General features: G+C 50.4%; 1 protein-coding gene across 1 annotated transcript; it reads left to right on the top strand.

Annotated features, from left to right (window-relative positions):
• The first annotated feature begins 8,177 nt into the window (after positions 1-8,177).
• Togaram2 (TOG array regulator of axonemal microtubules 2) lies at positions 8,178-57,686 on the top strand. Its single transcript, XM_059248179.1, has 18 exons — positions 8,178-8,205; positions 10,359-10,472; positions 12,855-13,145; positions 14,249-14,451; positions 15,313-15,503; positions 21,866-22,037; positions 24,097-24,247; positions 24,738-24,902; positions 28,399-28,552; positions 29,510-29,615; positions 30,807-31,042; positions 32,978-33,136; positions 38,876-38,993; positions 39,280-39,374; positions 40,930-41,122; positions 41,859-42,075; positions 50,711-50,797; positions 57,286-57,686. The coding sequence occupies exons 1-18, from the start codon at positions 8,178-8,180 to the stop codon at positions 57,621-57,623; spliced, it is 3,018 nt and encodes a 1,005-aa protein (XP_059104162.1). The 3' UTR covers positions 57,624-57,686.
• The last annotated feature ends 3,262 nt before the right edge of the window (positions 57,687-60,948 follow it).

Raw genomic sequence — 60,948 nt, 5'->3', positions numbered from 1 at the left:
AGTCATGTCCCCATGAAAGGATGAGTACCTCCCATTCCCCCCCCACAAGAAGAGACCAGAGAGCTTGTTCCTTCTCTGCTATGTGGGAACACAAGGAGAACACTCTGTAGCCCAGCAAGACCTCAGCAGGCCCTGAATCATCTACCACCTTGACGTTGGTCTTTCCAGCCGGAAACCATGTGGAATTCTATCCGTGGTTTAAGGCCGCACTCTGCAGGCTTGGCCGGAGCAGACAGACAATACTCAGTGCCCCTCTACAAGGGAAGGGCATAGTTGACCCCCCCCCCCCATTGCCTCCCAGCTTGGACATTTGTAGCAGGTGTGGCAGGTCCAGGCAGCTGTGTTCAGCATCCTGTATGTGTTTGGATTCATCATCTCATCATTTATATTTACATCACCATGACGTGTAAAAAGGGGCCACATCCAACAGATTGTGGATTTTGTAAATATAAAGAGAAATCAGGAGTCCTGTTGCCCTGAGGGCCACAGCTCACCTGTGCATGTCCTTCTGTGAATTAGGAAAGGATGCCTCTGTTCCAAGCTCGTCATCAAAGGCCGTAACAAATATGCCACTGTAGCGCCGGCACTGAGTGGCATCCCCTTGCTTACAATGCTCTTGTGCAGTGCCCAGCCTGGACAGTCAAGCGTAGCGCCTACGTTTGCCCTGCACCTCTGCTGGTTTTCATAAACAACTTAAATGCAGCTTTTCTCTGCTCGTAGACTTAACTATATCTCTTCTGTTTGGTTTCAGCGATGGGGATCAAACCCGGCTCCTCATGCGCACTAGGCAGGCTCTCTACCTAGAGCTGCATCCCTAGCTCTGTCCTGCATCTTTTGGCCTGTGATTCTCACATCGGAATTCCCTAGGTGGGAGGCTGGGGAGGCTGTTCAAATTCTGTGGTCCTAGTCGCGTATGCGTTCAGCAGCCTCTCTTCCCGCCTCATCCTAGCCACTCTTCCTTCATTCTCCCGAACACACACACACACACACACACACACACACACACACACACACACACACGCTGGAGGTCACATTCCATGGCTCTGTGGGGCATAAAAAAAAGTTAAGTGAGGTGCTGATTATGGGTGTGGGGTGTGTGTGTGGGTTCTTGATGGCATGCTCAGTCCTGTCTCCGGCGGTCATTGCAACGTTAACGGTCTCTCTAAATGAGTCTCCTGGAGCTTTTCTCGGCAAAGTGGCACCAGATCTGCTATTCCGAGTGCCCTCACCCAGCTTGCCAGCTGTCCCCTGCTCATCCCAGAAAACCCAGGAAATGTGGCTGTTATGCTGTGGAGGGAGCATCTTCCCTCTGCCTCTGACCGCAGACACACCTCTCTGGAGCTTCCTGCCCCCAAAGCTTTCAATGGGCCCAGGGTTCCCCTTCGGGAATTGCCGTTACTAAACAGTGCCCACTGTTGCCCGAGAGGGCTAGACACAGCATTCCATGATTGTCTTTTGTTTTTCAGCTCGTGGGATTATACCCAGGGCCTCAAACATGCTAGGCAAAATGCTTACCGTATGTGACTTTTTATTTTGAGACGGGGTCACACTAAGTTGCTCAGGCTGGCCTTGAACTTTCCTTCCTTCTGTCCCAGCTTGCCATCAGGCCATTAAAAAAGTGATATATTATTTATATATTATATAGTATGTATTTTAATATATTATATATGATATGTGTGCTTATAATAATTTATTTAATACATACATCATATATATAATTTATACATATATGTACAATTTATTTACTTTTATTCTTGGACAATTTCATACATGTATACAGTGTATAGTGAGTCTATTTATCCTCAACTATCCCCTTCTTCTCCCAAACTCCCCAATATATCTCTCTTCTCTGCCTCATATCCTTTTTTTTTGTTGTTTTTTTTTTTTTTTTGGAGACAGGGCTGCTCTGTATAACAGCCCTGGCTGTCCTGGAACTTGTTTTGTAGACCAGACTAACCTCAGACTCAGAGCTCCTCCTGCCTCTGCCTCCCAAGCGCTGGGATTAAGGGCATGTGTCACCACTGCTGGCTTCATGTCTTTTTTAATGACCCACTGAGACCGCTTTGTGCTGGAATGTTGACTACTGTAACTGACTTGATCTTGTCCGGGTAGCCACAGCTGTAGTGAGTTAATGAACACAACAGCTACAGAGAAAGTGCTCCCCGGTGCTCCTCCCCATCTCCAGCTCCCCCAGAGGAGTGTTCCTCAGTGCTCCTCCCCACCTCCAGCTCCCCCAGAAGAGTGTTCCCTAGTGCTCCTTCCCATCTCCATCTCCCCCAGAGGAGTGTTCCCCAGTGCTCTCTCTATCTCCAGCTCCCCCAGAAGAGTGTTCCCCAGTGCTCCTCCCCATCTCCAGCTCCCCAGAAGAGTGTTCCCCAGTGCTCCTCCCCATCTCCATCTCCCCCAGAAGAGTGTTCCCCAGTGCTCCTCCCCACCTCTAGCTCCCCCAGAAGAGTGTTCCCCAGTGCTCCTCCCCATCTCCATCTCCCCCAGAAGAGTGTTCCCCAGTGCTCCTCCCCATCTCCATCTCCCCCAGAAGAGTGTTCCCCAGTGCTCCTCCCTACCTCCAACTCCTCCAGAAGTGTTCCCCAGTGCTCCTCCCCACTTCCAGCTCCCCCAGAAGAGTGTTCCCTAGTGCTCCTTCCCATCTCCATCTCCCCCAGAGGAGTGTTCCCCAGTGCTCCTCCCCACCTCCAACTCCTCCAGAAGTGTTCCTCAGTGCTCCTCCCCACCTCCAGCTCCTCTAGAAGAGTGTTCCCCAGTGCTCCTCCCCATCTCCAGCTCCTCCAGAAGAGTGTTCCCCAGTGCTCCTCCCCATCTCCAGCTCCTCCAGAAGAGTGTTCCCCAGTGCTCCTCCCCATCTCCAGCTCCTCCAGAAGAGTGTTCCCCAGTGCTCCTCCCCATCTCCAGCTCTTACAGTCTTTCTTTTTTGATGTGCCTGAGCCTTGGAGAAGTTGAGATGGGTTGAGCATTCAACAACTGTTAGATTTTCTGAGTACACTTCTGTTTTTTGAAGATTTATTATTATTTAGGGATGTGTGTTTGTGTGTGTGTGTGTGTGTGTGTGTGTGTGTGTGTGTGTGTGTCTGTCTGTCTGTCTGTCTGTCTGTCTGTCTGTCTCTATGTGCATATATGTGGGTGCCTGCAGAGGCCAAAAGGCAGGTATCAGTTACAGGCTGTTGTGAGCTGCCAGCCGTGGGTTCTGGGAACTGAACTCAGGTCCTGTGCCAGATCAGCGAGCACTCTTGGTAACTGAGCCAGCTCTCCAGCCCCTTGAGTAGCCCTGATAACCTTGTGAAAGAGATGTTTTTAATTCCATTTTGCTGTGAAACACAAGTTCACAGAGGTGTACGCATGTGCCTGAGGCCACATGGTCAGCAGGTGGTGTGTCTGTTGGCTCCTGAGTGACAGTCTGAAATCCAATACGTGTCAGCTTCCATGGAAACCACTGGCTTTGACTCTTCCGATGCAGAGCTGTGGTCTTGATTCCTTACCTAAGCTCACTGAGCCTCCGTCATCTTACCTATAAAGTGAGGGTCCTAACATCTACTTTCTTGCTCTATTTCCAGGGTTAGTGGCACCCTGGGAAGCATGTAGTACAGGTCCTGATGCAGAGCAGCCCAGGGCTGATGGACATGAAGTTTCCTCATTTAAGCTTTTCTTGGCAAGACTGTCCGTGATGACATGCCTCCACCTTGAATTCATTCATTTATCTACACTACTAACATTTATTGAGTTATTGCTGTGCACCAGGCATTGTGTTTGCCCTTTTGTATTCCCTGGTGAGTGTGCACATGTGAAAGTGTGTGTAGATGCATGTTTGTGTGTGGGTACATGTGGAGGCCAGAGACCAGCCCCAGGTTCCATTTAGTAGATGCTGACCACCTTGATTTTTTTGAGTCAGGGTCTTGCTGGCCTGAAGGTCACTGAGTGGGTGAGGCTGGATGGCCAGGAGCCCCAGGGATCCACAGGCCACTGTGCCTGCCCCCTCCTTTTTTTTTTTTTTTAAATGAGTTCTGAGGGTTTGAACTAGGATTCTCGTGACTGTACAGAAAGTATTTTACCAACCAGGCCATCTCCCCAGAACTTTCTTAGACTCTGCAGGCTGCTAGCTGACCTGCCTTTCCTGTTATCGAAACGGCAGGGGGCTTACAGGAGTATCAGTTCCATCTTATCTCATGATGGAGGGATGGTGTACCATCGGGGAGTCCAGTGGCTGTAGAGACGGTGGAGGGGGAGTCCAATTGTGTGTGGGGCCTTTCTCTGAAATGTCTTCTTGCTGGTCTGTAAGCCAGTCTCCGTGGGATCCAGGAGCCCTGAGTGGGTGGGCGGGGCGAGGATGCCTCCACACAGGGTGTGGTGGGTCTAGCTGGGCATCAGTCTCCCTGGTGAGGGTGGAGGTGACTTGGGACTCGTGTTAGTCAGCGTTCCATTGCTGTGGCAAAACGCTTGAGGAGACCAACTTGAAGGACAGGTTGGTTTTTGGCTCACGGTTTCTGAGGTCCATGGTCATTGGCTTTGTTGTTTCTGAGCCTGTGGTGAGGGGAGCATCATGGCAGGATGTACAGGGTGGGGCAAAGCTGCTTCTCTCATGGCGGACGGGGAAGAGAAGACACCGTGAGAAAAGCTGAGGTCCCAACATCCCTTTCAGGATCATGTCCTCAATGATCTACTGCCTGTGCCTGACTCCTTAAAGCGTCCCCTCCCCCCTAGAGGCCACCCTCCCCCTGCCTCCAGCTCCCCCACTCCCTGACCTTCTCATGCATCCTTCAAGGAATCGTCTCTTCACCTCATCAGCTTCTTTCTCTCCCACCCACTCATCATCACTCATCCCTGTCCCCAAACAGCACAGTTGACACTGGATGTCTCCCTCAATTGCTCGCCAGGTCATCTTCTGACAGGGTCTCTCACTGAATGTGACTCTTTCTATTCGTCTAGACAGTTGACCAGCCAGCCTCGGGCCTCCTTCTCTCTCTGCCTCCTCCCCAGCTCTGGGATGGCAGGTGTGTGCTGCCATGCCCAGGGATTTTCCTGTGGGTTTTGTTTGGTTTTGCCCTGCCCTGCTGCCTGAGCTGTTTGCTCTTCTCTTTGGGACAGTAGTTCCCTGGGAAACGAGGTGAGCAGGGCCCTGGCCCTGGCTCTGTGGTCTGTGAGAGGCACAGGGGCGGTTGCAGTTTGCCCTTGAGGCTGACACACTCCGGAGTCAATGCTAACTTGGTTTCCTTTCTACTGGAAACCCGAGTCCCTTCTGTCCTGAAGCTTCATTCCTGCAGTGTGGGTCACCATAGCTCTTTTGTTTGTTTGTTTGTTTGTTTGTTTCGAGACAGGGTTTCTCTGTGTAGCTTTGGAGCCTGTCCTGGATCTCACTTTGCAGACCAGGCTGGCCTCAAACTCACAGAGATCCGCCTGGCTCTGCCTCCCGAGTGCTGGGATTAAAAGCATGCGCCACCACCACCCGGCCACCATAGCTTTATGGAAAGGAGCAGACAATGTTTATTGGAGGGAAACTGAGGCTGAGAGTGAAGGAATCAGCTGCCTGGGGGGGGCAGTGTGGAACATGGAGGGATGAGAATAAAATCCTGGTTATTAGAACCTGCTGGCTCATTGAGCTCTTCAGGTTGAGGCTGGATTATCCAACAGGCAGAGAGGGAGTAAGGCTTTCATGGCCAGAACAGTGTCGTGTGCAAATGGGACCTCAGTGAATTCTACCTAGGGGACAGGGCCTGAACGGCCTCTGAGCTAAATCCAGAGTTCTGTCTGTGTGCACTGGAGTTCCTCATTCTGACTTTTGTCTGAGGGACGGGGATCTTTGAATGCCCACCACATCCTGGGCCTGAGTGATCGTTCTGGGTTGGGGGTGGGTGCTACTCCTGGCTGTCACATGGGACACGTCTGCTTGTCCATTAGCCACTGTGGCCACCTCCTCTTGGGCGGGTGCCCGGGAGACCCTGTTCTGTGGCTCTTTGGGGACGAAGGGGGTTGAAGATGAAGATTTGCCTGAACTTCAGCAGGGTTGCTTGATAGATGTACTATGGGAAGCGAGGTGATGGCCAACTGTTTCCTTCCTGTGAGTTCCCAGGGACATGGAGGAACAGGGCTGACTCAGCCTGTGGACATTCTGACTTCCAGGAGGTAGCCCGTGAGGACGATCCTGTTCACAAGGCACTACAGTAACAGGATTATAAAAAACCGCACACATTCTGTGCTCTTGGGCAACTCCAAATGGCCTGTTTAGAAAGGATCACTTTGAGTAAACTGAGGCACCTTGACAACCTAAGAGATGGGGAGAGATGAGGAGCTAAGCTCTTACTATAGGATGGACCGGAACTGTAGGCCAGTGGCTTAGTCCTGTTTATCACTCCAAAAATCACTTTGGAGTTAAAGTGACAGACACAGCCTTGTAGCCTGCTTACTAGAATAATTCAGTGTGTGTGTGTGTGTGTGTGTGTGTGTGTGTGTGTGTGTGTGTGTGTGTGTTGGAGGGGCTGTGTGGTAGTGTCTCAGTCTGTAAATTTTTTGTTGTTGTTGTTTTGTTTTACGAGCAGGTTTTCTCTGTGTAGCTTTGGAGCCTGTCCTGAAACTCTCCCCGTAGACCAGGCTGGCCTCGAACTCACAGAGATCCGCCTGCCTCTGCCTCTCGAGTGCTGGGACTAAAGGCGTGCACCACCACTGCCCAGCCTTTGATCTGGAATTTTAGTCAGACTATAGGTGATGGAGATCTTCTGCCATGGTTGCAAACACAAATGTAGATAAATGTGGCTTATTTACCTAGGCTGTCCACAGACAGTGCATCCTCTGATGAGAGTCAACCCTTCGGGCCTCTGAGGCTCCAGATTCCAGGTCCTGGGCTTTCATTTAGGCCCAGAGTGGTCCTGGGCCTTCCAGGGAAGCTGGTGGCCTGGGTAGTATGGTGAGACTCTTTCTCGGCTCTCTGGCTGAAGGGTGGAGCGTGGAATAGACTCTTCCCCATTGCCTCGGAAGAACCGCTATGTCTCGCAGGCCTTCTTGGCTGCTGTTACCACTATGTGGTTCAATCTTTCTCATCCCGGTAGTCACTGAGGACAATTCTGGGACACAGGACCCAACTGGCTTGAGGTGCTAGGCAGCGGGACAGGCTGGATCAGAGCTAGGTCTGGGAAGCTGACTGAGCTTCATTCAACCTGTTGGACCAGACATTTCCAGGGATTCCCCTGGGGCTGGAGCAGGGCCTGTGGCAGGCTGTCTTCCAGGCAGAAGGCAGGTTTCTCGGTTCCTGAGCTGGGGTTTGTTGCTCAACAAAAGGATGCTGGCACAGTGTTCTTGCCTGTCCCCAGACGGCATCTGGAGGGACACACTCTCAGGAATGATACTTGAGAGGCCCAACTCTGTGGCTAATCAGGTGAAGGAGGCATAAATAAACCTGTGTGGACTTGCAGAGCCCGCAGTGAGACCCCTGTCAAAGAGAAAGTGAAGTGCAGTCAGGGGCAAGATGGCTGACCCCAAAGGCTTGAGGGAGGCAGGGAAGAGGCTCAGAGTGGCCAAGCTGAGGTAAACAAAATGGTCAAGGGGGCCGAGAGCGTTAGAGGTGTGTAGCTTGTTCAATGAGCAGAGAGCAAGCACCATGCTCTTCTTGCCGGCGCATACCTAACCTGAAAAACAAGAACAAAAACCTGGAGCACAGTATTGAGGAGACCCTGCCAACGCCCCAAACGTGAGCTGAGGAGCTGCATCTGCCACAGGCTCCCAGGCAGCTGCTGGGGAAAGGGCTTTGGAAGAAAATAGAAAGTACTAGAAAAGAGTGACAGGATTACACATCCCCTGAGGCTTGAAGGTGCCATGTGCAAGTGACAAGGGGTGACAGGTTGATTGGCTCCGTTGAGACTCCTCATAATGAACTCCTCTCCAGAGTCACATGGCCTTGGGACTTGGGAACTAGGGCCTTTCTGAGAGAGGACAAAGGGCCCAAAAGACCGGGCATTGCCGGCCCTGCCATTGATACTTTCATCTCAGCCAGGCTTTAGCTCTGGGGGATTGCCACAGAGGGTTTAAAAGTGTTTTGTTTCTTGTTTTTGTTTCTGTTTTGTACACAGGGCCCTGGATGTCACAGGCCAGCACCCTTTGGACCCCTGACTACACTCAGGGCCCAGGGACATCTGCCACCTTCAGACAGCCTGGTGGGCACCTTCCCCACTCAGGGCATGGACACCCGTGATGATGTCCTTCCAGGTAGGGGAACTTGATGGGCTGGGAACATATATTCCTTGGATAGTTCAGGGGTCACGCTCCACTGGGGAGATGTAGCCAGGTGGTGGCTGGCCACATGCTGATACTGGATGTCCTGACTTCCAGTTGCCTTGACTGTCTGCAAAGCTCCCTGGCCTGCAGGGGTTTGGAGTGCCCGGGGCCTCCAGCTGGCTTTGTGTCTACTCTAAGACACAGTGGGTTGGTTCCTTGAAGGGTTGATTCCATCTTATGGTTGTGAGCCTGTGGGTAGCTGGGTCAGGAGACAGTGCAGGCATTCCAGTTTCTGGTGGAAGCTGAGCGATGTCCCCCTGCCCCAGATGAACTGGATGACTGTCAAGTGGACTTACTACCAACCTTGGATGGGCCCAGGCATAGGGGGTGTATGGTGACCTTGGGAAAGAAGGTAGCAGCGGGGAGATCTTCTCCACCTCTCTGCCCACCCAAGTCTATTATCTCTCTCTCTCTCTCTCTCTCTCTCTCTCTCTCTCTCTCTCTCTCTCTCTCTTTCTCTCTCTTTTTCTCTCTCTCTCAAAAGCAAAACAAAGAATAAAAACAAACAGAAAAAATGAAGAAGACAGAAAAAAAAATCCAAACAAAACAAAATGAAACAAATAACCCACAGCAATAACAACTATAAACCACGGAGTTCGTTTTGGGTCGACCAACTGCTCCTGAGCATGGGAGCCTGTTGTAGATCGTGGTTGATGTGGTCAGTTTTACTTCATTGGAGAAAAACTGATTTTCCCTTTTCTATCAGGCACCAGTTGCAATAGCTTGCCGCTTAGGGGTGTCCTAACTTGGTCAGGTGTCCTAACACTTAACTCCGTGTCCAGTTCCCCTTCCCGGCGCTGGGATTCTGTCGGGTTTGAACAGGTCTTGTGTGTGCTGACTCAGTCTCTCAGTTGAGTTCAGATGTGTCTCAGCCCTGCTGTGTGTGGAAGGTGCTGTTTTCTTGGGGTCGTCCACCACCTCTGGCTCTTATAACCCTTCTACCTCCCCTTCCACGTGGATCCCTGAGCCTTGAAAGGAGGGATTGGATGAAGACATCTCATTTAGGGTTGAGTGTTCCAAAGCCACTCTCTGTACACTGTGCAGTCGTGGGTCTCTGTGTTAAATCCCATCTACTTCAAGAAGAAGTTTCTCTGATGAGAGATCTGATCTACGGGTATAGCACCATGTCAACAGGAGTCATTTATTGCCATGTTTCTTTAGCAGAATAATAGTAGTAGGTTTGATGAAGGTTTCTTAAAGGGGCGGCCCCCTACCCACCTCCCTCTTCTTTTCCTGGCTTCTGCTCTATTCCTCCCCTACTGGAAAGTCTTCTCATCTCTGTCCCTTACAAAGGCTTACTGTGTCATTATTGCTCATTCTTCATCACCTGTCTGTCACTGGCCTTCCAGTCTCCTTGAGGGGAGGACAGGGTCAGCCTTGCTACCCTCTGGGTCAATGTGTACAGGCCAGAATCCCGGCACGGTGCAGGCACTAGGAAATGAAGGGTGCCATTTGCTAAACCTGGGAAGCCGTGGGGGGAACACTGGAGATCAGTGCTGGAGGCCTTCTAAGAGCAAGGCAGGCAAGGGATGCTCTGAACCAGGGGCTTTGCCAAGGCCGGGGCTTCTCTGGTAAGGGAGTTATCTGTAATGGGTGCCGGAGGGTGGTCCAGGGCGAGCCCTGCGATGTACTGTGACAGAAGCCAGGACGGTGGTCAGCGGGGATCAGTTTCACCGGCTGCTGGAGGAGAGGAACTCTGAAGGAGGCTGAAGAAAACATATCAAAAGGGCTCGACCCAAAGCCAGAGGGAGATAGAAAGCAGACGGAGAGGGAGATAGAAAGCAGACGGAGAGGGAGAAAGCAGGCATGAGGGAGGAAGCAGGCAGGATTTGATGAGAGAGAGAGATGCTATCGAGGTCGGGGCTGCTAGGCTTTGTGGGATTAGTTTGAGGTCATTGTCTGGCTGGTACCCTGATCAGTGGACCAGGCTCTGGGGTCAGGACCAGGATCTGCCCTTGGCTCTTCTAGCAGAGACCCCCGGGGAGAGTGATGGTGGGTATGGGTACTCCTATTCTTCTTTTATACCCTAGTTTGGGCCCCAGAGGACTCTGAGGTACCGTTATCCTGTGATTCTGTTTTTATAGCCAAAGTCCTGGCTCCTGCGGCTGTGTACTGTGGGAGTGTTCCCCGGACTAGTGCTGGGCTCCGCGTGCCCCCACCTGGAAGCATCGACACCAGTCTTCTCCCTTATGGTGAAGGTGAGAACCTGGCCTGGTGACGTGGTCACACCAAATGGCCCTGGTGGCCTCTCTGGGGTCTTTGGCATGGGATGGGAGATGATCCTCTAGAAACTACCCAGTCAAGGCCACTGACCCCAGAGCTGGAACCCAGCCCGGGGGAGGATGCCATGGTATCTGGATGCTTGGATAGTCTCAAACTAGAGCAGGCGTTTTTTTTATCGTGGCCCTTGTTTAAAGTGCTCCTAGAGACTAATTTTAGCACGGTGGGGGAAGCAGAGGACCAGAGTTCAAAATCATCCTCAGCCACACAATGAGTTGGACGCTAACTTGGGTTATACAAGACGATCTAAAAGAAAAAAAAAATTAAAAGCTGGAAAGTATACACTTGTGACCATTTAAATCTGACAAAACATTTATATACCAACTTTTATATGTGTGGAGTGATGCCTAGTTTTTTGTTTGTTTGTTTGTTTTTGTTTTTGTTTTTCAAGACAGGGTTTCTCTGTGTAGTTTTGGTGCCTGTCCTGGATCTCACTCTGTAGACCAGGCTGGCCTCGAACTCATAGAGATCCGCCTGGCTCCGCCTCCCGAGTGCTGGGATTAAAGGCGTGTGCCACCACCGCCCGGCGTGATGCCTAGTTTTAAAAATTATTTTAAGGAGTAGAGGAGAAGAAAACCAAACTAAACAAAAACAAAAAGGGAACTATCCAAACAAAAAGCTTAAGCAAAAGGTAGAAATAGACAAAACAAGTCTCCTTAGAGGATCAGGGTCTTAGAGAGAGACCCCAGGGATGGGAAAGCAGTGTTCTCAGTATGTGTGGGGGACCAGCCCCCACTTTTACGATCAGGGTACTCTTGAGAAGGAAGAAGTGAAGAATATTTAGATTGAAAGAGATACCTAGCCGACGAGAGGAAAGACAGAAACACAGGATAGCCTCGCGAGGGCCTGGGTCAAACCCACCAGCCCAGACCTTTAGTCAAAAGGGCTTTTTATAACAATGCCAAGGGGTGAGGCAAAAAGACCTCCCCCCTGCTAGATACAGCCAAGTGTAGACCCTTCCAAACACCTGGTACCCAGGCCCGTGGCCCAATCATCCTCTTAATGCAGTCCTGCTGGGTAAAGCCACTAGGAAACCTTGGTGGGCTCAAACAAGTATGGATTAGCTCTTCTGGGAATCTGGGACCCCTCAAACTCCAGCAAGCCAGGGCCTGTCTCCCCAGGGGCCTGCATCTTGGGTTAAGAAGGCACCGAGCATGAGAAGTAGGAGGTGGAGTCACGAACATGGCAGCCCTGGTCTGATGCTTGCCTTGACTCCCTGTCACCTTCTGCTCCTGGACTTTCGGCTCCAGTCTAGCTGTAGACTGTCTAGGGCAGAGCTCAGTCCCTTTGCTCTGAGTGGAAGCCTGCATGGCTCTGGGGACTTGTGTCCTCTCAGGGTTGTGGCTGGTCGGGGAGTTTGGCGGTCCTTGGGTTGTACTCCAGCTCCAGCCCTACCTCTGCAGCCTGAGGGTCAGGTCTTAGGACTTATGTCCAGGGATTCCAAGTGAAGCCATGTGGCAGAACCTTTGCGAGCTCCCTGTCTACCATTCCCCTTGCTCTCCCAGGTCCTAGGACTCCTCGGGGCCCCGTGGTTCACCAACGCCTTCTACATCACAACTCACACAGTGAGCACATGGAACATTTCTCTCTGTAACTCAGGGCACATCGCATCTTTACCTTGAACCTATTCACAGCGTATTATATTCCTCTAATTGAAAGTCCCTTAATCACAAAGTCTGTGTTCCACTCATCTCTGTCCCTCCACCGTCTGGACAGTGCTCTGTCCACGGACAGTGCCTGTTAAATGCTGGAGGAATGAGAAATTGCATGACTCGAAGTCTACGTGTAGGGCGACTTGTTTTGAAGACCCAGCTTGTCCTCTGGATCCATGTTGGATATTGTTGCCAGTGCTCAAAGGTTGGATCCTGGAGCCTGGTGGACAAGGTCCTGTAGTGGTATTTGCTCCGCCCATGACCTTGGGCTATACGACCCAAAGGAGGCGGTACTTCCTGCCATTGTACCTTTAGTCATGGGCGGAGCAAGTACCACTACATGTTCCCAGGGCAGACAGACTTTTTCCTAGGTATTTAGGATCCCTTACCCATTCTGCAACAAGGCTGCTGCCTATAGATCCCCTTTTATTCCCGGAAGACTTCATGACATGGGTCTCATTCAGGGTTAGGTGTCTCATGGCACCACTAATCTATGAATGGTCCCCAGGAACGACAGAAACACAGAATGACTGGGATTCACTGGGCATATGGCTGACTATTCCCTGGACGTAATACTAACCAGCTTGCTGGTGTCTGGTGCCACCTTGGGTCTTGGCTGAGAAGACACCGTGTCTCCGTCTCTCTCAGCCTCTCTGCAGCCAGGGTCAAGTGTCCCGCTACGCAGTGAGAAGCCATCACAGCTCTTGAGTGGACACAAGGACCAGAGTCGCCTCCCATTGGATACTCCTTTGAAAGGCTGGCCGGCCAGGAATGGCTACCCCAGGAACCTCGGAGCTCTGCCCTTGGGGCCTCACCCTGTGGCAGCTATCCCCTCCCTGGAATCAGAGGCCAGCAGTGTGGCCCGAGACACCATCCAGATTAAGGACAAGCTCAAGAAGAAGAGGCGGCTGTCGGAAGGCATGGCCGCGTCTTCTCAAGGTGAGCCATGACCCCGCCATCACCCGCCACCCTGAGGTCGAGGACTCCAGGCCACCCAGGCTATGAGGATTAGCAGGTGTTCAGCCTCTTGGGGGGTCCACTCGGGCTGGTGAGTGGGCTTCTACTGATGGGGTGGGGTTTTGTGGGATGCATAGGAGGTGGGGAGGAGAAGAAACCCTAAGAGATGCTGGAAGAGAGGCAGCGTGTCTGTTAGTCTAGGTTAGGAGTGTCAGGGCAGCTCTACCCCACATCGGTAGCTGGAGAAGAAGTGGGGAGGGGGAAGAAGTTGATTAGCCCCTTTGTGTCTGCCTGGCACCAGACTGGCATTTTGTGTCAGTACACAGAGTGACTGGGATTCAGCAGGCCCCACGGCTGACATTCTATGGAGTCCATTCCTTGAGTCTTCGTGGCTATATTACTACTTTCACATCTCTGAACAGAAACACACAGAACGGAAACAATTGAAGGGAAGGAAGATTTATTTTGGTTCACAGCCTCAAGCCGTGGTGGGGAAGGCAGGTGGGGAAGGCCCCGTTCAGGGCAGTGGGTGTGCATCGTGTGTCTGAGGCCGCTCACAAACCAGGAAGCCGAGCCCAAGGCTGGACCCAGGGTCTGGGCTGTGACCTTCAAAGGCCTCTCCCGAGTGACCTACTTCCTCCCTCCTCCAGCTGGGCCTCATCTCCGAAAGCCTCCACGGTTGCTGCAAATAGCACAGCCAGCTGGGGAGACAGTGTTCCAAACATGAGTCTGAGGAGGGACATTTTAGATCTGAAGTCAGGAACGCGCAGGGTCACACAGCTTCCAGCCAGGGCCAGCTGTCCCCTCTCTTAGGCCAACACGGCTCTTGTCCTTCCACTCATTCCATCTTTGACCTTGGTTTGCGTTTCTACCGAGTTCTGTGGAAATGAAAACGGACCCTCAAAACCCACTGCTTATCTGGTGTTTTGGTGGGGGTCGAGCATAGGGCTGGAGGGAGCCCCGCTCTCTCCCTTGGTCATCCCTCCTCCTCCCGAGACACAAGGCCTAGGTTAGCATGGCGGTCCCCCTCTGCTCCCCGTGATCCAGGTGCTAACCAACTCATTCCCCGTCTTACCCTTGCTCAGATCCTGGGGGAGGCCCCAGAGGAGTTCCTCTGAGGAGTACCATCCCCCGTACCACCTCACAGAGGCTGCTGAGGGCCGCCAGGCCAATGCCTCCCATCCAGAGCATCCCCACCACCCCTGAGGCCAGCAGTGTCAAGGAGAAGGACCTGGACCCTCCTGGGGCCAGACAGCATCTCCAGGACTCGGGAACCAGTGCCCAGGAGGTAAAGAGGCGCCACATCTCTGGGGCTTTACTGCGGTCACCATATCTGCTTTTCTTTCCTTTATCAACGCTTGGCCCATGCTCTGTGCATCTCTCTAAGTGTCTCAGGACAGCCCTCTAGATCAGGATGGCACTGAGAGGGACTCCAGGCCTTCATTCCAGACCTCCACAGCTGGCCTGGGAGTTTTGGGGAAGGGGCTGCCTGAAAGATACAGGGGCTACCAGACCGTCCGCCCTGGAGTTGGTGGCCCCCAGGATTGCCTTGGTATTCATGTCTCTGGGATTTGCCTGGTTTTCTGGTCATCTCTTGTTTAATGCCAATAAAACCTCTTCCTGGCCCTCTTTTATATATTTGTAAAAGCAGAGCTTTGGGTGTTTTAGAGGGTCCCTTCCAGCTCTGTATGGTCAAAGATTCTTCTAAAATGAGAAGATTAAAAAAAAAAAAAAACAAAAAAAAACACAGCGGAGCGGTGGTGGTGCACGCCTTTAATCCCAGCACTTGGGAGGCAGAGACAGGTGGATCTCTGTGAGTTCGAGGCCAGCCTGGGCTGCAGAGTGAGTTCCAGGAAAGGTTCCAAAGCTACACAGAGAAACCCTGTTTCAAAAACAAGACAAAACAAATCCACATGATAATAAAAACAACAGAAGAGCTTGTCAGTCCTTCCCACCTGGAGTGGCTGGGAAGGACTGACCCTTCCGGAGGGGCTGGGGTGAGGCTAAGAGACTGAAAAGGGAAGCGAAAGGCATTTCCCAGCATCCTTCCCCAGCGGCCTCTGGCAGGAGACACTCTGTGTGAGGTTACTGGGAGCTGAACGTATGGGTGAGTCATGCTTCTGAGGCCCAGGCTCCCTTCCCCTCCCAGGTACAGATTTCCAGGCAGTACCTGCACTGTAATGATGAGAAGATGCACAAGTCTCTAGGAGGCATCGTGATCCCGCCCATTCCGAAGGCCCGGCTGCCCACGGGGACCTCTTCCTGCAGGCCTGACTCCTTGCCCAGCCCCTTGGGTCCAGGCCAGGATGTGCTAACCGGACCAAGGGCCCCACAGACTCGGTAAGGGGCCAACTTCAAATCTCATGTCTGTTTGTAGTCATCTCTCCTGTAGCTTGTGCACCCCCTCCACCCCCAAATTCCCTTGGGCTCCCCATTGCTGAGTCACCATGGCAGACACAGCTTGGAGTTACCACGTGTGGAAAGGGTAAAATGCCCCACCCATGAACCCCAGACCTGGGGAGGCCATAGCGCTGATGTTGGAGCTTCTCTGGTCCATGAAGGCATACTTGACAAGCGAAGTGGGCATCCTGTTCTCTAGTTTCTTCATGTCTATGGTTGCCATAGTGATGAATGAAATTGTTTTAGGGCATGATCAAGTTCATGGTGGATCTCTATTATTACATATTTTCTTAACTGATATACTAAAACCACCACCATTATCATGGATATGAGTGTATGCTCATGTGTGGGCATGTTTGTGTATGCATATGTGTGAGCGTATGGGTTTTCCGTAAAACTTTTGGACTTAAAAAGAGGTCGTCACACCCAGAAACAGTTCAGGCAGAGGCTCTGAGTTATTATGAATCTTTTTGTAAAGAAAACAGGCAGGCAGAGCCTTCTAAATGGCTCTCAGCATCCAGTGGCCAGCCCAGACATGTCAGAGCGAGTGAGCAAGAATTCATATGCACATGTCTGTGAGTGTATGTCTGTGATCACGTTTGTGTGTGTGTGTATGAGTATGTATACATACATGTGAGTGTATGTGTCTCTGAATGTACGTGAGTGTAAGGGTATGCTCACCAAGCATGATCCTGGCTCTCCTAGTATGGTGTATTAATCTCTTTTTCTGTTGCTATCATAAAATTCCACAGGGCTAAGGCAAGTTATAAAAGAAAGAGTTTATTTGGACTTACAGTTCCAGAGGAGTAAGAGTCCCTTATGGCGGGGAAGCGTCGGGCATGGTGGTACAAAATGCTGAGAGCTCACATCTTGAGCCTCAAGCAGGAATCAGAGTGAGAACATTGGGAATAGCACAAAGCTTTTGAAACCCCAGAGCCTGCCCCCAAGTGACGTAGCTCCTCCAGCAAGGCCACACCTCCTAAACCTATCCAAACATTGCCACCTACCCTGGACCAAGTTTCCGAATGCCGAGACTATGGGGGATGTTTCTCACTTAAACTACTACATAGAGTGGTCACATTTCTTTGGCCTGATGTCCCAAAGTCTCCCATTTCTCTCTGGCTTCCTTGATCTCCTGTCTCCTGAACTGCCTTCTCCTCTGTACACACCCACGTGCCCTTTGTGCACACCCACATGCTCCAGCCTCTGTGGGATGTGGGAACGTGTCCATGCACCTGCTCCTGGGTGGGAGCTCTCTTCCATTTTCACTCACACGTGTGGTTCACCTGCTCCTCCAGACTGGCCTTCCTTACAGTCGAACATTCCTCCTCATGCCCAGATTCCTCTCCTCTCTGTAGCATTAATGGTAGAGTCCTTGCTCTGCCCAAGGCCTTTCCTCCCAGCTCGTGACTTGACTTTCTTGTATCTTGTTTGTTTGTTTGTTTGTTTATTTTTCCAGACAGGGTTTCTCTGTGTAGTTTTGGTGCCTGCCCTGGATCTCACTCTGTAGACCAGGCTGGCCTCGAACTCACAGAGATCCACCTGGCTCTGCCTCCCGAGTGCTGGGATTAAAGGTGTGTGCCACCACCGCCCGGCACTTTCTCGTATCTTCTGGACTGTGGCCAGCCCTCACTCTTTTCTCCTTCCTCTCCTCTCTGGTTTTACACCCGTGACTTCCAGGCAGTCTCTTACATGTTCCCTTTCATCTGTCACTTAAATTTACCCATCCTCAAAATTTCTGGTTTTTCTTCTGGAGTCTTTACCTGTGCCCATGACCTCCAGGACCCAGGGGGCTCTGGGTGACTTTGCTGTGGCCTGGCCTTTCCCTGGAGACCCACGCTTTCACTGGGAACCTCTGGTTTCTCATGGCAGATGCTGGCCAGGCTTAGAGGAAGTGCAGGGAAAAGGGAATGCACATTACTATGGCAACGTGAGGCAGCTTGTGCTTCCCCAAATTGCCCTTCCATGGAGGAGCTGCCCTTTGCCTGTACCTTCAGCAGTCTGGCTCCGGTCCCTCACAGACTGCCCCTCCTGATACCTTTCTTACAACAACAGAATTCCCAGAAGCTCCCACCTGGTTCTTGTCCCCGTCATTCCCTCCAGCTTTGCACTTAGAGCTGCTTAGTGACTTCACCCCAAAGGTCCTGATCTGCCGTCTCCAGCCCCCCCCTCCCGTTTTCAGTCCCCAGGGAGCCCTTCTATGACCTTTTCCTCCCTTCGCCCCTCGCTGCCGGCAGCTCTGAGAGGAGTTGGCTTGGTTTGACCCTCCTCCTGTGCTATGTATGGGGTCCGCCTCACGCCTCTGTGGGTGTGCCGATTCCCGAGCCGGAGCCTCACTTCCGACGACAACGACGTGGCCCTTTTCTGTCCTGCACAACAGCGCTGTCCTCCACCCCTGCCTCACCTGGCTTTCGTGGCTGGCAAGGACAGGAAGTGGCCACCTTGGCTTTGTCCGCACGACACGGACTGCCTATCCACCCCCACCCACCTCCCTTCCACTGTTTCATTGATTGAACTAACAAATCTTGGCTAATTAAATTGATTTGTTTTTTTTTTTTATGTTGGTTCATCTTATTTATTTTGTCTGGTTTAAACTTGGCACTTTATAGGACAAGGGCCGTATCTCAAAAAGCTGTGTGTGATGCTAAGCTCAGTGCCTGGCATGAATTAGTCACACAGAAAAAACACCAGTCTTCTGCTGTCCATCTGTAATTCTGTAAGGCTGCCTAGAAAACGGATGGGAAATTCATTCTATTGCCACTTATTCATTCATTCATTCATTCATTCATTCATTCATCCACCTAATCATTTATTTACTTAACTATTAAGTGCCTACTTCTGCAAGGTGCTTTGGAAACCAGGGTGAATAAGTCTTTGGGGGATAAGAGAGACTTGTGTGCAAATCATTGAGTCCAAGTCCAGTGAGACTGGAGGTGAGGCAGAAGGTTGCCTGCCATGTTGGGAGGCTCAATAGAAAAGCGTCTCAATCAAGCTGGGGTGATTTCCTGAGGGAATTTTGAAGGAGAGACAATGTAAGATGAAGGAGAAAGATACACACAGAGAGGGATGGCAGGTGTTTAGGAAGCTGTGAAGAGTCTGCTGAAGGTAGGCTCCGCCTGTCTGAGGGGCCTATGCGTGAGTGCCTTCCCGAGGGGTGTAACCCCACTCTTGAAGCAAGTAGGTGTCATCAAAGGTCCTCAGGTGGAGGGGATTAGACAAGCTCTGACTTCCGAAGGCCACTGTGGGGCTGGGGAGATGGCTTCTTGGTAGGTAAAGCGTTTGCAGTATCAACATGAGAACTGGATCTCTAGAACCCCACGCAATCCGGTGGCCATCACGGCCCATCCTATGAACCCCGTATGTGATAGGTGGAGACGGGCTCCTCAGAGCAAGCTGGGTAGCCACCCCAGCCGAAGCAGTGAATTCTGTGTTCAGGGAGAGACCCTGCCTCAAAGCGTAAGGTGGAGGGTGGTGGAGGGAGACACCCTACATCAGCCTCGAGCCTCCGGACACACGCGGGCACACACATTTGCACAGGCACCATTCCGTGCATGCACCCCCATAACGAAACACCGATACAAACAGGCCTGTACAGCATGTACATACATCTTTAAAAAGTGTGGTGAGCAGTGAGGGGGAAGGAGAGGAGGCTTAGCGGCTAAAACACTTGCCGTGAGGCACAGGCCAAGGCAGGGGCTGTGGCAGGAGCTGAGGGAGAAGTCCTAGGTCTTCCATCTGGGTAGAGTCAGACATGGGTCTAAGGGTTTTGTTTTTTGTTTTTTGGTTTTTTTTGGTTTTTCGAGACAGGGTTTCTCTGTGTAGTTTTGGTGCCTGTCCTGGAGCGTGCTCTGTAGACCAGGCTGGCCTCGAACTCACAGAGATCCGCCTGGCTCTGCCTCCCGAGTGCTGGGATTAAAGGCATGTGCCACCACCGCCTGGTGACATGGTTCTAGTTTAAGACAGCAGTTTCCATGTGGATGCTGTTACCTAGGAAACATGGTTGAACAGCCAGGGAACCGCCTAGCACAGTGCCTGACTCCCAGCCTGGCCTGGTGGATAACCAACCAACCTAGTCTTTGTGTAAGGAGCTCCATCTCTGGCACGGAAACCAGCCCCATCTCTCTGTCCATCTCACTGTCTCCCCACCTTGGAGTAACCCCAGGCTTCTCGCCCCGGTGTCTCTGGCTAACCGGATCTCATACAGTTCTTTTCTCTCTCTCTTCCTTTAAGATTGACTTGCGAGAATGGGCCTCTGGAGAAGACCCCCACATCTCTGGGTACGTATTCCCATGAGCACTCATCCTGTTTCTGCTTCTTGGTGTCCATGGACTGGGTTATAGAATTAGGCCAGGGGAGACCTGAGGGCCCCTCATTTCACAGATGGATGGGGAAGATGTCACCACACAATAGAGTGGTGACAAGCCTGTGCCAGCGACTAGGAAGGCTGGAATAGTACTTATTGGCATCCACCTACTCAGCACCAGGATGCACACCAATTCATGTAGCTCATGACAGTCCAGACAAGGGAGATGCGCTGTTCCTTTTCGATGAACCAGGTGAACCAGGCTGAGTAGTTTGATCCAGGCCACCTTGAGGCTCAGTGAGCTCACAGAGCCTGGGAGACGACCCGGTCAGAAGTGCACTGGGGTCGCACTGGGGCAGAGTGGGCCTGAGACATCAAGCAGAGGCCTCTTGCTCTGTGCTAAGCGTAGAGTGATGGAGATGTCCTCCCTGGACAGAGCGAGACATTAAACCACCTCCCGCAAACCTCATACAGTTGCTGTCAGCAGATTCAAAGGTCAGGGGAGCAGGGCCAACCTGAGGGTGGATGTGGGGGAGGGGAGGGCAGCTTTCCAGGAGGAGGGAGAAGGGAAAGGAGGAGGGAGGGAGAAGGGGAAAGAGGAGGGAGGGAGAAGGGAGGGGAATGAACATTGAAGGTCGTCCCTTTGGGGTTGATGATCTGCCGTGGAGAGGGCATGGGGTGAAGCAAAGCTTTGCTGTGGTGAAGAGTGATTAGGGGTTAGGAAAAGAGGCCACAACTTACGAGGGGCACTCTGAGCCCAGGCTGCTGTGCTGACTGGCAGGAGGGTGAGCAACTTCCTGGCAGGTCCCTGACTAATCAGCTCAGCACGGTGAGGCAGCTGGCAGAGTGTCAGACTGTTGTCCAGGACGCTCTGGGACAGGACATCGAGCTGGGCCTGAGAGGCAGGCCTAGTGGGGACACCTCAATGGCAGATGCTTCTCCTGTGCCCCTGGCTCAGTTGTGTGGGATGTGCCTGAGGGGATGCACATGACACCCCGTATGTTTTTATGAGCTAGCCCTCAGATGGCTAGCATGGGTGTTTGGGCCAGGAGACCATGTCACCAGGTGCCTATAAACAGGGACAGCCTGTCAGACAAGGCTTTCTAGGTGTCCTTTTGGGGTGTAGGTGAGAAATTGGATATATACAAGATCTTAGAGCACAATTTGTCTCTGGCTGTCAGCTGGGGGTGACATTGCAAGTGGCATACAATAAGGGCTGCCATGGTGTCTCACATCTTGTGGCGCTCTCACAGACCTTGTCCTGAGCAGTGGGCCCCTGAACATCTGCGTCTTCTTAGCCCCTTTCCACCCTGCCAGAAGCAGAGGGACCCTTCATGCAGACATGGGTGAGGCAGAGGACCTGTGACCAAAGAGCTGTGTAGAAACACAGACACAAAATGCCCTTTCCAGTCCTGAGCATCCCCAGATGGCAGCCCCAGTTCCAGTGAACCCCTGGTTAGCTGGCTCTCTCAAGGTGATGGATGACTAGATTTAGGGGCAGGAGAAAATTGAGGAACCCATCTCTATCTGTCTACTTAAAAAAAAAACCACAAACTTTAAATCCATTGATTGGGAAAATATAGAGTGATGATGAGATTCTATGATATTTGGAAATGAAGGTTGATGGGCCTCAGTTTTCCCGTCTGTGAAGGGAGAATGTTGGTCTAGTTTTCAAAAATTCTCTGGCCCCTTCTAGTTCTGCTAGAGTGGTATAAAATGATTGACAGGTGTGTTTTATTTGACTCTGTTTTCCCACCCTCTCCCCTTCTTAGAATAAAACACTCAGTGCTTGCTTTCTGAATGAATGAATGCATGAGTGAATGAATGGAGAATGGCATGGTCCTTGACATCCCTGGCAATGCTACTCTGGAGAATAAACTTAACTTCCCCACCAGGGAAATGTGGGCCAGAAGGACAGAGGACCGAGAGCTTGCATAGGCAAGTCCATCATCCACAGGGTCAGGGACCCATTGACGGCCCTTGGTGCCACTGTCCTCAGCTCTGTCCCTGCTCTTGACTTCTCAGAGCCAAAGCCCTTGGTCCCAGCTGTCAAAGCCAAGTCTGCCGAAGGCCCCCCAAAGCCCCTGGCTTCGTCACAGCCTGCCTCCAGCCATGCCAAAGAGGCCCACTCCCTGGTGACCGAAGAAGACCAGAAGGAGTCCAGCGCCAAGGTACCAGGCGAGAGACAGGAGGAAGAAGCTGAGGTCCAGCTGGCTGGATGCAAGCATGCTTTAAAATCTGCTGTGTGGGGCCAGTGGTGGGGATGAGGCAGAGCCAAGGATGGCCAAAGCGTTTTTCCCCAAGCCCTTGAGGCCAGAACCTGTGGACAGTTTGGGGAGGAGGGCTGTAAAGAGCAAGAGAAACGGAGAGGGAGCTGAGGATGAGGGTGGGGACTGGGAACAGGGAAGAATGCAGATGGAGGAAGAGGAGGAAAGACAGAAGAAGGTCACATGTGGGCTGAAAGGGGGCGGGATGCTGGCAAGAGGACAGGAGGCTTAGATGAACCAGGCTGAGTAATTTGAACTGACCCCCAAGATAGCAGCCGAGAGGCAGCTGACTCAGAGGCTTGCGGGCCAAAGCTGCACTTGACAGGCTGACAAATACCTTGCACTGGGAAGGTGACCTTGACGGGGAGGTGGCTTGGCTTCCCTGGTTGAGATGGATTTTAGTCATTGTTGTGGGAGCCTCGGGTTTGTCCTTTGAAAACTGTGCTACGGCAGATCGGCTCTGAAACAGACATGGAAGGCCTGCCCTGAGCGTGTGCTGTTACAGAGATACCTTGCTGACAACATGAGGGCCAGGCTCCACTCCAGTGAGGGTGGCTGTGAAAATTCTGCGTGTGACCTGGCTTTATTCTCCAGCCCGCCTCAGCCACTCACTGCAGTCATTCCACAGGCCAGGACATTACAAGCTGTTTTGTCCCAACCATATTATCCCAACTCCAAGGTCCCATTTGCCCGCCGCCGCCGCCACCGCCGCCGCCGCCATCTTCTGTTCTGGCTCCATCATTAGCCTTTGGCCGCTTCCTTGTATCAGTGACGTTCACCCTGAGTCCAGATCACTCCCAGCAGCCCAGTGGCTCTGTGTTAGCTCTTTCACCTCCACATCACAACCTCCAGCCCCCCAACTCCTGTTTCTCCCGAGTACACTGCAGCCTGGCAGCCCCACTCCCCATCTCCCCACCGAGGTTCCAAAGGCCGTATCTCAATCCTCTTCTGCCTGGCACCTGCTTTTGACTCAGCTTGTGACATCTCCCCCCTCCATTTTATTTATTTATTTATTTATTTATTTATTTATTTATTTATTTATTTATTTATTTATTTATTTATTTATTTATAGACAGGGTCTCATTATATAGCCCTGGCTGTCCTGGAACTCACTCTGTAGTCCAGGCTGACCTCCAACTCAGAGGTCCACTTGCCTTTGCCTCCTGAGTACTGGGATTAAAGGCATGCGCCACTACACCTGGCTCCATTTTTACAACTTAAGAATATCAAGCTAAACTGAGTGGTGGTGACACACATCTTTAAATCCCAGCACTTGGGAGGCAGAGGCAGGTGGATCTCTGTGAGTTTAAGGCCAGCCTGGTCTACAAAGCAAGTTCCAGAACAGTCAGGACTGTTACACAGAGAAACCCCGTCTCAAAAAACCAAAAACCAAAAAAAAAAAAAAAAAAAAAACCCAAAAAATCAAGCTATTTAGAGATAAAATGTTATAAAAATACAGCCTTTGGAGAAACCGCTTTCCTCAAATGCAAGTTGGATCCTGTCCTGCCTCTGCTTGACTTTAAATGATCTCTTACGTCCTTCTGAGGAAAAACCTGAGCCCTTGTCATGGGCCCTAAAAATCAGCCATCCCGCCACTCCCTGGCCTGCTTTAACTCAAGCTGCTCCCTCTTAGGCCAGGCACAATTCTGCTACAACATTTCTCTCCTCAAAACTGCGTGGCCTGCTGGCTCTCTCCCTTTTTGTCTCCACTTAAACTTCACCCTGAAGGGTGTCGCTGATCTAGGGGTTCATCTCAGCTGCTGTGTTTTCCTTCTATCGTATCCCCTATGACCCACTGACTGCTGTCTGTGCCCCACCCCTTCCATGAAGCTCCTGGGGGAACCGGGACTTCCCTCTGGAACGGTGGCCCACACATCTTCTGCGCCGTGACTGAATGAATGAAGGTGTAGAAAGACTGGTTGTGTGCCCCGGGTTAACAGGCATCTCCTTGACCGTGTCCCAGGTCCAGTTCACCATTTCCAAGTCTGCGCAGGAAAAGATGCGCCTGAAACAGATACGAGAGATGGAGCTGCTTCGGAGGGCAAAGGAGCCAGAGCGCGAGCCGGAGCTGGCTTCCCAGGGCCTGGGCGCGGGGAGAACCTCAGTAAAGGAAGGTATGGTGCACCGGGTGGGAGTGCTGGTGCACCGGGCATGAGTGCTGGTGCACCGGGCGGGAGTGCTGGTGCACCGGGCGTGAGTGCTGGTGTACCGGGTGGGAGTGCTGGTGCACCGGGCGTGAGTGCTGGTGCACCGGGTGTGAGTGCTTTTGCACCAGGTTTGATTGCTGGTGCACTGGGTGGGACCGGGCGTGAGTGCTGGTGTACTGGGCGTGAGTACTGGTACACTGGGTAGGAGTGCTGGTGCACTGGGTGTGAGTACTGGTACACCGGGTGGGTGTCTCCACTCAGGAAGCCCCCTGGACAACTCCTGGGCTCTCACCCTTCCAAAGAGGGGCTGCCCACAACTCCTCCCTTCCCCATCCTGAGACAGGACAAGGAGTCAGGTCCGCTCCCCGTCACCTGCTGATGCACACATATCCACGGAAACTTGATGCCGGTGAGGTGGAGGACCTGCTTAGTCTAGGATTTTTTTTTCCCTCCACAGGCCTCCTTCCTTTGCGGGGCAGCGGAACCCTATCTGTGCCCACTGGGCTGAGCAGCCCACGCAGAAATAACGTCGGAGTCCTCCTGAGGAAGCGGGCCAACCGAGCTTCCCTGCCCAGCATTCCGGTCAGCAAGCAAGAGCCTAGCTTTGCCCGCCATGCGTCAGGTGGGACTTGACCGTTACTCCGGCCATCTCTGGGTGCTCTGGAGTATGGTCAGGCGGACTTTGGCTACCTGTCTCTGTCATGTTGCCCATGCTCATCTAATTAAGAGAGACAATGTCTGGGACCCATAGTTATCCATGGACCAGGCTTGGGGACTCACAATGGCCCATCTAGCGAGTAGATGGCGAGGCAGTTCTGCCAGCCTCCTGTGACACGTCTTAGAGAAGTCATCAGTATATGAGGACCAAAGATGCTGGCAAGGGACGATTCCCAGGGGTCTCTGGGAAGATCTTGGAGGCCTGCCTGTGACTTCATGCTGTTGGGAATGGATGTTGCTGGCTAGGACTAAGGAATCTGTAGATCTTACAAGGACATCTCAGGGAAGGTGCCAAGGAACCGGGGAAAGCTCTGTCCTACTTTCAAAGGAGCCTTGCTTTTTTTTTTTTTGAAGTAAAGGTTGAAATTAATCATTCTGATTCAGATCTTCTTTTTCTGGCATGTGGCAGATAATGATGGCCGGCTAAAGCAGAGCTTTGGTAATATATATATATACACACACACACACACACATATACACACATATATAATATATACATATATATGTAATATATACGTATATATTATATATATATATTTAATTTTATGTGCGTTGGTGTTTGCTTGCATATATTGTATGAGGGTATCTGATCCCTTGGAACTATAGACAGTTGTAAGCTGTCATGTGGGTGCTGGGAACTGAACCTGGGTCCTCTGGAAGAGCAGCTAGTGTTCTTAACCACTGAGCCATCTCTCTAGCCTTATATGTTTGACTCACTTCCCTTTTCCATTATTTCTATCTTTTCAGTTGTGTCAAATAGCAAGCCTCAAGTTGGGGGTCCTTTTTAGTATCTATCATTTTACTGTTATCACGTCTGTGATGGGTCTTGCTATATGACCCTTGATCTTTGTACCCCGGCCTCTCAGGGGCTAGGGTCACAGGTGTGTATACTATGCTGGCCTTTGTCTTTGTTTTTGTTTTTTCTTGTAACAAAGAGACCCATGCTTAGGTTCAGAGGCTTCAGAGGCTGAAATTTCATAGCTAGGTGTTTAGAGATTATTCCACTTCTATTATAAACATCATGGTCTATCACAAGCAATACTAGTTTACTTACAATGACTGTGACCTAAAATTCCCTTTAAAATAAATTTATTTAGGATCTAGAAAGAGGCTTGATTTGAAGGAAAGTGCAAAGAGATGAAAATGATAGGTAATTAGGAGATACGATAGGCTAAAAGCTTAGTGGTGTAGCAGTTGACTAGCAATGCCCGGCTTTATCTCCCTGTCTCTCCCTGTCTCTGTCTGTCTGTCTGTCTGTCTGTCTCTCTCTCTCTCTCTCCCATGAGAGAGGGAGAGGATGCGCTGGGGTTGACAGATGACTGTCAGTGGCCATGACTGGTGAGGAGGCACCAGGCACCTGGGACCTGGGTTGTGTATGTGAGAGAATGAATCACGGACATGATCTGTCCAACCCACCCCACTCACTTTGTGGACAGCAGAGTGGAGACTCAGGTCACCCACAGTGATGGTGGGTCATCAGCCTAAGCCTTTGGCTGCTGAGTCTTGACCCAGTATGATCTGCTACTGTCTCATTATTGAAGCTACGCATGCTGGTGAGCGGATGGGTTGACTTAGGAAAGGGCAACGTCTTTGGCCTCCCTGGAAGCCGAGTCTGAATCCTTGTCCTTTCCCCTCCCTGGATGGTCATGGGAACGTCACTCAAGTAGCTTTATCAGTTATGCCTGTGCCTAGTTGTTGGCCTGTCTGAAAACGATGGAATTCCAGGACTGGAAACTTGATTGTCTTCATGTGCTCAATGAACTTCATGAGATTCTGGCCTGTCTTAGGAGACCGGGTGCCTGGAGACCAGCTCGCCTGCATTTTTTCAATTCTGCGTGCGTGCGTGCGTGCGTGCGTGCGTGCGTGTGTGCAGGGAATGGAAATTCCTCGGCCACTTGTGGGAAGAAGTACTCATGAACATTGTAGAGAAGCTTGGAGGAGAGGGAAAGGCTAAGACAAAGTCAACACAAACCCCAGAGGCTGGAAGCTGGAGTGACCCCTGCAGGGCCTGGTGGGTCTGAATGTGTTTCTATGTTCAATATGTGCCTTAAACCTAGGTGGGAGTTAAGTGATGTTGGAGGATGCTGTGGAGGTGGGGTGGGTGGTAGGAGGCTGGCTACCGCTCTAGGACTAGTGATGCTGCAGGACTATGTCACCAGATATCCAGGAGGCTGAGGTGAAGGTTCAAGGCCAGGCTGGGTGATTTAGTGAGACCCTGTCTAGATAAAAACAGTAAAGAGGGAGCTGTTGATATGCTCACACCTATACGCTCACACATATGCTCACACACACATGCTCACACACACACTCTCTTTCACACATACACATGCCCACACACATACACATGCCCACATACATGTACACACACACACACACACACACACACACACACACACACACTCACAAATGCACCCAGATCCAGGATCTCCTGGGTGTACTATAGTGAAGGTCACCCTGGGGGAAGGGAACCAAGGAACCCTCACAGCAGAACTAGCAGGGAAGGGAGACATGGTGGAGAGATCTCAGGGCTGGCTGCATGATGGAGGAGCTGAGGGGCTGTGCTGTGTCTCTGCAGTTCCTTCCTGTTCTTCTAGGATTCTGTGATTCTAGCATCTGTTCACAAGAAAGAAGACATGTTCTGTTCTTTTGTCTCTGTGTTTCTCTTTGTGTGTCTCTCTGTGTGTGTTTCTCTGTGTGTGTCTGTCTGTCTCTGTCTCTCTTCCTCTGTGTGTGTGTGTGTGTGTGTGTGTGTGTGTGTCTGTCTGTCTGTCTGTCTGTCTGTCTTGACTGAACCAAGAGCCTCACAAATGCTAGGTCGGCATCCTATACCTCAGCCATTCTTGCCCCTCTTCTCTGTCAGCCCTTGAAAGTGTGGCCACACCTTGACCCTGCAGGTGACAACCTCCTCCAGGCTTTTCCCTGCCCTGCCTTCCTTCAGCTGTCCGCTGGAGTGCTTCCATGCTCAGGCTCTCTCTCTCTCTCAAGAGGGGGGATGTTTGGAGCAGAGGCATAGAGGCTCCTGGAGGAGAGTGAGCTAAGTACACTGTCAAGTGAGCAGGGAGTCTTTCAGCGACTCATTGTGCCATATCCCAGCCACGGTAGTAAAGAGCTGGAGGTGAGTCAGGGGCTCAGCTGGCTTCTACATGCCGTCCAGCTGCCCGTGTGTTCCTAATGTACTGAAGTTGGCATTGGTATGAGCAATAGGTGGGAAGTCAGGGCAAGGGAGGCATAGATGCCAGCTTTTCCTCCTCCAGGCTCTTCTTTTGTGTGTGGTGCTGCACTGAGGGTTGAGAATTAGGTGTGTGTGTGCGTGTGTGTGTGTGTGTGTGTGTGTGTGTGTGTGTGTGTGATTCTCCATCCTCTTGGGTGAAGCTTGCTGTCTCTCTTCCCCCCCCATGCAGCTAACTCATTACCTGCCGTGCTCACCTTGGGCTCTCCTGAATGGGAGGAAGAGGAAGAGGAGGTGGACCTTCGAGCCTTCAGGGAGTTAAGGCCCTTCTCGAACCCAGAGCTGGGGCTGACAGACGCCCTCCAGTGTCTCAACAGCAATGATTGGTGAGGAGGCCCCTCCATTGTATGGCCTGTGGCTTGGGCGGTGGGGAGTTATTTAGAAGGGATACAGAAGAGCTCCAGCCCCCCAACTTCCCTCTTCCTTTACCCCTAGGGTCGGCTACTATGGAAGGTGTGTGTGTGTGTGTGTGTGTGTGTGTGTGTGTGTGGTGTGTGTCTGTGTCTGTGTCTGTGTGCAGATGTGCAGGTGTGTGCGTGGCACACATGCAGGTTTACATGTGTAGTCTCTAACTTCTTGTACATGCCCTGGGCCCTTCCAAATGACCCCATGTATTGTTCTGTGACATGTTAGAGTCAGGCATGACCAGTAGACTTTGACTATAGAACAAAGAGACCAAGAAAGGTCACAGCTTTATTCTTCTACATCAAGTTTATTAGTTTTTGTGTTTTAAAACAGTCTCATGTATCCCAGACTGTCCTTGAACTTGCTGAGAATAACCTTGAACTTGTGATCCTTCTGCCTCTGCCTCCTGAGTGCGGGGATGACAGGCATGTACTGCCATGTGCAGTCTATATGGCGCTGAGCCTTGTGCATGATACATAAGCATTTTACTAATAAAGATACATCCCCATCTAAATGGAGTTTAATGAGTGTCCTTCCACTATGCAAGTGAGACATAGGATCTTAGTCTCGAGTGAAGCAGTGGTCCAGAACTCTTGCAGAAACCTTCCAATCTTCAGGCCTCCCCTTAAGCAACTTGTCTTGGCCTTGTCTGTCTTGTGTGGAAGACCCAAACAGGTCCTGGGTGGCCGGAGTGGAGGGCCAGCCACGAGCCCATCAACCAGCTTGTAGTGACCTGCTGGGACTCCGGGCCTGGGTGTTGTCACCCTAGAAACCTTGCTTCTGAGGCCGTAAAATCACAACTTGCTGGGGGGTTGTCTGTCAAGAAACAGGACTCCTTCCTCCTCCCCTCCTGTGACAGGCCTGGCCTTGCTTCTCAGGCAAATGAAGGAGAAGGGCCTGGCGAGCATCCAGCGCCTGGCAGCTTGTCACTCGGAGGTCCTGGGTACCCGGCTGCATGATGTGTCCTTGGCAGTGACTGCGGAGGTGAGGCCTGCCCACAGCTTCTGTACTTTGCCACGTCCCCTAATCATACCCTTTTCCTGGCACAGCTGTTCGGGTGAGTTACACCCCATCCATGAGAGACTCTGGCTCTCTGGAACATGGCCATCTCTGCTTATTCATCGGCCTCCAGCCACTGAGGTAGGAGGAGGTCCCCACCCATCATCCCTCAGGTACCAGCCCTGAGACTCAGGCTTTCTTTATCTGCAATCCTGTAATCTCTGGGCGTTGAAGCATTTGGAGTCACTGTCCATTGTCTTTTGTACATGTCTAAAGAGGGATGGAGTACCCTGGGGTGATCCTCAACCTCGGGGCTGTTGTAGCATTTCCCAAGGCTTGGGTCTCAGCCGCGGTCCCGCCCTGAGAGCTGGTAACACAAGCTTGATCCCTGTAGAGGCCAGTCTACACCCTTGGGAACAGACTGCCCTAGAAGGGGCGGGACGGTTATGAATACAGAGGATATTGTGTTGACTCTTGGCTGGACCGCGCCATGTGATGGAGGATTAGTCTCTTCCTCCGCAGAGGGAGTGTGCTGTGGAGGACCAGGGGAGTCCTTTCTGTACATGTGCTGCATTCCTGCTTTTCTCGGTCCTGAGAGAGGGAGCCTAAGGGAGGAAAGATTTTAGCTCATCGTTCCGGGGGGATTTCAACCCATCGTGGCAGGGAAGCGTGGCAGGTGGGAATGTCTCTATGAATGGAGGTGGGAGTGTACAGAGCGACTTGTTCATATAAAGGCAGATACAGCTAACAGAGAGCCCGGAGGAGAAAGGGGTGGGACCAGAACAGTCAAAGGCCTGCCCTAGTGACCTACTTTCACTGGTTAGGCTCCACCTCCTGGAAGTTCCCCATCTTCCTAAAAATGGCACCAACAACTGGGGAATGAATGTTCACAACATGGACCTGGAGGGAACATGTCGAATTTAAAGCAGATGTACACATTTCAGATCTTGTTGAGAATGGAATTCATAGTTGCGATGATAACGAAGTGAGATGTGATAATAACAAAATGAGCCTCTTCTGCCCAAAGATGCTGAAAGGTTTTTCTTTTCTACTGTGGCAAAGGATGGCAGGGCCTCAGCCTGAGTGAGGAGGCAGCAGAGAGGCCCACACAGTGTGTTCAAAGGTCTTGGGAAGGTACAATTGTCCTGGAGGCCCCTTCTCCTCTCTCTCTCCAAGGTCACCAACCTCCGCTCCAAGGTCTCCCGCCTGGCCATCAGCACCCTGGGAGACCTCTTCCGGTCTCTGAAGAAGAGCATGGACCAGGAGGCTGAGGAGATTGCCCGCTGCCTTCTGCAGAAGATGGGAAACGCCAGCGAGTTCATCCAGCGGGCAGCCAATCGGGCACTGGGTGCCATGGTGGAAAATGTGACCCCTGCCCGTGCACTGGTGGCCCTCACATCTGCGGGTGTCTAGTATGTGGTGTGTGTGTGTGTGTGTGTGTGTGTGTGTGTGTGTGTGTGTGTGTGTATGTAGAGGCCCTGGCATATGGGATAAGCAGAGAAAAATGGGAGAGAGGGACAGGGAGGAAGGAAGCAGAAACCGTGGCTGTAGAGGTTATCTTGGGATGCCAGGAATCAGTGCGCTAAGACATCCATGGAAGGCTTCACAGAAAACGCCTTGCACATTTAGCAGGAGGGAGCAAAACCCTGTATCCTGTGGGCTCCTGCTACCCTGCCTAGGCTAGGCTGGGGACAATGGGGAAAGTGTGAGGGGAAGAAGGGTGATGTTGTTCTGCTTGGTGGTCATGGCAACGCTTGGGAGACAGGGCTGCAGAAGCAGCCTCGGCTGTTCCCTGGGGGTCCTGCCCCTCTCAGGGGAGCAGTGTTTCTCTCTGCTGAAACATGGACACGCAAGGAGAGCCGGGGACAAAACTGGCCTCTCTCAGGAGGGAGGGGCTACTGTTGGAGCCAGATTTACTTCCCCTTAAGTCAAAAAAACGAAATCCGTAGCAAAACCAAAGGCATTTCCCAAGCCCTTCCCCCCATAGGGCAAAACACCCCCCTGCTCCATACGTAAGTCAGTCATCGCACGGAGGCAGCAGCTTCTCAGCCTACCCAGAGTCCTCCGCACCTGCCAGCACATCTGGCTATTGTACCAGTAACTGTTGCAGAGCATGGGCTGCTCCTGGGCCAAATGACCTGGAGTCCCGCCTTACATTGGCCACATCACCTCTCCCGGCCTTTGCTTCCTCAGCTGATGGAGATAATAACGGTGTCTCTCCCGTGAAGTGGTTGTGAGGAGTCATAGCTTCATGACACAGCATCCAGAACAATGCCTGCTTTCCCCAACGTTACTGAACACCGGCTGTGGCTGAATGAGAACTTGGGAGAAATGGCGCCTTTGCTAGATTTTCCTCTTGGCCTCAGTTTCCCTGCCTGCCATATGATGACAACAGCAACTCGTGGTTGGTGGGAGATGGTGGATAAGATGAGCCTGGCATGGTGCCTGACATTGGGGTTGTGACAATTGATTACTGTCAATAAGGACCAGGGTAGACTGTCCTCAAGATGCCCAGAACGGGGGCTTATATATGTTTGAGTCTCCTGGGGACCTTGCTGATATGATGCCAATGTAGAGACTTGTGGGTCACACTGAGTAGGGAGAGCTCTGGTGTTCCCCTTTATGCCCACTACAGTGAGACACTGTGTTTTTCTGTGTGGGGCATGTCAGTACTGACTGGGAGATGGTGGATGCAGAAGCCACATTTGAAAGAGCAACACTTTCATGGGCTTCTCTCACCAGAGGTCAGGTGCTACCTGTTCAATGACCAAGAATGTACCCTACTGTCCCTAAGCACCATGCAAGTGCTTAGCATCAGCAGGAGCCTGGGAGATGCAACCAAGATGGTGGATGGTATCCAATTCTAGGCCGCTAGCAGCTCACTTGGCAGGTGGGGGTGGGTGGGATACAAGAGCACAACTCTGCTTACCAGGGACCTCAGGTGCTGACTCAGAGCAAGCCTCTAATTCTGCCGGAGGGACTAGGGAAGGAAGAAGAAACATTGATTGGGAAGGGTTTTCCTAGGTAGAAGAAAGATGGCAACCGTCAGGTGTGGCGGAAGGAATGCTTGGGCTCCTGAATGCCTTGAAAGTGGTGTGGCTGTCATGTGGCTTCACGCAGCTGTTCTTCCCACTCCCCTTGATGCTGTGGTCAACTTCAGCCCTGTCACGGGGAACTCAAAGACCACCCCTGTCCCCCAGTCACACAGGATAGGTTTTAAAGTCATGGCTGCCACGAGCATGGGTTTACAGTCTGCAATTACAGATCTGCATGTGTGTTAGTCTGGGGCTCCCCCCCACCCCAACCCCCGCGACCAACCTCTTGGTTATGATTCTGTTTCCTCTTAGCCATCGGAACCCTTTAGTCCGGAAATGTACCGCCAAGCATCTCTCGGCTGTCCTGGAGCAGATCGGCGCGGAGAAGCTTCTCTCGGGTTCTAGAGACAACACAGACATGCTCGTGCACAACCTGGTGAGGCTGGCCCAGGACTCTAACCAAGACACCAGGTAGGGCAGGACTCGGGACTGGGTGTGGCCAAGGTAGCAAGCCACTGGTCAGGTCCTGGGCCCATAGCTCAGTGTCCTTGGGGTTTAGCAGAGGGACAGTCGGATGGATGGAGGCTGGATCCTTTGCTTCTGACGGTGTTCTCACTTTCCTCCGGAATTACGGCCAGCCTGTCCAGGCAGTGGTCAGTGACCATACTTTCTTACCTTCTATTTCCTCTATTCTTTGTGTCCATCTGCCCCAGCTCCAATCTCAGACTATTCAGTCATATTTTTTTTTTACAAGAGTGTTTACTGAGGGCTGTTTTTACTAAGTATGGATATGAAAATGAATAGGAAAAATTAAGCCTCTGTTGTGTGGAAGCTTGCCTCTTGGTTGAGAATGATACACAACGAACAATAAATATAATGAACATTTTAGATTATAGATAAGGGACACAGAAGTAAAAAGCCAGCAAAATGGAGTAGAGGATTCGGGGGAGAGACTTGAGGCTGAGGCCAGGGAGAACTGTGCAGGGATAAGTTGATGGAGTTAGTTCTCTGAGGATCTGAGCGTGCAATCCAGGCAAAGGAGATAGTATAAAGAGCCCAGGATGGAAACAGCTTGAACAAGGAAAACAATGGCCAGGGATGGTAGACAGGCCCCGATTGTGAAGGACCTTGGTGGCCAAGGTGAAAAGCTGGGGTTTTAGGCCATGTGATGGGAGAGTTCTAGAGAGTTTTAAAGTGTGTCCGGGGCTGACTGTCTCCCAGAGTCAGAGTTGGGGCCCAGTTGATTGCAGTTGATCCCACCCTCTTACTTTCTGGGATGTTATCACTATGTCTGTGTGAACATGATGGTGACGGTCTAATGCCTTCACTTGAGAATGGGGAGCATGGATCAGGGGACTTAGGCCACCAGGCCCTGCTCTAGAGGCCCCATTTCCCCCCAGTCAGTGGAGCTGAGGTGGTGTGTTGGTCCTATGAGCTGTCCACACCTCCGTGTTTCCTGGAGAGTTCAAGTACCTGCCCTTCTCCGTCACCACCACATTACAGGTGTTGCAGGTCACTTTGTTTGCTGAGTGGGAATCTTCTGGCATAAACCCAGCACAGCACCGCCACCCACTCTCCAGTGGCCATGCTGGATAACCCAGAGTGCTTCTCCTGAGGACCGCCTTGATGCCTGAGGTGCTGCTTCCCCTTGGTCTGGCCAGTGAGTGGCAATATCCATTTCTTCCTTGAATGGATCTGAGGGGAGAAAGTGATGCATCACCATTGTTTCAGAGTGTCTTTCTTCCTGATGGCTTTGTTTTCCATGTGACGGCAGACAGATGGCTCTTCCGTAATCCTGGCAGGAGATGCTGGAGGCCGGGCCCAGGACATTAGGTCTGTTTTGCAGGCAGAGTCATCAGGATATGGGCAGGCGGGGTTTCGGAGGTATATCGAAGGTGACCTTTGGGTTTTAAACCGAACATCTGGGTCAATGGTGGTGCCATTCACTGAAACGAGGAACATTATAGTTCTTGGGGTTGTCTGTAGTTGTTGAGAGGGATGGAAATCAAGACCCATTATCTTCCCAAATCTAATCCCTCAGTGGATGGCACTAACTACGTCTCTTTTTCCTTTATGGTAGTCTGGTTTCTGGAGTCACTGGACTTCCTGCTTCTCCTTGCCTCTGAGGGCCAATTCTCCATTCTGCCTAGCATCTGGAGATGGCCTGGCAATGATCTTAGTCCTCTGTCTTAGTTTGACCTCCCATTGCTGTGATAAAATACTCAACACAAACAACTCAAAGGAGAAAAGGGTTTTTTTGGGGGGCTCAAAATTCCAGGTGTGGGGCAGGCAGAGCAGTGGGAGCCCAAAGCAGCTAGTCACGTTACACACGCACGGGCAAGAGCACAAAGCAGTGAATTAAGGCATGCATACATGTGCTCAGCCAGCTCTGTGGTGATATTTTGTTTGTGCTCTAACAAATAAAGCTTTCCTGGAGATCAGAGTGCGGAGCTAGCCACTAGAGGCCAGGCGGTGGTGGCACACATCTTGAATCCCAGCACTTGGGATCTCATGCCTTTGATCCCAGTACTTGGGAGGCACATGCCTTTGATCCCAGCACTTGGGAAGAGGAAACAGGAAGTGATATGACTGGGTAGAGAGAGTCAGTAATAAAGTGGGCTAGAGACAGGAGCTCAACCCTTTTGGTCTGAGGATTCCTAGAGGTAAGAAGTCTCTTGAGTGGCTGGCTCCTTTACTGCTCTGACTTTTAGCCTGATATCTGACTCCGGGTGTTTATTACTAAGACCAATTAGAATTCGTGCTACATGGTGATCTCCTTTAGTCAGTCCAGAGCCTATAAAAATGGGCCACATTGCAGGTGTGTCTTTCCATCTTAATGACTCAACGAAGACCAGCCCTCACAGGTGCGCCTACAGGCCAACCTCATCTAGACCATTCCTCTTGAGACTCCCTTTCCTGGTGACTCCAATTATGTCAAGTTGCCAATGAAAGCTGACCGTCACATCCTCCCTTCTCCTCTCCCTGGCTCTCCTGCTGTCAGCATCAGATTCTTCTTATCCCACCAGGGCACCCATCCCTGAATGCCACACTCCAATCTTCAGTGTAAAGTGTCCTCAGAAGAACGTTTTGTGGGCTGGAGAGATGGCTCAGAGGTTAAGAGCACTGGCTACTCTCCCAAAGGTCCCGAATTCAATTCCCAGCAACCACATGGTGGCTCACAACCATCTGTAATGAGATCTGGTGCCCTCTTCTGGCCTGTAGGCAGACATGCAGGCAGAACACTGTATACATAAATAAATAAATCTTAAAAAAAAAAAAAAAAAGAACTTTTTGCTTTTTCCTAAGCCTGCTTCTTGGGTTGTATCCCTCCATTGTTCAAAGTCACCATTACTTACCAAGTCACCTAAGACGCAAAAATAGGGATTCTCATTTTTTTTTTTTTTCGAGACAGGGTTTCTCTGTGTAGCTTTGCGCCTTTTCTAGAACTCACTCTGTAGACCAGGCTGGCCTCGAACTCACAGAGATCCTCCTGGCTCTGCCTCCCGAGTGCTGGGATTAAAGGCGTGTGCCACCACCGCTCTGCGGGATTCTCATTCTTTACTGAACCTTCCCTGACACATTGTCCTCTCCATCACAGCATCTTTGATACACACACACACACACACACACACACACACACACACACACGTTCTAGTCGGAGGCCTCTCCCACTTGCTGTTGCCTGGCCGGTGACTATGCCCTGGGTTTTGTTTTCTACCTGCACATTTGCAAACTCCATGATACCCGTTGCTCTTCACATGACCTTTGGAATTAAAGTTTGTACTGTAGGAGTGATGCTAGGGACTTTTCCTTGCTTGTTGACTGTGGGGTTTATTTTAAGAGGTCCCTTCAGGTGCTGTTCAGAGGATATTGAGTTAACTCCTGTTTCCCTTAGAAGGGTCACACTGTCTCTTGGCACCGAAACCAGAGGAAAAGCAGTGAAATGTTACATAGAGCATCGGGACGGCAGTGGGACATCAGTTAAGCAAGACTTCGTGTGGAAGGAATGACCCCACATTTTTTTTTTTTTTTACAAAGCAGGAATGCCACCCAGAGGAAGGAAGAGACCACAATAATGTGACCTTGGTTCCTCTGGCAGCCGTCACACGGGGCAGGGGCAGTGAATACAGTGGAAACCGGTAGCATTTTCCTGTCCCCGTTTTCCTTAGTGGAAAATAAAGTAGCAATGCATTTTATAAACCACAGAGTCTTAGGTTGTGTGGAATGTGATCATTCTATTGCTTTCTTCTCCATCTCCAGACGGTTTGGCAGTCCTGTGATTTCAGCCCCTGTAGCTGGAGTTTTTCTCCAGTCCTGCCTGGCCCACGGTCAGGACAATTCTCTCTCACCTGCCAGTCCCACAGCTGCTCAGACCCAACCGAGTAAACACACAGAGACTTATATTGCTTACAAACTGTATGGCCGTGGCAAGCTTCTTGTTATCTAGTTCTTCTATCTTAAATTAACCCATTTCTATTCATCTATACTTTGCCACGTGGCTCGTGGCTTACCAGTATCTTACATGTTGGTACTCATGGCAGCGGCTGGCAGCGGCTCTCTTCAGTCTTCCTGTTCCCAGAATTCTCTTCTCCGATTGTCCCGCCTATACTTCCTGCCTGGCTACTGGCCAATCAGCATTTTATTTATACAGAGCGATATCCACAGCAGGCCCCTTTATCAGCTCTTGAACCTGACTGTCCTTATCTTATTTTCGTTTCGTTGAGTATTTCAGGATTTCATCTCTTGCCTGCTCTGTGATGGTGGCCTCCTAACAGGTCTCCAAGCTCCTAATCTTGCCTCCTCGCTACTCACTTCTTGCCAGAGCTAAAAAATTTATTTTGTTTTTATTTGTGTGTGTGAGAGAGAGACAGAGAGAGACAGAGAGAGACAGAGAGAGACAGAGAGAGACAGAGAGACAGAGAGAGATGGGGTGACCATGGAGGTCAAAAAAGAATGCGAAATCCCCTGAAGCTGGAGTTATAGGCAATGAGACATCTTTATTGCCTGGAGATATGTGGACTAACATGACTATTTGGCCATTTCTTAGCTTCCTGTTGCCTGTAGGTCAAAGCCCAGGCCCTTCACATTGCCCTAAAACACTGGCTTCTTTCGGCCTCATATTCTCCAACCATATCTGGCTGTTGTATCAGACCATGTTATAGACTTTAGAATGCCCCCTTGCTTCCTAGTCCTATCCTAAGAGTGAACTCTTGATCCTTTGTTGAGTCTCACACTCTTTGATTCTTTTACCCAGCCAGCACTATTCACCAGGAAGAGCTGGCTGCTCCCTCCTGTACCCTTCCCTACATTTGTAAGTGTCCCAAACCAGGGGAAAAAACTTACCAACACTTCTGATAGCCATGCAGCAGGATAGCAAATATTCTGCTGTTGGATATATAGCTACATAGCTATTGGGTCTTGGGTATATTGAGTAAATAGCTATAATGGATAGCTGTTAAAAAGATACCCATGGGGCTGGAGAGATGGCTTAGTGGCTAAGAACACTTTCCCAGTGAGGAAGGATATGGCTTCTACAATGGATAGCTGTTAAAAAGATACCCATGGGGCTGGAGAGATGGCTTAGTGGCTAAGAACACTTCCCAGTGAGGAAGGGTGTGGCTGTCCATGGCCAGTGCTGCCAATATTGCCTTGCTTGTGACTCTGGGGTAAGGTTGTGGACAGGTACCTCTGAGAGTTCTTCCAGAGAACCCAGATTCGATTCCCTGTACCTACATTGCACAGCTTATAACCACCCATAATTCCAGGCACTCCGACATCCTCTTTTGGACTCTGTGGGTACCTGCACACACATACACCTAGACACGTACACATAAATTTTAGAAAATCTTGAAAAAAAAGGGTGCATATGAAGAATATTACATAGCTTGGGAAGATGATTAATAAGGAAGAGGAAAAGGCTGTAAGCAACTTGCCCATGTATTCTGCTATCTATTAAAATGTAAATGCATAGGAAAAAAAGACCAAGAAAATATATTAAAATTTAATAGTGATTTCCTCTTGGTAATGGCATTATGGATGATGTTTATTCTTTTATGAATCTAATTTTTAACTGAGTAGGGATTGCTTTCCTAATTAGAAGTATGCCAACCTCTCCTGTTATAATTGGGAAAGTTGTATAAAGCTGTGGAGTGGATTTATTGGGCCTCTCCGTGGCTTGTTTCTTCATTTATTTTTTTCCCCCGGTGGCAGGTTTTATGGCCGGAAGATGGTGAACATCTTGATGGCAAATGCAAAGTTTGATGCATTTCTGAAACAGTCCCTCCCGTCTCATGACCTACGGAAAGTCATGGCGGCCATCAGACAGCGGGTGAGTTATTGGAACTCAAGTGGCTGACAGCCCTCATTGTAGGTGCAGGGAATGAGTTGGGGTTCCAGTGCCTATACTCAGGTCTGCCCCTATGCATCTCAATCTCCCTGGGCCCCCATTCCTTTTTGTCTTGAGAGAAGATCTCGGTCTCTGCCCAGCTACCTCCAGGACTCTAGACTGTGACTTTGGGGATGCTCCCAGGTGGAAAGGTTATCCATCTTGTTATGCTTTATACTGGAACATCAAGCCACCCCCTTTGGCTTACGTTCTGCATCTGTTTCTCAAGGGAATACAAGACCATCATGAACTTCCATCTGCCAAGGGCCGCAAGGTGTCCAAGAGTTTGGTGGTGTGTGAGAACGGATTGCCCAGTCAGGAGGGGTATGTCTGTTCTTGTGTCTCTGGGGCCCATGACCAAAGCTTCCAATGGTGTCTTACTTGCCCATGGGGTTGATTGTGGACTGGGGCATGTCTGAAACCTAGTTGGGTTTGCGTTCGTAATGATGGACTGTGGGGTACATTCCCTGTCCCACACACATCTTAGGCAGACCCAATCCTGGCTTGGCAGCATATGCCAGAGATGTTGAGTTGGGTAATCTTGGCTGAGGGGATGTGCTTCTGCGTTGGCCGGGCTCTCCGTGTAAGCTCAGCATCTCCTTGTTCTCTTAGATCAACATATCCTTTAGCCACAAGACTGGTCAGCTTGGGACTCGTTCCCAGGCAGAGCTGGACACAGGCAGACAAGAAGACCTTGCTGGAGGGCTGGAGGGTGTGTACTGGGAACAGCTGAAAATGAAGCAGGAATCCTCTGTTTGAAATATGAACCTTTCTGCCATGCCCTGTGAGGATACCAGCTGACCATAGTGGGATGCCAGGGAAAGCCCTGCCCAGCTCTTTGGTGATGTCCTGTACTCTGGTACTCTGTCTCCTGAGACTGGATCACTTCCCAGCCTTCTCCTCCTCATGCTTTCTTTCCCTGCTACGTTCTGTCTTCACGTCTCCTGAGCACCTAGAACTTGCTTGTTGATTCTACAAGATGCAGCTTGCCTCTTACCTTCTCCCAGACATTCTCTGACACTGTGGCCCCATATCCTCAGAGTAGACCGCTGTCCTTGTTCTTCATACCTCTGTCTCCCATATGTTCGTGAGATGCTTAAGGCAAAGACTGTGTATCTCATCTCTGTTCTCAGGACCCAAGCACAGCTCTTGGTTTTCAGTAGGCAAGAATGTGAGATGCAGAAACAAGTGATAGAATGGATGATTATTTGGAACCTGTTGGGTGGGACCTGGGTATAGAGAAGGGGCTCAGCGACCCTGGCTTTGAACTAAGTGTGGGAGGTAGGAATCCTATGTGGAGCCTCTCACATGCTGGCTGAACTGTCTAGGCTCTGATGGACATGCGATCCAAATCCTCTCTGTTCCTGGAGGACTGTATGAGCCTAGCTAACAAGGAGCCACGCAGAGATAGAAGTGTGATGGTCTCCAGAGTCTTGAATCTTCCCTTATTCTTAGGTTAAATATACTCTAGCTGGGCTGGTGGCCGGGCTGTGCTTCTCTGTGGTAGAACACTTGTCTAGCATGCGTGAGACCCGGGGTTCCATCCTCAGCACCCCTTCCCCCAACACTGGCACCAGTCAGTCATCTTTCCATGACACCCTCCACTTACTCTCCCTACCCCCAATTCTTTACATGTCCTTGGAAGGGAGAGGGTAAAACTCAGGAAGAGACAGCCTTGCTTGTTGCCCTTTGAGGAAAAGAGAAGCCCAGAGTTCCCAAGTACAGTGTCCTCAAGCAGTATTTAGAGGAGAGGTGGGGTTTGGATGAAGCTGTAGGAGACACCGTTTCTGCCTTACCCAGCAGTGGGACGTGGCTCGGGATGAGAGCTGTGTTCATCCCCTGGGCTCTTCCCCAGGGGTCAGGCCCTGCTTCCGCCTAGGCTTGGCTCCAACGGCCCACGGCTGATGGGACTCCGTTCCTCCATGCGGGGTGGTGTGGAGATGGCAGAGCAGTTACGGGAGATGACCAGGCTGCTGGAGGCCAAGGAGTTTCTGGCTCGGATGGAAGGTGTTGGGAAGCTTCTTGAATACTGCAAGGCCAAGCCAGAGCTCATCACTGCCAACCTCATCCAGGTGACCACCCACCCCTGTCCTCTGTGAGTTCTCCCTGTGGGTTCAATCTGGAGAGCTCTGAACTGGTTTGGAGGGGGATGTGCGGAGAGCCTGGCGCTAAGCGCTCACTTTTCAAATGGTCTTTGTAATGTCGAAGGACTAGTTAGATATGACTGTGGAGTTGAGCACATCTTTAGAATGCTCAGAGATTCCCAGCTTGGCTTCCATCCCTCTGCCAGAGAGGGTGCCGTAGTCAAGATCTTGGGCCACATCCAGTTAGTTATTTGTATAATATTTGGTATCAGAACCTGTGGTTGAACAGTGGCTGGGTCTTGAATGATGGACAGGCTGGGTAACAGGCTGAACACACTTGGAGTGATGCTGACAGGCAGGTGGGAACCCAGGCTGAGTCAGATTCCTCACTAGCTATGATCTGAAGAGACTCATTAACCTCTGTGAGCCTTCGTTGTTAATGGGAAAGTGGTTAGTTATAACAGCAACATGGGTTGCTAAGGTCATCAGTGTGAAACGGTGAATAGGGCTTACCCCGATGCTCTGGATGTTTGATGTGTGAAGAATGCTCAGTACACATCTGTCCCTCCTTTTTGGCCTGTTCCCCTTCCGAGGAGATGAGCTCTTCTTCATTGAAAATGTGCTAGTACAGGTCAGGGGACCCCTTTCAGGGATGCAGGAGGAATCCCAGTCAACTCCTGCCAAGCCCGAGTGCCCACGAACTCTTTGATTTCTCCCTCAATAGGTCTTTGATACTTTTACCCCAAGGCTTCAGGATTCCAACAAGAAAGTGAACCAGTGGGCACTGGAATCCCTCGCTCAGATGCTTCCCATCCTGAAAGAGAGCATCCATCCCATACTGCTCTCCCTCATCATTGCAGTGGCTGACAACCTCAACTCTAAGAACTCTGGGATTTCCACTGCTGCCTCTGCTGTGCTGGATGCCATGATGGACAGCCTGGGTGAGCATCCCACTGTGGTCCCTGTGGGGCTGTGGGAGGCACCGGCACCGAAGCCACCACACGCATCTTCTTGTGTGTAGGGTCAGCTGAGTTGCAGACAACTCTGGTTGGTTTGTCTGAGGCTGTACAGAGCAGGTGTTGACATTGTAGGGCCCCCAAGTTCCTGGCTGGAGGCTTTTTCCATGTTCTGTCTATGTCTTAGTCACTGTTCTATTGCTGTGAAGAGACACCATGACCACAGCAACTCTTATAAAAGAAAGTAATATAGGCTGGCTGTTCCAGAGGTTTGGTACATTATCACCTTGGTGGGAAGCATGGTGGTACATAGGCAGACATGATGCTGAGGAGGTGGATGAGGCTTCTACATCTGGGTCCTCAGGAAGCAGGAAGATAGAGACACTGGGACTGGCTTGAACTTTTGAAACTCCAAAGCCTTCCCCCAGTCACACACTTCCTCCAACAAGGCCACACCTACTCCAACAAGGCCACGCCTCCTAATCCCTCTCAAGTAGTACCACTCCCTAATGACCAAGCATTCAGATGTATGAGTCTATGGGGCCATTCTTATTCAAACCACCACAGTCTACTAGGCACTGTATGGTCAGGAATGGAGATGATGAGAGAGGATTTGGTCTAGCCTCCCTGAGTTGGTCACATGAGGAAAATGACTTCTCAGGGCCACATAGGGCACCACAGTGGTGAGTGAGGAGTGCTTGGCAAGGTCTGTCTGTGCCAGGGGTTGGTGATGGACTGTAAGAGAGGAGCAGAGGACGGAGGAAGAAAGGAAGGTACAGTGGGCAGTCATCACGAGAGGCAAGAGCATGTCAAATCCTATGAACTTTGCAGCATCACAACTCAGTTCTCCAATGTCGGGTGGACTCTGGTGCATCTCCATTTCCTTTCCTGGCTAGAAGGTGATATTTAGTATATCCCTAGAGGGAAGGGCACGTTTGAAACTTAAGGCATACTGAGAAAGAAGTACCTTAGTAGGCTTCTGTCTGGGCTCGTGTGAAGGAACGTGGGTCTGAAGATTGCCTTTGCTGTATATCGGATGGGGACAAGGTGGCACCTGGCCTCCGCATTCACAGAACGTCTTGGGCGAGACATCCCTGGCACACTCTCCTCTCCTCCTTCCCATGCCTTGGCCAGAGCCCAGTTCCTGGGCCCGGGACAGCAGGCTGTGTCCTTGGCTAGCGCCACCAACCAGGAGGAGTTTCAGTTACAAATCACAGGCTTGGTCAAGCCCTCCTCCCTCTCCTGAGTTCATAAATATTGTCCATTTCCACATTTCATCGCGGAGGAAATTTATGATTTGCTGAGTTTGTGTGCTACAGAACAAACAATACAAATCGAGCCCTAAATTACAGCTTGTTCCCTGAGCTGCTCTGGGTGAGTGAGATTGCTGTTGCCAATAATCAAGGCTCTTGGTAAATCACCGCGGGCCCTGGATTTATTGGGAAAACCTACACAAAGCAGAATGGGCTTTAGGTATTGGAGGAGGATGATCACTCATGTCTGGGGAGTGGACTCTTTTAACTCTTCCTCTGCCAAGGGCTTCAGCCTGCCCTTTGCCACTGGGCCAACCTTCCCCAGCATGGAAGAGCCTGGCACTCTGGACAACAGAATTTAGCGTCTCCCATAGTTCTAAGAGTCAGATTCCCTCTACCCAAGGATCTGCTGTACTCACCTAGGATGAGTACCCTGGAAAGCGGTAGACCTGGGAGTGGCCTGTGTATTAGTCTGCTTTCTGCTACTACAACAAAGGCTGGGAAATATATATATATATATACATATATATATATGTATATATATATATATATGTATATATAAAGAAATTTAAGATATGGTTCTGGAAGTCCAAGAGCATGGCACCTGATTCTGATCAGCTTTATTGTAGACCTCACAGTGAATGGCATCACAATGGTGGATGATGTCACAGTGATGGATCATGTCACAATGGTAGACAATGTCACAATGGTGGATGACATCACACTGGTGGATGATGTCACAATGGTGGATGACGTCACAATGGTGGATGACGTCACACTGGTGGATGATGTCACAATGGTAGATGACATCACAATGGTGGATGGTGTCCCAATGGTGGGAGTTGCTGTGGAGGAGATTAGAAGGTCAGACAGGAAGATAGACACCAGGAAGGAAGGTGGCAGTTTTCAGTAAATAAATTGTTTTTGGTTTGAGTGCACAATTTCAGATCCCAGAACGCACTTCAAGTGGGACATGGAAGCCTGAATGCCCGTAATGTCTGTGCTCCTGTGGAGAAATGGGAGGCAGAGAGAGGGAGAATCTTGGGAAGCTCAGTTACTCTGGTGAATGTAGCGGTTAAACACAGGTCTCAAATAAAGTGGAAGGCAGGGAGTGACATCTGAGGTTGCCTCTGACACACACACACACACACACACACACACGTACACACACACACATACACACACACATACGTACACACACATGTACACATACACACACGTACACACACGTACACACACACACACACACACACACACACACACACACACACACACACACGGGGGTTATTTGTTTTTTAAAGAAAATACGTGGGAACTGATTCACTTCTCAAGGCCTATCTTAATCCCCTCCAAGGGCAGTGCTCCTCATGACCTCATTACTTTCTGCTATCCTCTACTTCCTGAAAGCCTCATCACTTGGCAACATTTCCACGCTGGAGACCAGGCTCCTAACACAGAAACCCGTGGGGACCAGCACATTGCAAGCAGGGGTTTAGCTATGTGGTTCTCCCTGTTGGGACAAAGTCCTCTTGGATACAGCTGAAAACGGTTCTTCTGGTCCTCCAGGCAGAGACTCTGGTGCAGGGAGCATGATGCCAGTGTGTGTGTGTGTGTGTGGGGGGGGCGTCTTCTCTACTCCTTAGGTTGGCGCTGAGGTATGAGATGGAATAGTGCTGGCCTCCAAGGTCCGAGGGAACCCAATAAATCCCTGGCGAAGTCTCCCGTGGAGCCTACATGGTGCAGCATGCTATCTTGGCTCTGGGTGTGGTGGTGTTTGAGCAGGCGTGGGAATGAGTTCTCTGGGCCAGCTGGGTTTGCTGTGTCGCGGGCCTTCTCAGTCCCACTAGCAACGCGGATTCTGAAGGTGTTTTTGACTATGAAGCGGCAAGCTTACGGATTTCGGTTAGCGACATGGAGAATTGAATCGCCCCCAGTGAGTAGCAAGGGAGAATCATGTTGTCCCCACAAATAGTTTTCATCTGCTTAGATTGAGCTGAACGTAGCTCGGCGGAGATGCGAGTCAATGTCCCACTGCCCAGAGCTTTGGGTGGTCACTGCAGAGCCTGGAGCAGTGGGGACAGAAAATGAATATAGTCTTCCCAAACTACCCTGCTAAGCCTGGTAATTCTAGTGGTCCTTTGGACCCTTCTTACAGAGGTGCTTTCTCCACAGCCTGCCTCTCCATGGCCCTCCCGGGAGGTTTTGGGCACCAGGCTGGAGGTGGGCTGTAAAATGCTGGGCAGTTCTTAAACGGGGAAGGCCAGAGTGACTGCGCAGCATGCTCCAGTCTGTTTCTTGCTGATTGCGGGGCGGGAGGATCAAGAAGAATGCCAAGTGAGACCGCTGTCCTCTGGCGACAAGTCCAGATGGCACAGCTGAACGGGGTGGGGGTGGGGGTGGGGGTGGGGGTGGGGCTGGCTTTCCTAGGACGCCGCCGAAGATGCTGCTTGATTGTGAAATTCATTGACAGCGTGGTCTCGTCAGCCCCAATCGTGTCTTCTTCCTTGGTTTTCCCTGAGGGTTAGTGGCTTGGATGTGACGTTGGCCGACATAACAGGTGCTAGTTTCCGCGGCTGTCCCCTGCGGCTGCGGTGGACAGGAAGGAGTCTGGGCAGCTTGCAACCTGGCCTCTGCCGTTCATCACCCACTTTCTGCTTTGGGATTTCTCTGCACCTGAGACCCAGTGCCGTTTTCCCTACTAGACACCGAGACCTGATTTCAGGGGAGCGTTTCTGAGGATTAAGGAAGTGCTGGAGCAGACTGGTTGGCCCCGTTGGGCTCTGTTACCGTTGGGTTAGGTGGAGAAGGTATTTGCCTGATGAAAACCTCAGGCTGCAGACAGCTCGGCCTTCCCCAGGTGACCTTGACGTTCCGGTGTCTCATAGCCAAGAGGAGCTCTCAATTTAGCTCTGCCTCTGGCCAGTGCTGGAGAGACCTGATAAGCTTGGGGTGGGGGTAGGCTTGGATCTAGTTTTGTTGTTTGCTCTCTGACTTTAAATGTCTGTAAATCATACGACTGGCGTCACGTTGTCAACGGGCTTAGACTCTGCATCCAGATGCCTCTCCAACATATCAAACCCTCAAAAAAGCCCATAGGTGTCCAAGTTCATCCAGTGAAAAGCCACAAGTGAATCCAGTTTTGATGTGGACTCTGTCCTTTAGTTCTATTCAGGACAGACAGACATTCATGGTCCATACCTGTAATATCAGCATTTTTGGAGGTGGAGATAGGAGGATTAACATGAGTTAGGGCCAATCTGAATTGTATGTGAGCCCCTGTCTAAAAAATTCAAAGAGAAAACAAATAAACAGCAACCAGTTTTCAATGCTACTTTATAGCCTTACTAGTTACTTAACATGAAATCTCATTCTTTTCTATAAAAATCATGCTTGTTGGGCTGGGCAGTGGTGGCTCATGGGTTTAACCCTAGCACTCGGGAGGCTGAGGAAGGAGGATCTGGTTCAAGGCCAGCCTGGTCTACAGAGTGAGTTCCAGAACAGCCAGGGCTACACAGAGCAACCCTGTCTCAAAAAGACCAAAAAGAAAAAAAATCACGCTTTTAATTATTGGGAAATAGAAAAATCTGAAGCATTTGAAAGGACTATAATCCACTTATGACAAGTACCAACTCATAAAAGTGTGTGTGTGTGTCTGTCTGTCTGTCTGTCTGTGTCTATGTGTAGTTTTTTGGGAGCTTTCTACCTCATTTTTTGAGATTGACTCTCTCACTGTGACCTGGAATAACTGCATAGTAAGCCCCCAGGGACTCACCTGTTTCCAACTCCTCAGTGCTGAGATTCTAAGAACACACTGTTATCCCAGTCGTGTGTGTGTGTGTGTGTGTGTGTGTGTGTGTGTGTGTGTGTGTGTGTTCTGGGCATAGAACTCAGGTCAACAAGCTTGTGTGCCGAGTCCTTTACTGACGGAACCATCTCCCTATAGAGGAATTTTAAAAGGAAAGTGTGAAAACCATGGCAATGTGCACAGTGGCTTGATGACCAACTGGGAACAGTCATCACCGTTCACTAACTGAAGATACACGACCGTCCTCCGCGCGGCCCAAACTGGGTGTGGTCATCCAACAATAGAGGAGGAGGGGGAACTGACCCACCTGCAGAGGTGTGTGTATGTACTCCAGGGCAGCCCGTGGCTCCAGTGTGCTATCATATGTAAACGCTCATGCTCTGATTTGGTTAAACAGGCTGCAAATTCAAATGTATAATATCACAATTACGTACACGGATATGCACAGGAAGGGGGAGGCAGAAACAGGTAGATCTCTGAGAGCCGCACAGTAAGAGTCAAAAAAATAAAAAGAAAGGAAGAAAGCTAAAGTGAAGGATGCCCAATGTTAATAACAGTTCTTCTTTTCTTTTCCTTTTTTTAAAGAAATGACAAATACAGTTCTGTGGCTTTCAAGTAGTCTGAGGGTAACGTGGCCTGGTGGCCTCAGGGCTTCACTAAGTGGGACAACTGTGATAATGCTGGGAGTCCCTCTGTCCCTTTGTAGAGAAGGGAGCCTCAGGAGGACAGACTGACCAGCCAGGCCTGTTTTCTTCTCATGCATGACATTTTACGTGCTTTCACTGCATACCAAGTCTAGACCTCCTTGTGAGGCAAAAACAATCCTCTGGAAATGTGGGCCTAGCTAATGGAGTATTGATGTTAGCCTTTCAAATGTTAAATTCATCATCATCATCCCCACCACCACCATTATCTTTTTTTTTTTTTTTTTTTTTAATGATGCTGGGAACTGAACTCAGAGCCCTTGCGAATGCTAGGCAAGCATTCTATTGCTGAGTTACCTCAAGCCAGCTCAAGGTTCTGGCCTCTTGTTTGATTTTTACATTGTAAGAATTTTAGGGCAATAATAAAACTCATTAGAACAGCAGATACATTATTAATTGTATAATATGGGTGTAACCATATTATACTCATCTAAATCAACTCATCTAACCAAATGACTAATCAATCATCAAATCAACTCATCTAAACCTTACAGCAACTCAGAAAGGAACTAGGATTTGCCCCATTTTGTAGATGGGTAAGTTGAGGCATAGAGGGAGTGAGTGGCTCATATAGTGTTACATAGTAAAATATGAAAGAGACAGGATTTAAGCTCAGGCAACTTGAACCCAGAATCTGTACCCCTTTATCTTGCTCCCTTGTTTCATTAACCCCAAGTGTGACCCAAGAAGGCCAGTCTTACAGAGGTGACCAGAACAAGACAAGGCCAAGTGCCCGAGTAAAGTGCTCTGACATTCATAAACAAGCCTGGAAAAACTGTGCCCTGACTCTACAAACATTTACCAGGCAGATGTACTTAGCCAGCATTTACCAAGCACTTGTACTCAGCCAGCATTTGCCAAGCACTTGTACTCAGCCAGCATTTGCCAAGCTCCTGTATGCTGCAAGCATTTATGGAGTACCCTGTGCCCCTGCTGGCTGCCATAGCAGCATTGCCTGGTTGATTGGCTGGTGGTTCATTTCCAAGAACTCCCTGGGAGCACTTCTTTCTGGCTCTGGAGCACTGTGCCAAGGCTCAGAAGCTGGACTGAGCCCTGTGAGGAGGGCTAAGGAGGGAGAAACTTTGCTTTTACTGTGCTACATTGGACCAAGCAGTTATTAAACCCAGGCCCCTGACTTCGGGTGCTTGGCTCTGAGGTCTCCCCCCAACCATCTTAAAGCTGAAATCCCTCTGCGGTCGTGGTGAGTGATAGGGACCTTTGAGAGCGACTTAGGTCAAGGGTTCTGCCCATGAGGGCAGATGAACGCATTGCCGCAGGGATGGCTGAATATCACAGGGTGGGATCCTGATGTAAAGGGTGACTTGGCGTCTTTCTATCTTTCTCACACACAGGCATGCATTTCTGCCTTCCACCATAGACTAATGCAACACTCATGCCCTCACCAGAGGCCAGTACCTGTTCTAGGACTTTCCAGCCTCCCGACCCCGAGCCAAATAAAATTTCATTGTTTGTAAATGGCTCATTCTAGTTTTTAAAATCACAGAAGCAGAAAATTGACTCAGACACCAGGACTCACTTGCTGGGTGGCTGTACCTGCCCTGCCCTCCTGACAGGCGTGGGCAAGCCCCGTAGCCATCGCCCTGAAAAGGGCATTGCACTCCTTGCCTTACTTTCCATTAAGTTATTCCATGATTGTTGTGGTTGCAAAACGCTGGGAGCTGGGCATGCTGGGAGCTGGGCATGCTGGGAGCCGGGCACGCTGGGAGCTGGGCACGCTGGGAGCCGGGCACGCTGGGAGCCGGGCACGCTGGGAGCTGGGCACGCCAGTGCCTCCAGGTTCGTGGCAGGAGCAGTGGGGAGGTAGCAGAGCATTGTGCTCCTGTGCCTTCCATGGACAGACCTAGGGGTGTTGATCAACCTTCACTCAGGCTCTTATTACAGGAGTGCAATTTCCCACCCTGGGTGAGATTCATGTTCAAATCACAGAAATCTCCTGGAGGAGAGGGAGACTCGTTTTTACTAGTTCTGGGCTCCATGTCCATCACGTAAAGGGCACCAGGAAGTGCTCACTGTGGGACTAAGTGACAACCTGACATGGAGTATCCTAATGACCAGAGTGTGTGTTCAGGCCTTAATAAAAGCCTTGACTTTTGAATGCTATCCCCATCCCTTTAACGACCTTGCTGTGACCGGCGGTTAGTGCCTCCATTCACCGCAAAGCTATAAATACATTCAAATATCCATGTAGCCATCCTCCTTCGTCTATTGCGAGCATCACTGTTTGTGTGTCTGTCTTCTGTCTGCCAGTCATCCATCTACCTTTTTTTTTCTTTTATCTCAAACCTCAGTTTAGGGCAATTTGGAAAATCAGACAATATGAATCAGACATAAGAGAATAAATGGCAGACTGTTTGGAGTCAATCTAACTGCTTTAGACTTCCTACTCTCCCCTAATATCCTGCTCATTTGCTTTTTCAAAAACTGGTCCTATGCTGGGATGATACATGTAAGTGGAAGGACCTGATCCAGTCCCCAGATCAAGCCAGATGCCCAAGTCTATCATCTCAGCCAGACTTATTATCACAAGTTCCAGAAGCTTGTGAGATCCCTAGCTTGATGTACAGCAGTGGAGAGTGAGAGACCCTGTCTCAAATAAGGTGGAAAGTGAGGGCCAGTATCTGAGGTTATCCTCCAATCTCCGTGTGTGTGTGTGTGTGTGTGTGTGTGTGTGTGTGTGTGTGTGTGTGTGTGTGTGTGTACCCTGATCTGGAAGAATTAATTCAGCTCCCCGTAGAGCCCTTTCCTCATGAGAGCATGTGGACACCTAGCACCGTGAGTGCCTGGTGTGTTGGCGTAGCTGGCAAGGTCTTGGTCGCTGACATCTCCATCTCTTTCAGACCACCTTTGCCTCCTTCAAGCCTTCGCCGGACGTGTGCGTTTCCTGAGTGGTCCTGCGGTGTTGGCTGTCACAGAACGCCTCTCAGGTGAGCACCCGTGACCCCACCCAGCCCAGACAGCCTGTCCATCACTGTTCTCTACTGGAATGTATAGTTTTTTTTTAGATTTCAAAGACCATTTAAAAAATTTTATAGTCTGCTTTTTCCATGGCACTCTCCACATTACCAGAAAACAATCTTTGTTTTTGGTAAAAGCGAGGTACGTAACCAAATAGTTTCTAAGAATGTATTTCTTCCTCTATACAGACCTGGGTCCCACTGAGTACCTTTTTAGAAAATGTGTGTGTGTGTGTGTGTGTGTGTGTGTGTGTGTGTGTGTGCCTGTGTGCATGTGCAGGTGTAGGCACATGTATATAGAGGCCAAAGGACTTCTTTGGCTTCCTTTCCTTAGGCAGTATACACTTAGGTTTTTTTTTTTTTTTTAAGACAGGGTCTCTCATTGGCCAGGAACTTGTTAAGTAGGCTAGAGTGGCTGGAGTTTACTCTCCAGTGATGGGTACAAAGCACAAGCCACCACACCTGTTCATCTGTCTGTCTGTCTGTCTGTCTTAGGGTTTTCTATTGCTGTGAAGAGACACCATGACAATAGCAACTCTGATAAAGGAAACATTCAATTGGGGTGGCTCTCTTACAGAGGTTCTGTCCATTATCATGGCAGGGAACGTAACGACATGGTACTGGTGACATCTTGGCTTGCAGGCAATAGGGAGTTATCTGACATGCTTGGCGGTATCCTGAGCATAGGAAACCCCAAAGCCCGCCCCCACGGTGACACACTTCCTCCAAAAAGGCCACACCCACTCCAGCAAAGCCACACCTCCTAATAGTGCCGCTCCCTATGAGATTATGGGGGCCAATTACACTCAAGCTATCTCTCTCTCTCTATGTCTGGTGTGTTAGTTACTTTTCTGTTAGTGTGGTAAAACACCACGACCAAAAGCAATGCATGGAAGACAGAGTTTATTTTGGCTTATAGTTCTAGAGGGATACGAGTCCATCACGGCAGGGAAGGCGTGGTGGGAGGCAGCCGGAGCAGGAAGCTGAGAGATCATATATTCAGATGTAGACATGAGGCAGAGAGAGTAAACTGGAGGCAAGGTGAGGCCAGGAACTCTCGAAGCCTGTCTCTCAGTGTTGTGCTTCCTCTAGGAAGGCCACACCATATCTCTAAACAGCATCACCAACTGGGGACCACTGAGTGTTCAGTATCTGAGCCTAGGAGAGGCATTTCTCACAGAAACCACCATATGTGGGTTCTGGGGTAGAATTCGGGGTGTAAGGCAAGTGCTTGGCTGACTGAGCTATCACCAGACGTAGACTCCTTTGGTTTGTTTGTTTGTTTTGGAAACAGACGCTCTCTATGTAGCCCAGGCTGGCCTCATATGTAAAGTTCTCCTGCTTCAGTCTCCTTACTGTTGAGATTACAGATGTGTTTCCCTACATCTGGCTTCCACTGATGAGTCAGGAAGGAATGGCTTTTTCAGGTAGGCACTGCCTAGCCCATGATTCAGTAGCTGACAATTGTCACGAAAATAAAAAGAAAAAAAAAATGCCGCTTCTTTGGCCAGACAAAGGCTGTCAGGAGCCATCCTCTTCCTCCACCGGGTCATTTCCATACCATCTTAGCACCTCACATTACCTCCTCTGTCCCTTTTTTCCCCATGCTCTTGGGAGTGCACCCCATAGTGAGTCACCAGGGTGCTGCCTCCCCCAATGTCCCCGAGTCTTGGATGCTCAGGAGGTGCTTGGTTGTCACAGGCAGCATCGTTAAGGACTTGGGTGCTACCTCTGAATTCTGACTTCCCTGTCCCGTCCCTTGCCCCAGACCTTGTCTCTGTGTCCTGGTTTAGTATTCCCTATGCCCCCGGAGGAGTGACTCTTTACCTCCCATTCAGGTGCCAGGCCTCCTGGAAAGATGTGGCCTGAGGGCTGGGAGCATCCGTGGCTTTGGTGTGGGGTTTGGACGCCTTGGGGGTGAGGATGGGGGGTGTGGAAGTAAGATCACCCAGGAGACCAGACACAACCCTTTCCCGTTGCCCACAATCAGTGTTTTGCAGACTACGGCTACAGCTCAGTGGTAGAGCGCTTGACCATAATGTACAAGGTCCTAGATTCCGTCCCTGGACACGGTGATACAAGCCTGTAATCCCTGTGCTTGGGATGCAGAAGCAGGAGGATCAAACATTCAAGGGCATCCTTGGTTATGTAGGGACTTTGAGACCAGCCCAAGGTCAGAAAAGACCCTGCCAAAACAACCAAAAACAAGACAAAAAACCAAAACAAACACACAAACACCTGTAGGTAACTTAGAGAGCTGAGGTGGATGAGGAGTCTCACCATAGATTATCCACTTACTGTTAATATTCCCCATTTCTTTTCAAGAGACCTCCGAAGCAAGTTTCTCCCAAGCTCTTCTGCTAACTAGGTGTTAGCTAGAAACGCCTCCAACACAGGCATGGACCAGAACAACACAGTTGACTAGGAGTCAATCTCTTGTAATTACTTCAGCTGTCTTTTAGGCTCAAGTTTAATGGGGTTGCTTCTTCACCATGGTTCCCGGAGGGCTTCTGTCCCTCTGCTAACTTGAGAGACTGACCTGACCAGTTGAGTGACTACCATGTATGTCCCTTGCCTGGGGACCGTGGCTCTGGGGCAGCTGAGATGTGGGCAGGGGAGGGAGTGTGGCCTGGGCAGCTGAGGTGGGCAGGCTGCTGTTCTTTGGAGGTCAAGAGAGTGAGTAGCTCATTGCCCAGAGGGTCAGAGTCCAGGAGGGTCTGTAGACAAGCCATGGCAGGAGAGAAGAAGGATCTGATAGGGCAAGGGCTGGTGACCCCATTGGTGGAGGCCGATGTCTTGTTTCTGAACTGGGTTCGAGTTAGGGTTAGGAGTTAAGGTCGGGGTTGGGGATGGTTCTTGGGATTTCTCTCCTTTTCCTTTTTATTGGTTTGCCCCCATTTTTTTTTTTTTTATTGTTTTAAGATACACGTAACTTGAACTTTACCGCTCCATTTAAGGAGGTTCTTTGGGTATTGACTGCATTCATAGTGTTATCCAACCACCACTACCACCCACCTCTTTTCATCTTGTGAAACTGAAAACTCTCACCCTATCAAACAGTAACTCCCTGTGCCCCTCAGCCCCTGCAGCCACCATGCTGCTTCCTGTCTCTGTGAGACTGACTTCCGAGGCACTTCATGTAAGTGGACTCCTACACAGTTTATCTTCGGGAGACTGGCTTATTTCACTTAGCATCATGTCTTCAAGGTTCACCTATGTTGTAGCAGGCATTAGAATTTGTGTGTGTGTGTGTGTGTGTGTGTGTGTGTGTGTGTGGTGTTCGTTCCTGAGTGTATGCCTGTGTATCAGATGTGAGCAGGAGCCCTGGGAGATCAGTAGAGGCATTGGATCCCCTAGAACTGGAGTTACAGGTGGTTGCAAGTTGCCATGTGGGTGCTGGGATCTGAACCTGGGTCCTCTGTAAGAGCAATAAGTGCTCTACACCACTGAGCCAGCTTTCCGGTCTCCTCCACCTTATTTTTTGAGACAGAGTCTCTCAGTGAATCTGGATCTCATCAGTTTGGCTAGACTAGCTGACCAGACAGCCAAGAGATTCTCTTGTCTTTATTTCCCTGTTGCTGGGATTATGAGCTATGCCTGGCTTTAAAAAAATGTTATTATCTGGCTTTTTTAAAAAATGTGAATTCTGAGGGAGTGAACTCAGGCTTGCATGCTTTCAGCAAATACTTTACTATCATTTTCTTAGCCCCCAAATTTTCTTTTGAAGGAAGAAAGATAGACTACTGTATGCACATCCCAGACTGTGTTCACCCTCCACCTGATGATGGACACTGGGACACTCCTAGCTTTGGGCCCCTGTGACAGTAATGCCACCACAAACACAGAATGCACATGTACGGTTTTCATGGCCTCACTTTGGTTGTGTGGTTGAGAGATCCCACAGAGACTCAGGAAACATTTTGGCTATTGAATATATGTAGATGCTTCTCTCCTACCTCCCCTGCCTCCCTTCCTCAGGGCTACTTGGTGACTGCTCCCCAACACAGCCTCCTCAAAGCCCAGAGAATACAGCATCCAGCCTGTTCCAGCCAGTTCCCTTTCTTCATGGAACCTCTCCAAGGCTCTTTGTATTGGAGCCTCTCTCAGAGACACGTACATGGCTGCAGGGTGCAGACCTGCCTTCCCAGTCATCACTTTGACACCTGAGAGAACTGTGACCATTGGTGTTCCCAGGGGACCCCTCTCCCCACCACCAAGATGGGATGCAAGAACCTTGGGGTAGTCATAGCCAAAATTTACACTCCATGGAAATGCTGTGGAGAGTATCAGTCGGACCTGAGGAGGATATTCAGGTCATCTGGTTTCCCTGAGGGGACATCCAGGTTATCTGGTTCTCCACTGACTCAGAAATCAAAGGAACACCCTTGGGTTTGGGCGATGTTAAGCCCCTGAGAGAAGGACAAACTGGGCATTTTAAAGCTCTAGACTAGCCTCTGGGACATGGGACTCCCTGAGGTTTGGAGGACAGTGTGGGTGCAAGCTTTTGGAGCCAAGGCAAAGTGGCCTCTGTCTTCAGCAAGGTCTTGATGGAGGAGAAGTCCCTTGGCCTGAATCTTGCTTTCCTTCTCTGAACAATGGGTTCACATCCACCCTTTTAGCAGGAAATGGAGTCTTAAAGTTCTAAGTCTTGGGTTGGAGTGATTTTTCAGATATGGCTAGGCCCACATGGTCTTCTAGAACCTTCTAGTTTCTTGGTCCCATAAATCAAATAATCACTGTTCTTAGACTTATTACCTTCACCAGCACTTGACTGGGATGCCAGGCAGAGTGGGCTGTGCACATACACACACCAGTAAGATATATATATATATATATATATATATATATATATATATATATATATATATATATAATTAGCACTAATGTACTTAGGATAATAAGAGTCACAATAGTCACAGCCTCAGGCCAGGGCAACCTCTCCACGCAGGCCTGGGGAGGCTTTGATATTGGCTGCAGCCTTGGTACCTACTTTGCTGATAGAGAGCTTGCTGCAGGTTCATGTGGGTGATGAGTATTCTTGGGTTGAGAAGGTTGGGTCCTGAGACAACCAGGTTCAGGGGATTCTTCACCAGGATGGAGGGTCTATCTGGAGCCCGATGGCTTTCACACACATTCATCCTCACAGAGTGTTGCTTGATCGTGACGTTAGATGTCCAGATGCTGGGGAGGCCCTGTGGGTCTTGTTCCTTGCTAGCTGTTTGATAGGCTAGACTGCTTCTTTGGAGACACTCAACTTTTCTCCCTGTGACTGGAGTTGCTAGAGTTGGAGTCCGGACCCCGGCAGCCCTAACAAGCTGGTTTCAGCTACCCATCCTCAACAAGCCATCTAAAGAACAAGTAATAGGGGAAAGCAGAGAACGGAGATTTATTCAAGGTAGTCACAGTGGGAGGAGCAACAAAGAGCTCCTGCAGCCTCCCTCAGTCCGTCTGAGGGGTCCTGACTGAGGTTTCGGTTGGAATAGAAGCATACATAGTCACGTTGTCCCAGGCCAGATGTAGCCATGTCCATCCTTACCATCTCCAGTCTTTTTTTTTTTTTTTTTTTTGGTTTTTCGAGACAGGGTTTCTCTGTGTAGCTTTGCGCCTTTCCTGGAACTCACTCTGTAGCCCAGGCTGGCCTCGAACTCACAGAGATCCGCCTGGCTGTGCCTCCCGAGTGCTGGGATTAAAGGCGTGTGCCACCACTGCCTGGCCCGTCTCCAGTCTCCCTGCAAGGTGATCTGACAAGGACCAGGAAGACAAATCCGTTTCCTTCTCTCAGGGAGAAATTTTCCTTCCTCGGGGAAATTCCTCCTAGGGACCGTTGTCTCCGTAGCTGGATATTCAAAGAGAGGGGTACAGGTCTGTCTCGAGAATAACTTCATTCCTACCAGGTCCCATTGCTAGTGTAGCATTTCTCTGTGTTGGTATGACTTTCACAGGTGGAAATATGGATTTATGCAATGCTAATATTGGCTACTGTCTGTCACATGCTTACTTGACATTTGTGTATGATGGGGTCTCTAACAGTCTCGAGAATCTGGCTTAGGTTTGCGATTCTTACTCTACAAGTGTAAAAGAGCTCAGAGAGGTATCTTTCTCAAGTTCACACACCTGGAAGATGGTAGAGGTGGGATCGCAACCCACCTCATCTCCCTCACTGGGGCAGAGGGAACACATTACGATCGTCATGGACCTGCCTCATTTGCATTGGCTTTGTGGTCCTTTCTTTCATAAAAAAATAAAATTAGATTTTATGACTGTTATGAATACAAACCAATATTTCTCTTCTGATGTTAAAATAAATTGAAACATTTTAATGGGCCCCTGAATGTCATGAGGCTTGTGCACAGGGCCTAGGTGGGAAATACGCCCGGCTGGGGTGCCTGCCCTCCGGAGCACAGAATTGGTGATAGAGTGTGCAACTCAAATAACCCTCCCTCCTTTCTTTGTGACAGTGTTGGTGGCCTCAGTGTACCCCCGAAAGCCTCAGGCTGTGGAGCGGCATGTCCTTCCCGTCCTCTGGTACTTCCTGAACAAAATGACTGGCAATGGCGTGCTGCCTGGGCGTGGTGGGAACGCCCGCACGGTGGTGTGCAGGCTGGCCGGAAGCCTCCAGGACCAAATGGGGTCCCGCCTGCAGGACTTCGCCGCCAATCAGCCCCAGCATGTCCTCAAGACACTCCAGGGACTTTTAGACTCTGAATCTCTGGGGGGCAATGACAAGGTCACCAGTGGAGAAATGCTCCCCGACAGCAAGATGACTGGGACCAGCTGCCCCCAGCCGCCGGATTAAAGATGGGCCTGAAATGGGAAATTATTATTTTTTACCTTATTTTATTTTTTATGATGCAGTCACCTCACGGCCTACTCTCCCCATTAGAGTCCCCGATGTATATAGTCTATTTTGAAGTAGAAATAAAAGAATTGCTTATTTTTCTAAGGTTTTTTTTTAACCTTACGCTTTTTTTAACCATAGACAGAGAATTTTCCATCAGACCAGTTTACGAAACACAACCACAGACCTAGTTTTAGATAGGATAGTGACAAGTATCTGGGCAAGAAAGGGACGCATAGACCCCCATATTGCAGGAATACAGCCCAGCCCCCACATGTGAGCAGCTGGAAGCCTCGTGCATCTCAGCACCGCCCCCCCCCCCCCCCCCCGCGTTGTTCCCTCAGATATGGTCTGTTTATCATCGACTTGATTAGAAGTCATTGCAGCACACATCGTCTTCCAGCCCCTCACGCTTCAGCCCTGCAAAATCTTGACTTTAGTCTCCGTGTATCCCGTGGGACGTTCTACGGGGATCTGCCCAGCTTGTCACAGAGCAGGAAGAATTTAACAACGTACCACTAGATGCCTTAGCCAGAAGCTGGCCATCTGGCTTGTTCTGACGAGGACTAGAGGGCGTTTCGTGTTTAAATCAGCATGGATGGGACTGTGGGGGGGGGGGTCTGCCTGCTGTACATGACTCAAGTGTCACGTGGACTACGTGGAATGTCACAGGCTGCATAGATGGGCCGAGTCACGGGAATGTTGGGCTCAGTGGGGCCAGGTGGTGAGAAAGCAGGGGATAGTATTGGTCCCTAAGGAAAAGCCAGGGAGAGGGGTCCTGACCATGGCGGGGGTGGGGGTGGGGGCGGCGGTCAGGACATCTCTGTGGTAGCCTTGGTTTGCTGTGACCAGCAACAGATCGACAATGGTATGAGTAGGATTTAAGAGCTCAGGACACTGCCTTGAACACAGCCAGGCAGCTGTGATGTAGTGAAGACTGAAGGGGTGACATTTCGCCATTGGCCAAGGACTCAGACGTTACTCCATATAGGGGCAGTTCCAGATGGTGAAGTCCTGAGGCTTGGCCCCGAGCCAGCAGGGTTTCTGGCCGGGCTGGCCCACCTAGTGGAATCCCCCTGCATCATCCATCATCTGACCTCCAGGTCTGATGTGAGTTCTGTGCTGTCCTGAGCCTCTCCAGGGGAGCCTGGCCTTAAGCCAGGGCAGCTCTGGCCAGGTGGATGTTGGCCAGCCCCTCCCCGGGCTGAGTGGGTGATTGCAAGTCAGGCTGGGGCTTGGCTTCTAATAGCCGGCTTAAGTGTGACTTAGGGTCGTTCCAGAGCCAGCGTGAGCTGCTGCTCACCCGATGGTGACCCCAGCAGGGCTTTCCGGAAGCCAGCTCCGTCTGGGCCAGGAGAAACGCTGGCAAAGGAAGTTGCACAGGAACACTCCAAGAGGCTGGTTTGTAAATCTTTCTAAGGCTTTATGCGATTTAATTAACCACATTTGCTTATTGTCTGAGCAAGCTTTTTTTTTGGGGGGGGGGAGACCTGTATTTTCTGCTTGTCAGGATCCAAGGAGAGACGGGACTATTTCAAGGTTCTTGGGAATTGTAAGAGTCCAGGAACTTAGAGGCTGGCAGAGGTGTTTGAAGGCAGAAATGAAGCTTGACAGAGCTGGGAGGACGGCTCAGTGGTTAGAGCGCTTGCTGTGCAAGCATGTGAGCTGGCATTCAGAAGCCCCGGAGCTAGGTCAATACTGGGGGGAGGTGCTAATGCCTATATCATTCCAGCCTCAGAAGGCGAAGGTGGAAGCCCAGAGCAAGCTGGCCAGCAGACTAGTCAAACTGGCAAGCTCTGGGTTTGATTGAAAAACCTTGCCTGATTGAACAAGATGGAGAGCCTTTCACATATACCCACACACACTTTCATCATCACACACACACACCACACACACTTTCACACCACACACACTTTCATGCTACACACACCACACACACACACACACCACACACACCACACACACTTTCACACCACACATACACACACACACACCACATACACACACATACACACCCCACACTCACACATACACATCATATACACACACCACACACACTTTCACACCACACACACACACACACACCACACACACTTTCACACCACACACACTTTCACACCACACATACACACACATACACACCACACACACATACACACCACACACACTTTCACACCACACACCACACACACAGGGAGGGAGGTAGGGGGAGGGAGAGAGAGAGAGAGAAGAAAACAAAAAGGATGAAGCTCGATGTTATTTCCTGTCTTATGTACCCACCTCAGACCCAAGCTTCTCGACCCTAGGGTTCTCATGGGTGGATGTGTTGGAAGTAACCATCAACTCTAGAAAAGGAAAGAACAGATCTTTGCCCTGTTCTGTGTGCCTTCATGGTCTCGGGGTTTAATCTATTGTTGGGTAGTCAAGGCCTCTGCAGCCCACACCCCTGGCACATTGTTATGGAGAAAGGGCCGAGTGGTTCTGGCACACTTTGGGAACCCCAAATGAAGTATGGTGGATTGTCGTTTCCGGTCAGCCTGGGCTACAGGTTATTGCTTGCAAACCAAATAGAGGATAGCACGATAACAACCTGGGCCTTAGCCTGTTGGGAAGTCCTCCAAGAGCCTCATATGAAGGTCATTCATGGGCAGTGAGTATTGTCCTGATAGACCCTAGAGATGGTGGCTTGGGGCTGGGCTCGTCCCATTCTTTGGTTTATTGTGTGTGAACCAGAAGCTCTACTTCGAGGATTTGCTGTCTTACTGTATCAACTTGACACAAGCTAGAGTCGTCTAAGAGGAAGGAACCTCATTTAAGGAAATGCCTCCATAAGACTGGACTACGGGCAAGCCTGTAAGGTATTTTCTTAATTGGGGATTGGTGGGGGAGGGCCCAGTCCATGGTGGGTGGTGCCATCCCTGCCTGGGCTGGCAGTCCTGGGTTCTATAAGAAAGCAGGCTGAGCAAGCCATGAGGAACAAGCCAGTAAACAACACTCCTCCATGGCCTCTGCGTCAGCTCCTGCCTCCAGGTTCCTGCCCTGCTTGAGTTCCTGTCCTGACTTCCTTCAGCAATGGACTGTTATCTAGAAGAGTAAGTTGAAATAAACCCTTTCCTCCCTAGCTTGCTTTTGGTTATGGTGTTTCTTCACAGCGATAGTAACCCTAAGACACGGGATGCTTCTGGGGGTGGGCACGTAGCTTCTGGTTATGGCAAGTTCTCTTCTCACTCTCCACCCCCAGCATGGGAATAATACACTAGAGAGATGTCTGTAGACTGTAACT

This window comes from Peromyscus eremicus, chromosome 22, assembly GCF_949786415.1.
Source record: "Peromyscus eremicus chromosome 22, PerEre_H2_v1, whole genome shotgun sequence".
Taxonomy (NCBI): domain Eukaryota; kingdom Metazoa; phylum Chordata; class Mammalia; order Rodentia; family Cricetidae; genus Peromyscus; species Peromyscus eremicus.
Note: the sequence above shows the minus strand (reverse complement) of the source record. Positions and strands in the feature narration are given on the sequence as shown.

What these genes read in the sequence shown, in the direction of transcription:
- Togaram2 (XM_059248179.1), top strand. Translation starts at nt 8,178, where the DNA reads ATGGACACCCGTGATGATGTCCTTCCAG. An exon ending in AGAAGGAGTCCAGCGCCAAG is followed by an intron (nt 22,038 to 24,096) that starts GTACCAGGCGAG and finishes ACCGTGTCCCAG; the next exon opens with GTCCAGTTCACCATTTCCAA. An exon ending in CTTTGCCCGCCATGCGTCAG is followed by an intron (nt 24,903 to 28,398) that starts GTGGGACTTGAC and finishes CCCCCCATGCAG; the next exon opens with CTAACTCATTACCTGCCGTG.